The sequence below is a fragment of the Littorina saxatilis genome, linkage group LG16 (genome assembly GCF_037325665.1).
Source record: "Littorina saxatilis isolate snail1 linkage group LG16, US_GU_Lsax_2.0, whole genome shotgun sequence".
In the NCBI taxonomy this organism is placed as follows: Eukaryota; Metazoa; Mollusca; class Gastropoda; order Littorinimorpha; family Littorinidae; genus Littorina; species Littorina saxatilis.
The window spans coordinates 8,944,339-9,016,427 of record NC_090260.1 but is presented as its reverse complement, the minus strand read 5'-3'; the positions used below and the strand labels follow the sequence as shown (position 1 = coordinate 9,016,427).

The 72,089-nt window shown below is 42.4% G+C and overlaps 3 long non-coding RNA genes across 3 annotated transcripts; 1 reads left to right on the top strand and 2 right to left on the bottom strand.

The window, feature by feature from the left end:
• Nucleotides 1-13,191: 13,191 nt before the first annotated feature.
• Nucleotides 13,192-64,286, bottom strand: LOC138950345 (uncharacterized). The gene is made up of 3 exons (XR_011450612.1): nt 63,918-64,286; nt 57,087-57,221; nt 13,192-13,625 (listed from the first exon to the last, which is right to left on the bottom strand). It is a non-coding gene; the product is annotated as an uncharacterized lncRNA (long non-coding RNA).
• LOC138950316 (uncharacterized) lies at nt 19,930-26,214 on the bottom strand. Its single transcript, XR_011450605.1, has 2 exons — nt 25,893-26,214; nt 19,930-25,608 (listed from the first exon to the last, which is right to left on the bottom strand). It is a non-coding gene; the product is annotated as an uncharacterized lncRNA (long non-coding RNA).
• Nucleotides 51,125-56,364, top strand: LOC138950315 (uncharacterized). Its single transcript, XR_011450604.1, has 2 exons — nt 51,125-51,653; nt 53,112-56,364. It is a non-coding gene; the product is annotated as an uncharacterized lncRNA (long non-coding RNA).
• Nucleotides 64,287-72,089: the final 7,803 nt, after the last annotated feature.

The window sequence follows — 72,089 nt, the reverse complement described above, 5'->3', positions numbered from 1 at the left end:
TCTAGATTTTGACAGCATGCTGTGCAGAGTTTTTTTTTTTAGTTTTTTTTTTAACTGCATTTTTGTTTGTTTGTTTGTTTGCTTAACGCCCAGCCGACCACGAAGGGCCATATCAGGGCGGTGCTGCTTTGACATATAACGTGCGCCACACACAAGACAGAAGTTGCAGCACAGGCTTCATGTCTCAACCAGTCACATTATTCTGACACCGGACCAACCAGTCCCAGCACTAACCCCATAATGCCAGACGCCAGGCGGAGCAGCCACTAGATTGCCAATTTTAAAGTCGTAGGTATGACCCGGCCGGGGTTCGAACCCACGACCTCCCGTCCACGGGGCGGACGCCTTACCACTAGGCCAACCGTGCCGGTTTTGAACCGCATCAATTTTTTTTTTTTTTTGGTTGTATTTTCTGTTTGCACACATACACCAAAAAGCTGGAATTAGCATATATGGTAATGAGCTACCCCCTGGGAGTTACCTCCCATATAGCTACTTCCCGTCCACCACACGTGGCTTACATCATTCCGACTTCAGCTGTCCTGGTGAGAGGTCATTGAATTTTCTGTGCGCTACTGTGGCTGCCTTGTGTGGATTCGTACACCTGCCGGCCACGTAACTCATCTTGTCTCCCGTGCGGGCTCCGTTTTGGTGAGCTCGTTCTGTATTTTCTCTGTTTTCGAACTTTGCTGTGGTTGCTGTCTGTTGTCCTTGGGACATTGTTCGTCAGTAACCTGTTGTGCTTTTCGCCATTTTGTTTACAGTTAGCGTTGCTGGCTGGTATTTTGTGGCGTTTTAACTGACGCTTGTACATGGCCTGCTGCAAGCTTGGTTAGTTTTTATTTTGCTGTAGTTACTGCTTGGCTGTCAGTTAGGACTTACGTTTTCAGTAACTGTTTCTGTGAAATTTTTTCGCTTGTTTCTTGTTTGTTGTTGGTCAGCATGGCAGACCAGGATAAACGTAAGGGTAAAGCAGACCCTAAGGGCAAGATTAAGCCCAAGTCTTCTAGCTCTAAGCCTGTTGTAATGGTGTCAGACGAAGCACGCAACACAATTTTGTCAGTGCCTATTTCACCTCCGCGCTCTAGCACCCCCGTTTGTGCTAGTTCGACTGTTGTTTCTACGCCTTCTGCTTTGTCGGCGTCGGACCAGGGGACGATTATGTCCTCGCTTTTGAAGACTCTTATTCCAGAGATTCGCTCTTTGGTCCAGACGGAGATGCAGTGCTCGTCAGCTTCCGTTAGCGCTGCCGTTCCGGTTACGGTGGGGGACTCTCAGTCCCTCGCTTCCGTGAAGGTTTCTTCTGTTTCCGCTCCTCAACTTCCTGTCTCTGGTGGAGACGTACCAAGTAAGTTGAACTGGTCCTCTTGCTCTCGTGAAGCGCCTGGACATCCCCTTGTGGGAAACAGTTCGTTGGCGCAGGGTCACTCGCTGCTTTCTACTGGCGGCAGGTCTCCTTTAGTAGGGCAGGACATTGCTAGCCAGCAGCGGCGACCGTTTACGGTTACTGCGCTTCCGGCGGGACCTCCCGCGCTTGCTCGCAAAGCCAGCGGCGATGGGATGGACCGTGAACTGGCCTCCGGGCTTCACGGCTTCCGGCCGCAGTACGGATGTTAAATTGAAATATATATACATATTGTCAAAGAGTTATGATTATGAGCATTGCTATTGGTCTATTCTGCCTACACTTAGTGACACAGACATATACTGTTCAAAAAAAGAAACGCATAGCTTGTAATATTTGGTTAATTTAGTTATATGGCTACAAGGATATCCACCAAACTGCAGAAAATGTTTATCTGGTCGTCTACCTTTCGTCCATTGCCACAAGTGAGCTCTGCACGTGACGCATGCGTTATCAGTGGCTACAATGTCAAAATTGCTCATTTGGCATGACCACTCGTCATGCTTCAGTGTAATCTCGTGAAACTCGGGGAATATTGAGCTCTCACCATGTCTTCCAAAACCCATAAAAGCGGATTGTTCGCCACAAAGAAATCAGACGACAATTCAGCGATGAAAGATGGCCCGATTGAGCAGAGAAGACCGCCAAATTGCATTGGGTCGTTTACAAGCAGGCCAAAGTCAAAGTGCAATCGCCAAGCACTTTCACGTGTCCCAGAGCACCATCAGTAGACTGTGGGTCAGGTTTCAAGCCACTGGCTCCGTTGCTGACTTGCCACGAGCGGGAAGACCAAGGGCGACAACTGCTGCTCACGACCGCTTCATACGGCTCCGCCACCTCCGGAATCGTTTCCTGTCGGCCTCATCTTCTGTCCAGGCTCTCCCCGGGCCACACCGATTATCGGACCAGACCGTGTGGAACCGCCTGCATGAAGCTGGTTTGAGAGCTTGCAGACCTCACAGAGGAGCTGTCCTCACCCGCCGCCATCGCCAGAACCGAGTGCAGTGGGGCAACCAGCACCTTCGCTGGACCGTCCGGAATCACTGGAGACACGTGTGGTTCAGCGACGAGTCCTACTTCCTGCTCCAGCGACATGATGGTCGGAGGAGGGTCTACCGGAGAGTAAACGAACGTTACGCGCCCAACTGTGTGGATGAGGCACCCGTTCATGGTGGTGGAGGCGTCATGGTGTGGGGGGCGATCAATACCGCTGGAAGGAGCACCCTGGTGCACGTCCAAGGGCGCATAACTGCCCAGCGATACGTGGAGGAAATTTTGCGCCCTCACGCCCTTCCTCTTCTGGCTGACCAGGATGCCATATTCCAGCAGGACAACGCTCGCCCGCACACAGCACGACTCACCACCCAGTTCCTCACCGACCACCATGTCCAAGTGCTTCCCTGGCCATCCATGTCGCCAGACATGAACCCGATAGAACACCTCTGTGATGAATTGGACAGACGTGTGCGCAGGCGAGAAGAAGCGCCGGCAAATCACCGCGATCTATTGCAGGCACTTCAGGAGGAGTGGGACACCATTCCACAGCAAGATATCCGGCATCTGATCCAGTCCATGCCCAGAAGGTGCTGGGCAGTTGTTGCTGCTCAAGGCAGTCACACCCCCTACTGACTTGACAGCCTTGGCACCCAATCGTATTGATTGACTGATTGATTTGAAGATGCAAATGAACTGTGTGTGCATTCAACTGTGTCCATACCAAATTTCAAACAAATAATCTAAATATTGGATTTTCTGTTAATTTTTTCGAAAAATAAAACAAATTTGGCAAGTAGCAACTATGCCGTTTCTTTTTTTGAACAGTATAGTAGAGTTTACTCTCAGTCTCAGGAGAGTAGACCACATGCTGTGACACAAGTTAGTTAGTTAGTTAGCTGTTGCTTTTCGGGTCCAGCGGACCATAATAGGCCAAATCAGGACGTACCCCACAAGTTAATCCTTCCTCATTTTTAGATTAAAACAATAACATAAAATTCGTAATGTCACCCGAAGGCAACCAAAAAGTCAAAGCAAAACCCTATATGTCAAATAAATTAGGTAGTTTTAAAATTCAAATCTTAAAATAAAGACCAGACTCCTTTAAAAACCCAAAAAGAGCTGTAGAGCTGACCTCTGTAAAAATACTTTTCAAGCTCGAGGTGCCAAAATACTTTTCTCGTTGATCATACAGATCAGCACACTCGGTTTGTTTGTTTGTTTATTTGTTGCTTAACGTCCAGCCGACCACGAAGGGCCATATTAGGGCGGTGCTGCTTTGACATATAACGTGCGCCACACACAAGACAGAAGTCGCAGCACAGGCTTCATGTCTCACACAGTCACAGAACATTTTCGCCTGTTGTTGCTGATAGTTTGTCCGTGGGACGTGTTGTATCAGTAATATGTTGCGTTGTCGCCATTTTGTTTCAGTCAGCTTGGCTGACTTGCATTTTGTTTCAGTTAGCTTGGCTAACTTGCATTTTGTGGCGTTTAACCAGTGCTTGTTCACTGTTTTGTTGCAAGTTTGGTTTGTTTCTGCTTTGGTAGTTACTGCTTTGCGGTTCGAGTTATACGTTCAATTCAGTAACTTGTCACGTGTATTTTTGCTTGTTAACGTTTTCATTGTTCGGCGGCATGGCTGATTCAGACAAACATAAGGGTAAATCCGATTTGAAGGGCAAGGTGAAGCCTAAATCTTCTAGCTCTAAGCCTTTGGTGGTCTTGTCGGATGAAGCACGCAATACCATTTTGACGGTGCCCATTTCACCGCCTGGTCCTAGCACTGTTTCTCGTTCTAGTCCTTCGTTTGTTGCTCCGCCGCCACCTTCCGCGGCTCCGGAGCAGGGGGCTATCGTTGCCTCTTTGTTGAGTTCGTTACTTCCAGAGATACGTACCCTGGTTCAGACGGAGATGCAGCGATCGTCAGCTTTCGCTGGCACTGTCCTTCCTGCTAAGGGGGTGGAGGTGCATTCCCTTCCTTCCGCTGTGGTTACTTCGGTTTCCGGTTTGCACTCTCAGGCTGCTTCCGCCTCTGCCGTAGGCGTTTCAAGTAAGTTGGACTGGTCTGTCAGCCCTCGTGAGGCGTTCGGACATTCCCTTACGGGAAGCAGTTCATCGGCACGGGGTCACTCAATGCTTTCTACTGGCGACATTACTCCTTACGGTGAATTTGTCGGTCAGCGTCGGTGTCTGCCCTCACTCGCCCGCACCCAGTGCCGCAGTGACGGGTTGGACCGAGAACTGGCCTCAGGGCTTTACGGCTCCCAGCCGCAGTTCTCGCATTCGTCGTTTCCGCCCTCGGCGGTTTCGGCTTCTGCACTTCCGGCTTCGGCCGGACACACTGTCCCTCATCCGAGCACGTCCTCTTGGCTGCCGGAGAGGGATCAACAGCGTGAGGCTTTTGCGCTTCCGGCGCTTCAGCCAGGACGGTCGTCCGCCCACGTACTTCAGTCAGGGTTCAAGTCGGGATCACTTCCAGGATTACGGGTTTCCGGTTTCCGGTCATCCCGGGTATCCTACCGCCGGTGTTCTTGATGACTACGGTCATGACACTTCCTGTGACCACTCCGATGTTCACTCAGTGGTCAATGAAGAGTCTCCTTCGGGAATGTCATCAAGGCTGCGGGTCATTCTGGACTCCGCGGCTGAGGTGACGTCACGATATTTCCCGGAGGGCACGGCGGCGGCGGTGGCGCCGTCGGCAATGTCGGATTTCCTGCCGGCTAAGGAGGCTAATCCTTCCTTCCGATTTGCGGAGTCACCTTCCGTCGCTTACCATCTGTCTCAAGTCCTGGCTTCTTCAGCTCGGTGGACAGGTGGTGTGCCTCCAGAGCCTGTTCCGTTTCTGGTACCTTTCGGTACAGTTCCGGAGCAGGCTGAGCCCTGGCTGGCGACGGCGGCACAGACTTCTACCTTTGTGCCATCGTCTCAGCGGAAGCTTGCGCTTCCGGGGCGGAGCCGGAACCTGATCGCGTCGTTTGCACTTCCGCGTTCCACCTTGCCGGTGACGCCAGACTTGCAGGCTCTTCTAGCTTCACGAGACAAGCCTTTGTGATAGGGTTAGCTGCGAAGTTTGTGGCTGATCCTAGCTCTGCGCGTCACTCGCTTGACAAGATGGCGACGCCTACTGCTTCGTCTGGCAATCGTGGTGTAAACAATCCTCGTTTTACGTTGCAAGAGACTATTGAATTGTTGACAACAGAGGGCTCAGATCTGGAAGATTCTGATGTGCAGGACGATTATACTGACAATGACTACAGTGGCGAAACTGAAGTGGGGAGTGAAGGTGAAACTGAAAGTGCAAGTGGGAGTGAGAGTGGGCGTGACGAAGAAGCATGCTGGTGTGGGGGCAGGTATGGGGGCAAGTGATGAAAACAATGACAATTTTCTTCGGTTTTTGATGAAGGATTGGCATCAAGACTTTTCCTATTTTCCAACTCTGCCACCATACACTGGCCGTTCAGGTCTGCATGTCGACCACATGGTGTGTGATCAGATTTTTCGGACATGTTCACAATGCTTACATGACCACCAAATGGAAAATCAGTTGGTATTTGTTATGTTTTTGTGTTAGCACAATCTTCATACAAGTAAACAGAAACAGTTTTGTTGCAAACAGAGCCTTCATAAGAAAAAATGCTTCTTTGTCAAAATACATACCCCCTTTTTCGTATTGCGTAAAATATACCCATAAATTCTGGACATCCTATTTTTTGTTTTTTCACAACAATTAAACCAAACTTTGGCATATGTTTTAGCAATATATTCACAATAAAACCTATGAGTTTGAAGGCTGCATCTTGTTTTGTTTATTTTTGAGAATTTTTTTGCAAACCCATGCAAATGGCCAGTTTCTGGGGAGAGACTGGGGAGATAATGGCCAGTATAGAAAGAGTTAACTCTCTAAGCCCGAACCTACCGATATCGGTATCTTCGCGCACCAACGCTTGAATACGAACCTTCCGATATCGGCATCTGTGCTTTCGTAATTTTCCTTTCACAGGAATTAGGTCGTGTACGAAACTAAAGACTACCCGGGTGAAGGTCATTCATTTGTGAGTACATCTGCACTATTCCCGTCCAACATAAGGTCTTATTGTCAGTAGAAAATGCGAAAGCACGAGAGTAGTAGCTCCGTTTCTATCAGCTGCGTGAAAACAACATGGCGGCGCCTTCCGCGTCTAGAGATCGCAGTAGACAAACGCGCACATTTACAAGGGAAGAAGTGCTTGAAAGACTGGAACAGCTACAAACCGAGGGATCAGACATCGAGGAAGATGATACTGAGTCAATTGGAAGCGAATTCGAATGCACAGCTTCGGAAATCGGATCACGACGTGATGAGTTTTCGTCTGCTAATCATGTGTACCCACCCCCTTGCCGCAAGTGCTAAAAACATCATAATTTACCATAAATTTGAAAAAAATACTTGTGCCAAAGTGAACTCTTTCAAACTTGCACTCAATCTTGTTTGTAACCATGTTTGTATTTCCAGTAAACTTCAAGTCTGTGTATCTTTCTTGTGATTTTTTTATGAATTTATGTATATATATGCAGTGAGGATGGCTATTTTTGTCTGTGCGAGTGTGCAAGAAAGCTAGAAATAGCATACTTTATTTGTCTGTAAACAAAGAAGGACTTATAGCAAGTTCATGATAACTTGTAAACATAATACTATACCATATAGCAACTGTTCAGGTGTTTTTGATACAAACAGAGCTAATTTGTGATTTTTTTTATTCTAAGCATGTTTTAGAACCCCTTTGTGCATTAAAAAAAAAATAATGAAAAAAATGAAATTTAACAATTTAAAAAGTAAATAACAGATCACCTTTCCCTTGCACATAGACTTAGTATGTTATCTTATCAGCAATGTCCAAAAGTTTCAAGTCTGTAAGGCCAAAACTTTTTTTTTAATAATTTATTTGGTAACCCTTCAAAGCGGCCAGGGCTGAGTGATTGTGCAAAAGCAAAACCGACCAGGGCTGTGAGAGTTAATGCTGTTATTTCAGTAGGGTATTACTATTAAATCCTCTTTTATGCTAGCTCAAATTTACGCAGATCAAAAAACAAGAAATTGGTATGTTGATTGCTATCTGAGTGTGACATTGACGTCACATAATTCCTCAGTTTAAGAATTCAAACAAAATGTTATACGTTCAGTGATTCACTATACTTCATCCCAGCAGTCTTTTAAGTGGACAGACAAACAAGCACTTATGGCACTCATAGTTAACTTAACTGATACAATGTTCCTTGTATCAAAATGCGTCACTCAGTGTCAAAAAACTGAAATTTACAGTTACTCTGCTCCAGTCCCAAACCAGGCTTTGATCCTCTATATTCTGCTACCTGGTCCATGTTTTTCAATGCCAAGGCCGTCGCTGTTGCTTGCCAATTTCCGGCATGTGTGTGTTGACCATATTTGTGTGTGTGGTTTTTTTTTTTAGATGTCAGCGCCGAAATGTTTTATCGTTGGCGAATAACATTAGTATAGGACTAGGAGGCACAGTACTGGACATGTATTTAGTGAGATTGCCCTCGACAGTGACGGGAAAGACAAGCCTGACGAAGTTGCTAGCCTGCCAGAATTGTTACAAGCCTGGTGCATACCACACATACAAATAATGACCGGGGTAAATGACATTGATCAAATGATTGATATTTATGTCAAATATTTTTTCTGATGAATGGGTTGTTAACTTGTTTGTTTCAGATATAACTCATGGGAGCCAGTGAGAAATATTTTAGACAAATCTCTCATTACGGAATTCAACAAAAGGTAAGTGACATTGTTCTATGTACTGTAGTAGTACTATTCTGATATCACTACGTATCAGCATCAGGTGGACAGTCTAGAACTAAGAAGCTACTTTAGGACTAAGGAGTAAAACCTGCTACATACTTAACATGAGAAGGGCAGGTCCAAGGATGCACTAAGTATTCATTGTTGAAATGTTTTTAATGTTTTCAGAAAATGTTCAACCAGTTATGTACCAACTTGAATTTACGGACCTAACAAATCGAAACAAATATATGACAACATTTGAAATTTTCAGAGGTTCAGACTCTTTCTAGTTGACCAGTCTGCAAGTGTGTCTTAATATTACACCACAACGATTTTCCATTGCACTGAACAAGACTTTTTGTTCTGCGACCAGTGGTGACAGCTAGGAGGAGAGGAAGAGGGAGAGGGAGAGGGGGAGTGAACAGAAATACTTTTCTTTCTTTATTTGGTGTTTAATGTCGTTTTCAACCACGAAGGTTATATCGCGACGAGGGAAAGGGGGGAGATGGGATAGGGGAAAGATGGGATAGAGCCACTTGTTAAGTGTTTCTTGTTCACAAAAGCACTAATCAAAAAATTGCTCCAGGGGCTTGCAACGTAGTACAATATATGACCTTACTGGGAGAATGCAAGTTTCCAGTACAAAGAACTAAGCATTTCTTACATACTGCTTGACTAAAATCTTTACAAACATTGACTATATTCTATACAAGAACCACTTAACAAGGGTTAAAGGAGAAACAGAATCCGTTAGTCGCCTCTTACGACATGTGGGGTGCAGAGAAATAACGATGTGGAAAAGAAGACTTTTGGTAAGTGAAATAAAGGTGATGGATCCAAGTCAGGTAGAAATTCTTTCTTTATTTGGTGTTTAACGTCGTTTTCAACCACGAAGGTTATATCGCGACAAAGTCAGGTAGAAATAAGACAACAAGAAAAGAATTGAAAAACTGCAGGGAATAGTAGGGAGAGTTTTCTTGGAAGGAAATATAGGTGAAAGGACTGGTAAGGCAGAAATAAGACAAAAGAAGAGAAGAAATAGAACCGTTAGTTGCCTCTTACGACATGCTGGGTTGCATCGGGTAAATTCTTTCTAGTCCCAACCAATATGGGACTCCCCCTAACCCGCGGGGGGTGAACAGAAATACACAACCAGCTGTTGACAATGTGAATGAAGCACCTCCACCTGCAGAAACTGATGAAAATGGCTGGAGTCTGCTTGACTTTCAGCCAGAGCTTGTTCAGTTTGCTGAACATTCTGGATTGCTGATTGACATGGATGACAATGCCAGTTGTCTGGACTTCTCCCTGTTTATAGGAGAAGAACAAATAGCACTGTTTGCGGAGCAGACAAATTTGTATGCCCAACACTGTTGTGAATCTGCACCCGATGCCACCCCACACTCCATGTTTGCCAAGTGGAAGCCTGTCACTGTGCAGGAAATGAAAGTATTCCTGGCACTGACCATAAACATGGGTCTTCTCTGGAAACCAGAAATCAAACAGTACTGGTCGACAGATCTCCTGTGCGCAACACCGTTCTGGGGGGACTACATGGCGCGTGATAGATACCTCGCCATTCTTGGATTTTTTTCACTTGGTCGACAACCAAGGAATGAGTCAAGTAACATTATTTTCAACGCATATTATTTTCTTTTATACAGTGTGAATTATGTGTGTGTGTGGTTTTTTTCCCTCATTTGTTTGTTTGTGTGAGTTTGTTTGTTTGTTTGTTTATTTGTTGTTTAACGTCCAGCCGACTACGCAGAGCCATATCAGGACGAGGAAGGGGGGAATGATTGGTTTGGTTTGGTTTTTGGGGTTTAATGTCTCTTCAGCAGATGCTAGCTGCTATTCGAGACCGATGCAGTTATTTTCTTTTCCCTTCATATGTCAAGTTCTACGTTTCAGACTATTTACATTCAAATCTATCACTGTAAAAGAAGGTTCTAAAAATTAATCATTTTCACTTCTGGTACTTTAAATCTTGTAAAAAATCTTGATCTCTTTTAAAAAGTTAAAAATCTTGTCCGGGGGAACATCCCGGGAAGGGGGGAATGAAGGGGGCCACTTGTCAAGCGATTCCTGTTTACAAATGCACTAACCCATTACTTGTGTCCCAGCAGGCTTTAGTAAAACTAAATTAATACCTACTGGAAGATTACCAGTTTCCAGTATGTTAAAATAGGCTTAACCTATCTACTGCTGGACTTACATCAGAACACTAACAGATTAAACTATACATGAATCGCAAGACAAGCGGCAAGAGAAGAGATTTTTGGAAAAAATATAGGTGAATGAGCAAGAAGGCAGAAAAAAGAAAAGAATTCATGAAGAAAAAGAGAGCATGACAGGAAAGAGGAACCAAAAATCTACCTAACAGCAAACTAGAAAGCTCCTGCGGTTCCAAAAACAGGAGGGGCCTTTAATTTCATAACCGCAGTGCCCCACTGCGGGAGTTTGTGTGAGTATGTATTAGTTTATTGTGCAGGGCTGTGTGGTGTAAGTTAGTTAGTTAGCTATTGCTTTTCAGGTCCAGCGGACCATAATAGACCAAATCAGGACCCCACAAGTTTATCATCATTACACATTTTTAGATTAAAACAATTCTAATACATAAAATCCATAACGTCACCCGAAGGCAACAAAAAAGTCAAAGCAAAACCCTATATGTGTATGTGTATTTCTAAAAATATATGTGATAAGGAGAGAAATGAAGAAAAAAGAAAAAAAATCTGTGAATGAGAAACAAGAAAGAATATAACTGTGTATTGTAAAACTAAAATAGCAAGGCTGTGACACTGACAAGGAGTCAGAGTGAGTGGAACACTGCAGTGTTTGGTGTTGTGACAAGGTGGAGTGACATAATTTTGTGGTGATTGGTGTTGTGACAAGGTGGAGTGACATAATTTTGTGGTGATTGGTGTTGTGACAAGGTGTTTTTGTTTGTTTGTTTGCTTAACGCCCAGCCGACCACGAAGAGCCATATCAGGGCGGTGCTGCTTTTGACATTTAACGTGCGCCACACACAAGACAGAAGTCGCAGCACAGGCTTCATGTCTCACCCAGTCACATTATTCTGACACCGGACCAACCAGTCCTAGCACTAACCCCATAATGCCAGACGCCAGGCGGAGCAGCCACTAGATTGCCAATTTTAAAGTCTTAGGTATGACCCGGCAGGGGTTCGAACCCACGACCTCCCGATCACGGGGCGGACGCCTTACCAAGTCAAGTCAAGTCAAGTTTTATTCCGATAAAAACCCCGTGAGGGTACATGGAAAATTAAAAAACACAATAAAAACACATTTCATTCAACACCAAATAAAAGGAACTAAAACAAAAAGAAATCAGACTATGTACAGAAAAGGGAGTTGAGGGGTGAGGGAGAGCAAAAACAATACAAGAAACAATTCAACAACAATAATAATAAATAATAATAATAATAATAATAATAATAATAATAAAACACTACAAGTGCAAAGTGATTACATACATTTCTTTACTATGGGAAATGGGGGGAAGGGGGAGGGGGGGTGATGGGTGAGTTAACATAAGAACAAAAATACTATTACAAACAACACAAAACAGATAACGGAGTATAAAGCTAAAACAGAATTAAATTTTACTCGCTTCTCAAACAGTCCATGACAAGTGTCAGTAGGCCAACCGTGCCGGTGTTGTGACAAGGTGGAGTGACATAATTTTGTGGTGATTGGTGTTGTGACAAGGTGGAGTGACATAATTTTGTGGTGATTGGTGTTGTGACAAGGTGGAGTGACATAATTTTGTGGTGTTTGGTGTTGTGACAAGGTGGAGTGACATAATTTTGTGGTGATTGGTGTGGTGATTGGTGTTGTGACAAGGTGGAGCGACATAATTTTGTGGTGATTGGTGTTGTGACAAGGTGGAGTGACATAATTTTGTGGTGATTGGTGTTGTAACAAGGTGGAGTGACATAATTTTGTGGTGATTGGTGTTGTGACAAGGTGGAGCGACATAATTTTGTTGTGATTGGTGTTGTGACAAGGTGGAGTGACATAATTTTGTGGTGATTGGTGTTGTAACAAGGTGGAGTGACATAATTTTGTGGTGATTAAGGTGTTGTGACAAGGCGGAGTGACATAATTTTATGGTGATTGGTGTTGTAACAAGGTGGAGTGACATAATTTTGTGGTGATTGGTGTTGTAACAAGGTGGAGTGACATTTGTTTGTTTGTTTGTTTGTTTATTTGTTGCTTAACGTCCAGCCGACTACGTAGAGCCATATCAGGACGAGGAAGGGGGGGGATGAAGGGGGCCACTTGTCAAGCGATTCCTGTTTACAAATGTTCCCATTACTTGTGTCCCAGCAGGCTTTAGTAAAACTAAATTAATACCTACTGGAAGATTACCAGTTTCCAGTATGTTAAAATAGGCTTAACCTATCTACTGCTGGGCTTACATCAGAACACTAACAGATTAAACTATACATGAATCGCGAGACAAGCGGCAAGAGAAGAGATTTTTTGGAAAAAATACAGGTGAATGAGCAAGAAGGCAGAAAAAAGAAAAGAATTCATGAAGAAAAAGAGAGCATGACAGGAAAGAGGAACCAAAAATCTACCTAACAGCAAACTAGAAAGCTCCTGCGGTTCCAAAAACAGGAGGGGCCTTTAATTTCATAACCGCAGTGCCCCACTGCGGGATGGAGTGACATAATTTTGTGGTGATTGGTGTTGTGACAAGGCGGAGTGACATAATTTTATGGTGATTGGTGTTGTAACAAGGTGGAGTGACATAATTTTGTGGTGATTGGTGTTGTGACAAGGCGGAGTGACATAATTTTATGGTGATTGGTGTTGATCTTCAAAGGATGTGTGGATGTGGAGGTGATTTCAAATTAAGGTAAGACAAACTTCTGAACTTTTACTTGTGTTTTTGCATGATTTTGTGTGTGTCTGTGTTTACATGTGTGTGTTGTTGTTGTTTCATAGGTCATTAGGTGTGATGTATTGTTTACTTTTTATTTTTTTGTTCTTTACTATAGTAGTCCAACTCACAAATTTAACTAAACACTTCTACACAACACTCTGCATTCAATTCTGAGCATTAATGTGAAATATGAAGGTTCTAGGTTAAGTAGTTTAGAAGTTATGAGTAATTTAAGAAAGTGGCCAGCAGACAGCTCTGAACTGCTGAAAAGTCCCAGGCTGAAAGGATTAACAAAGATGGCGTGAAGACAAAGGAAATCCCGTTGAAGTTGACCGATGGTGGACAGAAGTGAACAAAACAGGCCAGTATCAGCTGCTTTACGAGATGGTGTCTGCATTACTCACATGCTTTCATGCTCCCAAAGTGGAGTCGTCATTTAGTCAGATGGGTGACATTTTGGATGCAAAGTCAAATAGGATGCATGTTTCTACATTCTCAGCCATCCAAAGCGTCAAGTACGGCCTGAAAGCCAACAAAACGACGGCGGTACAGTGTTTTTCCCGGAAAGACAAGCTGCGATCACCTGTCAACACAAATCTTTGCAAAATTCCTGAGCTAAAGTTACTTAAATTTGGCACATATGACTGACAAAATGTTGTATGCTTCTACTGCTCGGACTCATTTCCATGTCTTTTTCATGGTCAAAGTGTCAAAATATCTTCAGCTTTGCCCCCTGACCCCCACCAGGGGCGTTGCCACTGGACCCCGCCAAATAATTTCCTCCCAAAACACTTTTAGGGAATCTCATCTCTGCAAATTAAATTTTGTGTGAAGAATAAAATTATGATTGCGGCAGAGGAAAGAAAACTTCACAAATTGAATCAACCGCTGCTTTGAGTAAAGATCAAATTAGCAAAGATCAAAATGTGAACTTGGTCCTTCTTTTCCAGAAGTGTATGTTAGTTATATAAATTAGTGGTCCAACGTCATATAAATCAATGTGGTATTTTGTATCCTCAAATCAGCCCATATTTTGTAATCGTCTTGACCATTATTGTATTCGAAAACATATATCTTGTCTATGATTGTCAGTCTCAGATGACAATGATGGACAAGACATGTCTTTTGTGCGTGCATCCCATCTAAAGAACATACTATGCAAATAGAGACAACATAACGTCTATCTTTGATGATCTTTCTTTCTTTATTTGGTGTTTGACGTCGTTTTAAACCACGAAGGTTATATCGCGACGGGATCTTTGATGATGGTTTGTATGCATTTGTGTTTCGCTTGTTTAGCTTGTGAAGATTCCTGTAAAAATCATGGGTACCGAAAATCAGTATTGCCCCACTCAATTTACAAAAGCCACGCGCAAGGTACTGCCAGCTTTTAGTTCTACAAGATCAAGCAATCATGATCACCGACTGCCAGTACCCGTCGCGCGTGGTTTTTGTACATGAATGGAGTGGGGAGAGTGACGGGGAACGGACTATCATTAACACTAGGGCGGGAAGAACAGTCAGACGCCCTAACCGATATTCCCCCTCATAACCATCTTCGTCATTGTCATCATTACCATCGTCATACATTTTTGCAGTGGCAGAACTTGTAATTACAGAAGCCGAGCTAGACTGCAGAAACCTCCGCAAAAAGTTTCAATACGGCGAGTGCGAGCTATGGCTGACCACTGGGTGTCAACTGCGGCGGCACCAGAGGCGACATCACCAGGTTTGCACGTACCAGGCCGAAAGGTGTGGTCGCTACCCTGCCAGCGTCCAAGGCGGCACATAGAACTAAACCCGGAGAGAAGGACGAGGCCCCAACCACACCCCAAGAGGATAGTCCACCTGTGTCCCGGACCCCAAGCCCCGATGTCGGCCTACCCACTTTCCCGTGCGTGGTTGAAGACGACGTCCTGACCTGCGCTGACATCTCGCTGGAGGAACTCCTGGACGAGTTCGATGTGTCAGCACCAGAGCCGTCTCCAGCGAGGGGAAGCCAGAATATCGTATGGTAAATTTAATAATACACGTTAGAAGGGTGCAGTCGAAGGCTCTTTTTTGTTTGTTTGTTTGTTTGCTTAACACCCTGCCGACCACGAAGGGCCTGGCATATCAGTTTGTTTGTTTGCTTAACACCCAGCCGACCACTAAGGGCCATATCAGGGCGGTGCTGCTTTGACATATAACGTGCGCCACACACAAGACAGAAGTCGCACCACAGGCTTCATGTCTCACCCAGTCACATTATTCTGACACCGGACCAACCAGTCCTAGCACTAACCCCATAGTGCCAGACGCCAGGCGGAGCAGCCACTAGAATGCCAATTTTAAAGTCTTAGGTATGACCCAGCCGGGGTTCGAACCCACGACCTCCCGATCACGGGGCGGATGCCTTACCACTAGGCCAACCGTGCCGGTATTTATAAACGGGTTCCTTAATCCTCTGTACTTTGCCTTCTGTTGTAGGATTCAATTGCTACATCAGAGGATCGGATGCCCTTCGTATCACGGTGGAAGGATTGTCCAAAAAATTGCAACACCTTGAAAGGCTGTGGAGCACCAACCTCCGCAAAGAAATTGCAACAACAGCCCAAGTGTTGGGGTTAAAAGAGGCTGACTTCGAGGTCTCGTGCCGTTGGATGGGCCACACAGAGGCGGTCCACCTTCGGCACTACAGACAAAACTTTCAAGGGCATCAGGTCACACAAATGGCTTCTCTTTTGTTCGCTGATGGAGGAAGGATCAGTCCCTCGACAAAAAGGAACAGCCCTGTAAGACGGGACCCACGGCACACACCAGTAGGTATTCCTTATGATAACTTAATCCATGTGTATAGAACAGCACAATGATAGGGATTTTGAATGTTGCTTTCTTTAAAAGTTATGATGCTTTATCTTCTGAGCCGGTCAAAGAATTTTTCTGAAACTTGGCACACATTTGGCACAATTACATGTTAAGCCTACAAAGTTACAAACATGTTACATTGTCGTGTGTAAGCATTTGCTTTTTGTTTAACTGTCATTTTCCACCATGTTTGTGTTATTCTGTTATTCATTATCTTTCTTTCTTTATTTGGTGTTTAACGTCGTTTTCAACCATTCAAGGTTATATCGCGACGGGTTATTCATTATCAATATTATTAGATGTTTGATGGGTTGTTGACAGACCAGCTTTTTTGTCGGTCCGAGGGGGAGCATATCATTTTTTGTTTCATATTTATTAACTAAGGCCGAATGCCGCGGTCAATAAATATGAAACAAAATAACTATGGCACATAGAACTAAACCCGGAGAGAAGGACGAGGCCCCAAACACACCCCAAGAGGATAGTCCACCAGTCAGACGCTCTAACCGATATTCCCCCTCATAACCATCTTCGTCATTGTCATCATTATCATCGCCATACATTTTTGCAGTGGCAGAACTCGTAATTACAGAAGCCGAGCTAGACTGCAGAAACCTCCGCAAAAAGTTTCAATACGGCGAGTGCGAGCTATGGCTGACCACTGGGTGTCAACTGCGGCGGCACCAGAGGCGACATCACCAGGGTGGCACGTACCAGGCCGAAAGGTGTGGTCGCTACCCTGCCAGCGTCCAAGGCGGCACATAGAACTAAACCCGGAGAGAAGGACGAGGCCCCAACCACACCCCAAGAGGATAGTCCACCCGTGTCCCGGACCCCAAGCCCCGATGTCGGCCTACCCACTTCCCGGTGCGTGGTTGAAGACGACGTCCTGACCTGCGCTGACTTCTCGCTGGAGGAACTCCTGGACGAGTTCGATGTGTCACCACCAGAGCCGTCTCCAGCGAGGGGAAGCCAGAATATTGTATGGTAAATTTAATAATACACGTTAGAAGGGTGCAGTCGAAGGCTCTTTTTTGTTTGTTTGTTTGTTTGCTTAACACCCTGCCGACCACGAAGGGCCTGGCATATCAGTTTGTTTGTTTGCTTAACGCCCAGCCGACCACGAAGGGCCATATCAGGGCGGTGCTGCTTTGACATATAACGTGCGCCACACACAAGACAGAAGTCGCAGCACAGGCTTCATGTCTCACCCAGTCACATTATTCTGACACCGGACCAACCAGTCCTAGCACTAACCCCATAGTGCCAGACGCCAGGCGGAGCAGCCACTAGAATGCCAATTTTAAAGTCTTAGGTATGACCCAGCCGGGGTTCGAACCCACGACCTCCCGATCACGGGGCAGATGCCTTACCACTAGGCCAACCATGCCGGTATTTATAAACGGGTTCCTTACTCCTCTGTTGTAGGGTTCAATTGCTACATCAGAGGATCGGATGCCCTTCGTATCACGGTGGAAGGATTGTCCAAAAAATTGCAACACCCTGAAAGGCTGTGGAGCACCAACCTCCGCAAAGAAATTGCAACAACAGCCCAAGTGTTGGGGTTAAAAGAGGCGGACTTCGAGGTCTCGTGCCGTTGGATGGGCCACACAGAGGCGGTCCACCTTCGGCACTACAGACAAAACTTTCAAGGACATCAGGTCACGCAAATGGCTTCTCTTTTGTTCGCTGATGGAGGAAGGATCAGTCCCTCGACAAAAAGGAACAGCCCTGTAAGACGACCCACGGCACACACCAGTAGGTATTCCTTATGATAACTTAATCCATTTGTATAGAACAGCACAATGATAGGGATTGAATGTTGCTTTCTTTAAAAGTTATGATGCTCTATCTTCTGAGCCGGTCAAAGAATTTTTCTGAAACTTGGCACACATTTGGCACAATTACATGTTAAGCCTACAAAGTTACAAACATGTTACATTGTCGTGTGTAAGCATTTGCTTTTTGTTTAACTGTCATTTTCAACCATGTTTGTGTTATTCTGTTATTCATTATTAATATTATTAGATGTTTGATGGGTTGTTGACAGACCAGCTTTTTTGTCGGTCCGAGGGGGAGCATATCATTTTTTGTTTCATATTTATTAACTAAGGCCGAATGCCGCGGTCAATAAATATGAAACAAAAGTCGATATGCCCCCGACAATGGACCGACAACAAACCACCAAACATAGTTTTTGACATCATTTTGGTAGTAAGAAAATAAGTGCACAATCAACACAGGGAGCCATGCTTTGAAACACGAGTTCCGTTTTGATAACCACTGGCAATCAAAGCTGGCGTGTGAAAGCAACTTTCAGTGTTTTTGAGTTCACAAAATGTTGGGATGAATATGTCAGGTTTGAGGATGCACAGTTCTGTAGGTTCATCTCCGTATTCCACCCCCTCGGCTTTCAGTTGTAAATAGTAAGCTTAGTGATCGAATGCGGAAGCTACATTGGGTCAAAGGTCACGTCGTGCAGCGAAGGAAAGAATCGCGATCTTGTTTCCGACTCAGTTTTGTTTTTCATTCTCGTCATTTTCGTCGATCAAATGACCAGATTAACTAATGATACTTTAGTTTGGCCAAAAACTAACAATTGAGTGAACGTGAAAGTTTCAGCCCATGAACGAAGAAGTTCCCTGGTGTAAATGAGGTTACTAAACATGTTTATTCTTACCAACGTTTTCGATGGCTTAAATGCCGGTGTGCGATTCAAATTTAAGATTATGCTAATGCTACGCTTAAACACCAATTTCTACTCTAAAATTGTGTGCAAGTTCCAAAATGCACCTCTTTGGGCTTCACAGGGGTTGGCAGCTATGATGTACTGATGTGATTGTTATATTAAGGAATATATTTTGCAGACTGTCATGGACAGTGAACTGGAGGAAGAAGATGGAACACCGTCATATGAAATGTTCCCTGCTCTATCCAAAACTTCATCCTCTGGGACTATTGCCAATGTTTGTTTGTTTGTTTATTTGTTGCTTAACGTCCAGCCGACTACGCAGAGCCATATCAGGACGAGGAAGGGGGGGATGAAGGGGGCCACTTGTCAAGCGATTCCTGTTTACAAATGCACTAACCCATCACTTGTGTCCCAGCAGGCTTTAGTAAAACTAAATTAATACCTACTGGAAGATTACCAGTTTCCAGTATGTTAAAATAGGCTTAACCTATCTACTGCTGGACTTACATCAGAACACTAACAGATTAAACTATACATGAATCGCGAGACAAGCGGCAAGAGAAGAGATTTTTGGAAAAAATACAGGTGAATGAGCAAGAAGGCAGAAAAAAGAAAAGAATTCATGAAGAAAAAGAGAGCATGACAGGAAAGAGGAACCAAAAATCTACCTAACAGCAAACTAGAAAGCTCCTGCGGTTCCAAAAACAGGAGGGGCCTTTAATTTCATAACCGCAGTGCCCCACTGCGGGAACTATTGCCAACGGGAACCGAGAAAACAGGGACGCTCATGTGAAAGAAAGTACATGTGTGTATAAAGAAAGACATGTCCAGATTGCTTTACCTCAGCAAAAACCTTTGGTTTTGCTTCCTTAACTAGAAACTTCCAGGTAACCTGGAATGCCCCTTAGAGGGGCATAACAGGAGTTAGTTAACTGTTGCTTTTAGGGTCCAGCGGACCGTTTAGGCCAAGCCAGGACCCCATAACAGGAGTTAGGTGGCCCAGGAATGTGTTCTTGAGTCAACACGAAGGCGTTCCAAATATTTTCATCCCTCACATCTCGAAGTTTGTAATCTGAGAACACAGGTTCTGGGTAAAATGGGAGACTCAAAATTAACCGTTTGTTCACTTCCTCCTGTTACGGCCGGAATTTCGATGTGTATATCTGTATGTATGTCTATCTATTCCTATCAAAATTGCGCGTGCTACTCTCTGTTTACTAATAACTGTTCTTCACACACACACACACACAACACTCCAACCAGGCACAAAGACAAGAACACAGCAAAGCCCTTTGCCCCTGCACCTCTATTAAAGTATTCAATCACAACATAAACATATTATTCTACATCCATTCTACAGATCACTTTCGCTCAACATGAAAGTCCTATTTCTGTCAACATACAGAAATCAAACATGACAAAATTACATACATGTTATTATGTCATGCAATATACAGTTCTCGTGCACACACGTATAATACTTGAGGCTTTGTTCCGTGAAAGCCCGTCTGTCTCAAAACACACGAAGACACTGTCTCAAACAATTCTTCTGTTACTATTCAGTTCTGTTATACACAGATAACAAACCCCACGACGCTCGACGTCTCGTGGTTATTCACTCGGGAAACGTATCTGTGCAGCTATCACGCTGGTTAAATTCTCTCAGTCGTACTCACAGTATACAGTGGCACACACTGCTTCACCCCACCCACACAACTGTCTCGTGTGGTGGAATGGGACGGGGTTCCCGTTACGCAGCGCTTCACGCTGTCTTTCCCTCCAGCGTCTCCACAGCCCTCGGCTGGAGCATGAGGGCAGAACCTCCCGTCTCGTTCCCGCTTCCGCGACTGCTCTCAGCCCGGGATATCTCCGGAACCCACTCGGCCCGGGGTGCTAAAAAACACAAGTTTAAACTACCATAAGTCTCCATACTTGAATAAACTTTTATAACGTTCTTTATCACTACCGTCAACTATCTTATGCGGTTACAGTATATACACCCGCTAACTCATAAGCGAATTCATTTCCGAAAAACATGTAAACATTCCATTTTCCACAATGGCTGACAACCGCGCACGTTTTTCAGTTAATTCACACATGACTCTCCCGGTCATTTCTCAAGTCAATATTTCCGAGCAAAATAATATCTCCGAGTAAAATATCAATTCAATAAATACCTGTAAACACAGCAGCTGAATCTACTGATTCAGTAACCGCGACACGAGTCTCCAAAGGACCTCTAGCGCCCGGTGAGCAACTTTACAACTGGGAGACACGTCTGCTCCTGTCGACAGTCTGCAAAGCTCTGAGCCTGTATTATCTTTACAGCGCCCCCTCGGTCTATACTCTGCTCTGATTGGTCACCGACACTACTGCAATGCGTCAGTGACGTCACTGTACGGTGTCCACTCAAAGTTCGTGACCCATAAATTCTGTACACCTGAGTCACATAATTCCAATATACACTATGTGCAAATCCGTTTGTCACATTACCCCCTCCTCCCAGAAAAAAATGACCGACCGAGGTTATTTTTTCTTAAGGATAATAGGCAAAAGAGGGTAACTACTTTACTGAACTGCAATCTTCATACCAGTTTCCTCTAGGGATCAAAATTGTCGCACCTGACATTAGAAACAAACTTTCTAATCCACTAACAGCTATTCAAACAAGCTCAAAACGACACCGCTGGTATACACAATTCATTGTCATCCAAGGCATGCACAATTTTGTCATCCAAGGCATGCACAATTTACTGTCACATATGTTTAACAACACTACTTTATGTCCGATAAAGTACTTCTTCCTTCTCTTGGAAGATTTCACTGAGTTTTTCTATTAACTCACAATTTCCAGTCATGTTGCTTTCCAGCTCAAACATGTAATGTCTTTCTTTAGCATCTTCAATTTTCATATCTTGAGTCTACGACTCTTCCAACATAGTACTACGACTTATGTTCCTGATGCTAAACAAGCAAGTAGTCAAAATCAAGCAAACCATTTTCTTGACCTCTTTCTGCGATTGCCACCATGGCGTACAGCAGCAGTAGTCTCAATCGACCTACTCTTTCCACTCGCAGGCAGTGAAAAACCACGTTTTAATCTGTTCAGTTCAGCACGCAACTGACTGAGTTCTTCTCGAACAACTGCCAAGTCCTGATTCAAAAACGGAACCTTCTGATCTGGAGTCAGAATCACAGGTTTTCTAGGAGGGTTTCTTCTTTCCTGCGCACGATTTGTACTAGCTGTAACCCCCTCAACATCAGGAAAACAGTCTGCACTACCTGAAATCCCCGGAATGTTGCCTATGATCAAATCAGCCACAGGATCATTCAGAACACAGCAAACCATCTCTCCCGACACATAAGGTGTTTCAACTTTAACTTTCGCCTGAGGATAAGTAAGGACCTCCCCACCAAATGTCTTACAAGTGACGTTACCACTGACAAACTGGTCTTTTGACACCAATCCTCTACGCACTCCAGACATCGTTGAACCCGTGTCTCGAAGGACTGTACATTCTCTCTCGTTGACACTACCATGTTCCAACTTCAAACTTTCCACAACTTTCTTAACTGGAGGAACGACTGGAGGAACGACCTCCCGAACAACTGCATTTCCTGACTCCCTCTCTTCTAGAAATTTAGCCATCGGACACGATTTCAATTTATGGCCGCCTAAACCACAAGCCCAGCAAGGATTTACAGGATTTATCCGCAATGGACACTCTTCACACCAATGACCTTTTTCCCAACACAGAAAACAAGTGTCGTCCTCTCGGGGTGAACGAACTCTCTTACCATGTGCACGTCTGCGTCTACTTCTACGTGTTTTATATGCACCCTCATGTGGATATGTCTGAGCGTCAGACGTCACCTTTCCAGAACTCTCTTCATTCTGGTTATCACTCCGCTTAGCAAAACCAGAACCAACCCGCGGTAACTCCTGAACACCCTCGTGATTATCACCATGTGCAAAAGCAGCGCCAACATAATCTTCCTGAACACAGGAAGCAGCTGAGAAAATAGTAGACCCTGACTTCCGTGATAAACGGTAATTCTCGGCAGCTGTGACCATATCATCAAGTTGAACAAGACCTCTTTCTCGAATGAAAGTTGCTACGTCGGCTGATACACTTTCAAGGAATTGTTCTGTCAGAATCAAGTTTCTTAAACCATCAACATCAGTGGTGATCTCAGACAGCGCAACCCAACGATCAAACAATCGTCGCAACTCAATTCCAAAAGTTTGGAACGGTTCATTTTCTCTTGGTTTACTATATCTGAGTTTTTGTCTAACATTTTCAGATGTGCACTGAAATGTCTTCAGCAAGTTCTCTTTCAAAGATTGGTATGTTAGTTCACCAGCAGCAGCAAGGCTATGGTATAGGTTTAATGCATTGCCCTCTAAAAGAGCAGACAAGTACGTGATCCACCTTGTCTCTTCCCATCCCAGAGATTTTGCATGAGTCTCAAATCGGAACAAGTATGAGTCAATATCATCTTGCTGTTCTCTGAATGCAGGGAGTCTGGGGTAAACAGGGCGAGCACCTACATTAATGTGAGAATTCCGAACATTTTGCGGTGTACACGACCCAGCACTAAGTTCAGCCTGCCTAATCTCAAGTTCTCTTTGTTTCAACTGGTGTTCTCTTTCTTCCCTTTCTTTTTGCATTTGTCTTTCTTCTTTTTGCATTTGTCTATCTTCTCTTTCTTTTTCTCTTTCCATTTCTTTTTGTCTTCGACTTCCTTCAATTTCCCTTTCTTTTTGCTTTTCATCTTTTTCTCGTTTTCTCTCCAAACGATCAAAACTCTCTTTCACGTATTTCTCACGTTTATCGGCAGCCAGACCCAAAGTCTCTGCCTGTTTTACAAACTTTTCAAACAACGCATCATAATCATCTTCGCTCTCCATTGTGTAAGTTTTGAACTTTCAAAATCACACCAAAATATGTCCAAGTTTAGAGAAAAGTTTTGAAAAAGTTTCAAACAATAATGCAAGTTCAAGTAATCTACTTGAAATCTGTCAAGTACCACAACAAAATCTGGCACCAAACCCAATAGTCAATACAAGACCATATCCACACACGTTTTTGCGTAAATCTCACGCAACAATATCCAACAATTTTAATTAAAGTCAGATACTCAGTTAATGAAGTCAAAAACGAATCTTGGTTCAAAACATATATACAAGCACAAACAAAACAACAACCCCAAACCACAAATAGGAGGAAAAATTCAAAGTTCAAAATGCAACACAAGTAAAGACTTAAAACTAATGAACAACTAAGTACTAAATCAGAAAATCAAAGCCAAAATAAGTGAAGTCCAACTAAAGAAAACGCAGTTGGAAGCAAAGGAAAAACAAAATACCAACAAAATTTATGAATTAAAACACTCTATATTAAACTAAAACAAATTTAAAGTTGTAAATAGTAGCTTAAAACAACTGTACTAATGAGATTAACTTAATTTAGATCAACAAGTCAACAACAAAAAAATGTAGTTGGAGGCAAATAAAACAAATTCCAAAAAAAAATATTAAAGTGACACAATCACCAAACAGCAGACTAAATTAAACCAACAAAAAAAATTCAAAGTACTCAATCTACTACCATAACAAATAACAAATCAAAAGTAAACTAAAACTTAAATCTAATTAAAGTCTATATCAAAATACCACAACTAATTACCTTAATTATTTACAACAAATCAACAAAAGCAATGCCACAAAATCAATAAACCTAATTAATCACACAAAATAAAAAATTCCAAGATCAAATTAGAAAATTTCAAAGTCAAAAAGAACAAAAATTAACCACAGTTAAACAACTTTACAAAGGCAAAGGGCAATAAACAACAGATAGATCCCTATTCCAAAGCAGAAAGAAGAAAAAAAATGTTCTAAATATTTTACAAAATTGAAAGCACAGAAAAGAGCAAGGAAAGAGAAATGACAGACCCCACAGGAAGAAAAATGAAGCTAATCCCTCAGTGCTTAGAACTATACAATAAGCACTACCGTAAAACTGGAGACGGTAACAAAACAACACAAGACATGAACGTCACAACTATTCAATCTGAAAAATCTCTGCGTGACCTACTGCCAAAAAGTTCTGAAAATCCAACACAGGGGACAAAATTAAATTTAGCAAAGCAGGGAAACAACTATGAATTTATAACTAACACAGAGTAATCGGGGTCACCAAATGTTACGGCCGGAATTTCGATGTGTATATCTGTATGTATGTCTATCTATTCCTATCAAAATTGCGCGTGCTACTCTCTGTTTACTAATAACTGTTCTTCACACACACACACACACAACACTCCAACCAGGCACAAAGACAAGAACACAGCAAAGCCCTTTGCCCCTGCACCTCTATTAAAGTATTCAATCACAACATAAACATATTATTCTACATCCATTCTACAGATCACTTTCGCTCAACATGAAAGTCCTATTTCTGTCAACATACAGAAATCAAACATGACAAAATTACATACATGTTATTATGTCATGCAATATACAGTTCTCGTGCACACACGTATAATACTTGAGGCTTTGTTCCGTGAAAGCCCGTCTGTCTCAAAACACACGAAGACACTGTCTCAAACAATTCTTCTGTTACTATTCAGTTCTGTTATACACAGATAACAAACCCCACGACGCTCGACGTCTCGTGGTTATTCACTCGGGAAACGTATCTGTGCAGCTATCACGCTGGTTAAATTCTCTCAGTCGTACTCACAGTATACAGTGGCACACACTGCTTCACCCCACCCACACAACTGTCTCGTGTGGTGGAATGGGACGGGGTTCCCGTTACGCAGCGCTTCACGCTGTCTTTCCCTCCAGCGTCTCCACAGCCCTCGGCTGGAGCATGAGGGCAGAACCTCCCGTCTCGTTCCCGCTTCCGCGACTGCTCTCAGCCCGGGATATCTCCGGAACCCACTCGGCCCGGGGTGCTAAAAAACACAAGTTTAAACTACCATAAGTCTCCATACTTGAATAAACTTTTATAACGTTCTTTATCACTACCGTCAACTATCTTATGCGGTTACAGTATATACACCCGCTAACTCATAAGCGAATTCATTTCCGAAAAACATGTAAACATTCCATTTTCCACAATGGCTGACAACCGCGCACGTTTTTCAGTTAATTCACACATGACTCTCCCGGTCATTTCTCAAGTCAATATTTCCGAGCAAAATAATATCTCCGAGTAAAATATCAATTCAATAAATACCTGTAAACACAGCAGCTGAATCTACTGATTCAGTAACCGCGACACGAGTCTCCAAAGGACCTCTAGCGCCCGGTGAGCAACTTTACAACTGGGAGACACGTCTGCTCCTGTCGACAGTCTGCAAAGCTCTGAGCCTGTATTATCTTTACAGCGCCCCCTCGGTCTATACTCTGCTCTGATTGGTCACCGACACTACTGCAATGCGTCAGTGACGTCACTGTACGGTGTCCACTCAAAGTTCGTGACCCATAAATTCTGTACACCTGAGTCACATAATTCCAATATACACTATGTGCAAATCCGTTTGTCACACCTCCACACATATTTGCAAATCGAGGAGCTCTTTTCCTTCCTTTAGGCGCAATTTTGGGCTTATATTGATTCTGAAAAGTGTACAAGAATTAAAAAAAAAAAGAGAATCATGATAGGCTATTAAAGAACTCTAAAATTTGCCCTGTACTGCCCCTTTAATAGATCTTTAGTCGATTTCAATTGCAGCATATGGATTTAGGAATGGTGCTTCAGATATACCCAGTTCATTCATATTAGTGTCTCCTTAACGGGGATTTTCCAGAAAGAACCTTCTTTCTTTCTTTATTTGGTGTTTAACGTCGTTTTCAACCATTCAAGGTTATATCGCGACGGTTCCAGAAAGAAGACAATACAATTTTACAGATACCTTTGGGAGACATGTCTCCATTTAAATACAGGTTAATAAGCATTTCAGCATGTATAATTCCTTTGATGCATAAAAAATAATGCTAAATTATTACACCTTTCTTTATTTGGTGTTTAACGTCGTTTTCAACCACGAAGATTATATCGCGACGGAATTATTACACCTGTATAAAGTTGTTAATTGGGCAGTATTGAACCGGGCTTTATTGGCTTTGGGTAGTCTTTGCACTTTTATTTCTTTCTTGTCTATCACAATTTTCAACTCAAGATAATAACATTAATATGTGAGAAACATTAAAACAATTATTCCTGAACAATAAACCGCTACAAGCACATGTGGATAGGTTTTTGTTTTTGTTGTTTTTAACGTCTCGCTCGTTAATAGTGCATATTGCCGACGGTGCTGCTTTGACAGTTAACGTGCGCCACACTTGGAAGGAGGTCGCAGCACAGGCGGTGTCAAATATCAAACATAACACCAAGCCACAGTTTAGAAGTTGTAAATTTAAAGTTCTGTGAACTTAACTGACTTGGTGACCCCTTTCTAAACTGTTCAACTCTGTGTGTTTCAGTATCGCAGTTAAGTCGAGCCGACAAAGCCAAATCCTCAAAGCCCTCGAGAATGTGCCCATTCTGTGCCCATTCTGTGCCCATTCTGTCACAAAAAATGTGGCGAAAAACTCTCGAGGCACTTTCTTTCTTTATTTGGTGTTTAACGTCGTTTTCAACCACGAAGGTTATATCGCGACGGTCTCTAGGCACATCACAAAGATGTACAAGCATGAAACCAAAGTGAAAGAGGCTTTAAAGCTACCTAAGACAGAACGAGATGCTGCCATGGCTAACCTTTGTTTGTTTGTTTGCTTAACGCCCAGCCGACCACGAAGGGCCATATCAGGGCGGTGCTGCTTTGACATATAACGTGCGCCACACACAAGACAGCACAGGCTTCATGTCTCACCCAGTCACATTATTCTGACACCGGACCAACCAGTCCTAGCACTAACCCCATAATGCCAGACGCCAGGTGGAGCAGCCACAAGATTGCCAATTTTAAAGTCTTAGGTATGACCCGGCCGGGGTTCGAACCCACGACCTCCGGATCACGGGGCGGACGCCATGGCTAACTTGAAGAAGGAGAGAATTCTTCATGTCAATCGACAGCAACTGAATGAAGACAATCCACAGTATCAGAGGGAAAGAAAAACCAAAACTGAACTTTGCTAATTTTTTTTTTGCAAAACCATACTTCAAACGTCATAAGAAGCATTGCCAGGGCGATACTGCTGCAGAGGCCTTTGCTGTACCTGTCTCTCTTCTAGTGTCTGTCGTACACATCGATAAAGAAATTCCAGAATTTACCAAGGAAATATTGTCGAAATTTCATGATGATGACAATTTGGTGAGTTATGCAGAACTGACAAAGTCATTGTCAACTTTGGAAAAAGAGTATTGATGAAAGAACGAAGCAAACAGGATAAAAAGTCCCAAGTTCGGATGGGTGTGATGGCCCACTTTCTAGAAATTTCTGTGAAGTTATAAACTCTCCTCTTCACAACATGTATCCGCCGCATGGAATTTTTGAACATGTCTAATTTGCTGTTAATTTGAAGGGAGGGATGGTTACATTATGCTGATATAAAATAATCTTGCTCTACATATATTCTATCAAGTGTTTTGTGACGATGTGCGAGTTATGAACACATGCTTTCCTTTCTTCCTCAGTTTGCGGCTTGGACATATGTTACGATGACGCAAAATTACAACTTTTCCGTTTGTCACTCTTCAAGGTCACAAACAATGTATACTTTCAAGAAAAAAATCTGTTTTTAGTAAAAGAAATGTATGTCACAGATATGGACTCCATTTCTGACTTTGGGCCATATTGCAATGGGCAATTTGACGGGGTTAGCATCAAGGCTATGATATATTGTAATGGGCAATTTGACGGGGTTAGCATCAAGGCTATGATATATTGTAATGGGCAATTTGACGGTGTTAGCATCAAGGCTATGATATATTGTAAAGGGCAATTTGACGGGGTTAGCATCAAGGCTATGATATATTGTAATTGGCAATTTGACGGTGTTAGCATCAAGGCTATGATATATATTGTAATGGGCAATTTGACAGTTTTCTTTCTTTCTTTATTTGGTGTTTAACGTCGTTTTCAACCGTTCAAGGTTATATCGCGACGGAATTTGACAGTGTAAGCAACAAGGCTATGATATATTGTTAATTTTGAAAAAGCACTACGTTTGGTTGCTAAGACATTGAAGCACTCTTACATGGTAACATGGGGAGATAACTCTAAAACAAAAACCATATGCCATATAAGGCATGGTCCATGGTGGTTATCTCCCCTACCGGTGCCCTGTGCATGCGCAGGATGTATACCGGTGATACTGACATTCCTTTTTCTTCAACGCACGGAGCAAGACGTGCTGTTGCACTCTGGCTTTGATTTAAAGCTATTGGTCTTCACGGCCGTGACTGACCATCGAATCTTGGTAACGCTTTTGTTGTCTCATCTCAACTTCAAGTATTGGGTAAGAGCTTTCATTTTTATTATCGAGACGCGTTTGACTTAACTTTTTGGAGCGTGTTGCAACTTGTGTTTTGGTTCAATTTTGTCATACAAAATGGCGGACAAACCTAAAGATAAGGACAGAGAGAAACTCGGAGTTCGACCAGACAGGCTTGCTCTCCCAGTTCTCAGTCAGGCAATGCGACCAAATCTAAAGTTAAGGTGGCTACTACCACTGCGTCTCGTACTCAGAAAATTTCACCGAGCGATAACGTTTCTCAGGCATGAAAACTGAAAAAATAAAAAATACTGAAAACAAAATTCGAAGGCGCGTAGCGCCAAGTTTCGCAGGCGCGTAGCGCCAAGTTTCGCAGGCGCGAAGCGCCAAGACTTCTAGGGGGGTTTGGGGGCATGCCCCCCCGGAAATTTTTTTGTTCAAGGGTGCAATTTGGTGCAATCTGGGGCTATCTGAGCCTTAAAATTGGATTCAAACATGGCCCCAAAACTATTTTACTATAACAATGACTAGGAAAAAAAAAAAAAAAAAAAAAAAAAAATTAAAAAAAAAAAAAAAAAAGGAAAAATACTGAAAATAAAACAAAATACGGTTTATTTTTTTCAAAAATACGGAAAATACGGAAAATACGGAGAATTTTCATGCCTGGTTTCTGTTTACGTTTTCAACCCGGCGAATGATGAATTGTTTTCGGTTTCGATTGACAAACCTACCTCGTCTGTTTCGGATTCTTCCAAGAAAGTTCAAGGGCCTAGCGCTGATTTAGCTTTGACTAAAGCCGATTTGCTGGCGATCTTATCGTCTTTTAAGACAGAGGTGCATGTTTTGATCTCGTCGGAAAGGGCAAATAGCCTCGCATGCTGCTCTGCCTCTTCCTTCGGGTGTTGTAAATGTTCATTCGCTTGCGCGGGTTCACTCCGAACCGACTGCGACGGTCACGTCCGCTGGCGTGGTCGCAGGTCCGACGACGGTGTTGGAAGTGTCAGATTCATCTGTCGACAAGTTCTTGTCTGAGTCTAGGACATCAGCACCTTCGGGTGTTCTTGGCAAAGTACGCAAACCTTTGACGTCGATTTCCGTTTCGGCGGAAGTGCACACTGACCGTAAGGTTGTTTCCACACACCAACCTGGCTCCGTTTCGGTCCTGGGCATGGGGTGTGAAGGGCATGTGTCTGCTGGTTCCGCTTCCTCCGTTTCGGTCGGGGCGGTTTCCGGTAGACAGACTACGGATCTTCCGGTTCCAATTTATTGGGGCTGGTTGATGCTCATGCTATACAGTCCTCTGCTGGTTCCGCTTCCTCCGTTTCGGTCGGGGCGGTTTCCGGTGGTAGGAGGGGTTTGCCTTCTGCTGGTAGCACTTCGCTGTCGGCAGGAGGCATTCATCAGCCTGTGGCTTCCGGTTCCGCTTTTGCGGCTTCCGCTGGCGTTTCTCAGGCTACATCCGCTTCCTTTCCTAGCCTTACAGCTGGCATTGGGCAGACGGATGATGGTCCCCTCAACGGAGTTCTGGTTTTCGGAAATTTGTTCACAACCACTTCCGGCTCAAGTTGCCTCATCGGATTTCGGTTCTGCTGGACATCCTTCAGGTGATCGTTTTGATGCTTCTGTTGGGGATGAGCAGGATATGGAAGAAGAAGCGTCAGATGCAGAAGAGGAATCTTTCTTTCTTTCTTTATTTGGTGTTTAACGTCGTTTTCAACCACGAAGGTTATATCGCGACGGGGAAAGGGAGGGGGCGGGGGGGGGGCGGGGGGGGGGGGGGGGGGGGGATGGGATAGAGCCACATGTTAATTGTTTCTTGTTCACAAAAGCACAAATCAAAAAATTGCTCCCGGGGCTTGCAACGTAATAATAATAATAATAATAATGGACATTTATTAATCGCCCCTTCTCACAAGAGCTCACGGCGATTTACATATTAATTTCTGCCATGTGAGATGGAATTTTTTACACAATACATCACGCATTCACATTGGCCAGTAAATCTCAAGCCATTACGGCGAATATTTACTTTTCGCGGCCTGTTATTCCAAGTCACACGGGTATTTGGTGGACATTTTTATCTATGCCTATACAATTTTGCCAGGAAAGACCCTTTTGTCAATCGTGGGATCGTTAACGTGCATACCCTAATGTAGTGTACACGAAGGGACCTCGGTTTTTTGTCTCATCCGAAAGACGTAGTACAATATATGACCTTACTGGGAGAATGTAAGTTTCCAGTACAAAGGACTTAACATTTCTTACATACTGCTTGACTAAAATCTTTACAAACATTGACTATAATTTCTATACAAGAAACACTTAACAAGGGTAAAAGGAGAAACAGAATCCGTTAGTCGCCTCTTACGACATGCTGGGGAGCATCGGGTAAATTCTTCCCCCTAACCCGCGGGGGGTGATTGTGGAATGTTTTTCAGCCCTTTAACTCATTCGCTGCGCAGCTAAATTTCCCCTGTGTTCCCTGCCAACGCGCGATTTAGAGCCATTTTGAAAAAAATATTAAAAATCAACAACACAAGATAACCTTACATACCTTATGTTTTTGCAAAGTTTGAAACTTACTCTTTTAGAAAATATATGAAACATTTGAAAGTACATACCTTTTGTTGTCTTCATATCCACGCAAAATATCCAATTTGAAGCAAAACAAAAAAACTTTCTACGTCATGGGTTCATCATACACAATGTCATGATCGACACTTGCATTGCCCGAATCATCACCCAAATGATCGTCCATTGGCACAAAATCGTCACCAGAATCTAAAATATCATCTCCACTATCATCATCACTGAGGTCAAGATCAGAACCGTACTGAATAACACGTTCTAGCACTCTTTTCAAGTTACTACGTCTCAGCAGAACGATCCGCCATCTTGGAAAAGTCAAAACACGTGGGTCGCACACCGTCAACAAAATTTTTATTAATCCCAACAATTTAAGGGAAGGAACTGTTTACAGTGAATGGTACCACTGTAGACAGATAGAAGTTCATTGCAGGGGTTGTTTCCCTTGGTCAGCAGGACCGTTTACACCGTTAAAAATTCGTGATATCCGTCGGAACTCAAGTGCCGGCACGCAGCCAACGCTAAACACAGGTGTCGGAATTCCAGTTCCGACGCGCAGCGAATGAGTTAAACCCATCGGTCATCACAGGGCAGCATTTCAACAGTGCTGAAGAAATTGTAACAGGCAATTGGAAGGTGTAAGCATCAAGGCGATGATATACATTTTTAATTACAAAATACTGCTTGCCATCCTCACTCATGAATGATTGGGGAATATGTGTCAAGATACCCTTATAACCCCCGGGTCATCACAGGGATATTTAAGTTTTAACGGTTCTGCATAAATTGTAATGAACAATTTGACGGTGTTAGCATCAAGGTATAATGGCTGAGTGATCATTTCCTCAAACTGCACAGCTGTACCAATTAGGAAATGTCTTTTGAACAGCAAAATCTGCCTTGCCAGTTCGAGACGCCAAACCAACATCACAGACTTCAGAAAGAAAAACTAGATCTGTATTTGTGCTCGCCATCACAAAAAAAGCTTTTAGTGACTGGGATTTGTATTTATTTCTTTTGTTTTTGTTGGCTGCACCCAAAATTTATCTTGCATCTTTGAAAACAGCCTTCACACACCATACTCATAACTTAAGGACACAATCTACCAGATTGATGGAATGGGAGTTATGTCAGTCCCTGTGATAAAGTGTTCAGGAAAAAATCTACTAGATTGTTGGAATGGGAATTATGTCAGCCCCTGTGATAAAGATGATGCTGCGGGAATTCAGCACCAACATGTTACACAACCGGTGCGAGAACTTGGTCATGTTTTTATGAGACTGCGAGATCGCACCACATGTCAATGCTTGGAAGATTGTACTGATCCACAATGTTTCAACGAAGTCGTCCATACTGTCAGGGATGTCTGTGGCTTTCAACAAGAGCACGGAGTCTTTAGTATACCAATACTGACACAACACATTGGGAAGTACGTCTCTTTTTAAGTGTGCAAAGATCATGAAATCGAATGCACTTAAACAATTTAAAGCGAGTGACTTGCAACGGAAGCTAAAGGCAGAGTGTTTCTTTGATCTCTATGTAAAAGTATACATTTGGCAAAGAAAACCTGTTCAGTGAAGAGGACAAGCTGAGGCTTTTCCGATGTTGTTCGGGACTCATTGAAAAGGGGAGGAAAAACGGAGGAAATTACCAAGATGCAGATTATAACTCAAGTGAAGTCTGCTGGACCAAACTTCTCGGACCTGTTCCAGAAGTACTCCATTGGTCAAATTTGCAATAGAGTAAGATGCGAAATCCGAAAAACCTACCCCTAAAATTAAAAGAAAATGAGTTTGCAAAACCTTTATCAAGGTGAGTGTTTACTTCATTGTTACATTATTTCTAAATTATTGGGTTTCTGTGCCAGAATTTGTTTAAGCTGCGTAGCAACCTTAAATTCATCTCACTGGGGTTTTCTTTATAAAAAAAGCTTTTGTTTATCCAGTGTTGTCAGAAAGTTGTTTCTATTTTTAGGGTATGGCGCAATACACATTGTGGTCGCCGCAGGTTATTTGGGCATACCTGCCTTGTTTTATCAAAATATTCAACAGTCCCATTACCCATGTTACCAACAAGGGACGTAATGCATGGTATACAGTGTAATATTGTATCTTGATAGTACATGAGTACAGTGTTTATGAAAACCAAGACTGATTATCTATTTTCTTTTTGCCGAGACAACATGCAATATTATGCTCTGCGTGTAAGGGCTTCAGTCTGATATTTACACAAATAAACAATAATGTCAATGTTAAAAATTTAAATAATTTAATTAATAATATAATATTAAAAAATAAAATATTAAATTGTAATGTCAATATAATAGTCTTACTCTTACTCAAAAGAAACAAATCAATACAATCAATTAGATTACACATGTAAGGATTTTTCTGTTAGATTTGTCAGTGTGGAAATCTCATAGGATGTAATGAAGACTGTCATGACATAAGTATTTCTTATGGTTGGTATGGTTTCTCATTTTATTTTTTGATCTGACATTTATGAAATCATGAGATTATGGTTGAATTCTAAGTACAAATTATGTGTTGTTCTTCATAGCCACATTGACGAATTTCATCACATATGTATTACGTTTTACAGATCTCCACATAGGGGACAAAAAGGAGGCAAACGGAGACCACAAGGGGAAGAAGAGAAAGTTGTCAACTGATCCCAGTGATGAAAAGTAAGTTATCTTAAGGTGGCACTATCAGCTGGGAAATTGCGAAAAATCTTAAAAAAATCACAAAAAATTGTGATCTCACTTTCCTGGTAGAAAAAACCCTGAATTTTACGATGGTGGCAGTGGTTTTGCTCATTTTCAAGTATTTAATGAGATGCACAGCGTTTGTTGTGGTTGACATGAACGTTAACAATGCCATTTTAGCAAAACAAAAGCGTTTTGAACACTGCACTTGTCACTGTCAAATAATAAGACCTCCCTTGAAATCCAAAACCAATAATGCGCGTGGCTCCCTCCACACGTCATTTCCCTACTTCCTGCCAAGCGTTAGCTGCCTTGCAAGTTAAAATTTGATCGATTTATTTACTTTTTTCACTGTAACATAGCTGGTGTGGTTTGTCAGAAACATTTACCATGCCTTGTATAATTCCATAAACTAGCTGGTGTGGTTTGTCAGAAACATTTACCATGCCTTGTATATTTCCATAAACTAGCTGGTGCACAGAATCCATCCGGTGTTCACACCATGTGTTCAGATGAGTGCCCTCAGAAAAAAGCTCAGAGAAGGAAAGACATACACAAACAAACACTGTTTTCCAGAAGCTGTTATGAACACCATAAAGCCTATTTTCAGAGATCTTGCCAATCCTGACCTGCTTTCAAAATGCCTGACTGGCCATACGCAGAATGCAAACGAGTCGATCAATAATCTAATTTGGAAATTTGCCCCCAAAAAGAACAAGAAGAGCAAACGCTCGATCGAGTCACTTTCGCAGTTCTGAATATTATATGAGGCATCAGATGGACAGGAAGAAATTGCTATTCACAACACAATGCATACCTGAAGAATTCAAGACATACCTGTGACCTTGAAAAAGGTCAAAGGTCACCAAAGCAGACGTCAAAGTGTAGAGGTCACTGGGAGTCACGTTCACATAAAATTTGAGCCCGGTCACTTTTATAGTTTCCGAGAAAAGCCCAACGTTAAGTTGTGTGTTGCCGAACAGAAAAGGCTAGTTATCTCCCTTGTTTTTCTGATAACGTTCGTAAAAGGCTACAGATGTAAATACTTTGATGTAAAGAATAATCCTGCAAAGTTTCAATCACATCCGATGAACTTTGTCAAAGATATAAAATGTCTAATTTTTCCTTTGACGCTGACCTGTGACCTTGAAAAAGGTCAAAGGTCAACGAAACCATCGTTAAAGTGTAGAGGTCATTGGAGGTCACGACTAAACAAAATATGAGCCCGATCGCTTTGATAGTTTCCGAGAAAAGTCCAACGTTAAGGTGGTGTCTACGGACGGCCGGCCGGACGGCCGGCCGGCCGGACGGCCGGCCGGCCGGCCGGACAGACTAACACTGACCGATTACATAGAGTCACTTTTTCTCAAGTGACTCAAAAACCATGGCTTGGTCAGTCAACATTGCTCTTGTAGTTTTTAAATGTAAATTATTTGTTTCAGTTCTTAAGTCCAACAATCTTGCTTTCTGAATGTTGTGAACGGAATCCTTGTCTTTTTCTTTAATGAATTTGTAAAACTTGTGCTGACTTTGCAGGGTCACTTGACAATGATGCTGGCAGCCTCTCTATGCTAGACGATGATCAGACAGATATTGTCATGGAAGTTTTGATGTCCTTTTCCATATTTTCTTGTGACAAGTTAAGGTTAGATTTGTTTGCTTTTATTGCATAATTAATGTTCTTACATGTTGGAAAACACAATTTGGTCACTCCATAAGAGGGACAAGGTTTTGGTGTCCTTTTCGAAGTGAAATGTTGAAGAAGCCAGTATCCAATTAACTGTTCTAAAAAAGTAAAATTGCAGTCCTTGCTTTGTGCAAAGGTTGGGGCAATCATGGCTGCATGATAGTTACCAGTGGTAGTTTTCAGACTAAGGCTCCTTTTGGTATCCGCATTATGGACCATTTGGAGAAAGCAAGTATCGATCCAAACACTATCGGTGACGATCCACTGTGAACTTCAACTTGTCCTTGGAATCTTGTCCCCCCCCCCCCTCCCCCCCCCCCCCTCCGTAATAAACTGGTCCCGGACAAAACTGAAGAAAAATTATACCGCCCACAAGTTTTCAAACAACTCTTTCTTGATCAAACCACTAAATACTGTATCACGAACACATGTTTACACACAGTAACTCTTTCTTGAGCAAACCACTAAATATCCAGAACATGAACATATTTTTACCGACGATTCTCTGCAGGGAGAGGCTGTCGTTGCCGCAGCAATTGACCCCCCTAAACATATCAGAAAAACACTCTAACATAGACTCCCTAACGGATGTTCAGTCTACACGGCTAAGTCGTGTCAAGGTCATGTGAAGGTAAGGTAAAGGGTCCAGAAACACGCGAGTCGTATGGGCTTTGTGTTTAGATATATATATATCCTCTCAAACATTCTGTGATGCTTTAAATTTGTCACCTATTTTTGTACTCAGCCTAGTCGTCTGGCTGGGCGGGCGGCAAAACTTTAACGGGTTGGTTTTTTTGGACACTAATATGTCTATCAACACCAAATGTTGCATGATGGTGTATGGTGACAAGACCCGAAAAAAATATCTTGATCTTATGAAGGCCTGGGACCGCCCGCGAAAAAAGTGCTGTGCCGATTCCGTAACGCCCGATATGGCCCGCAGAACACTAGGTCGCGTTGACCTACTTTTGGTTTGGTCTATCCCACAATCCAATACAGTGCGCTAGATCTCGTGAGAGTGCCTGTTTCGACCTTCCGGCCAGAGTTTACACATTGAATTTAGGTAGCTGCGTTCGTCTTCTGTGAATTTTCCAAGTTTATCGATTTTTTTTCTCGGAAACCTTCGCAACAAAATGGCGGAGGAAGACGCTTTCGAATTCTGGCGTGCGATAATGGGCGACAGTGAAGACGAGGAAAGTGACTTTGAAGGCTTTGCATTGCATGAGGTGGACGGTGGAGACGAATCGGATGTTGATTTAGACTTGGTGGTGAACAATGATCGCATTTTGGCGAATTTCAACGAAGAAATTGAGGACAGCGGTGGAAATGTCAGCGATTTTGAAGAGGGTGACAGTGATACCGAGCTACCCGTTGCTGCTGGGCCCAGCCAACGAAAGAAAGGCAAGAAGAGTTCCAAGAAGGAGAAAAACGAAGTGCACACGAACTGGGCTAGTCCTACTCAAACTGTGAAGCCTGACTGACTTTCGCTGGATACGACAAAGAGCAGTCGTACAAAGTGGGCGTTTCACATGACCTACCTGTTGGCGCAGAGCCATTTGAATACTTCTGTCTGCTTGTGCCCGATGTGTTTTGGAATACCATTGCAGCAGAGACCAACAGATACGCGGAACAGAAACAAGAGAACAAGACAGACAAGGACTGGCATGTGACCACACCAAATGAGATAAAGTTGTTCATTTTTATAAACTTTATGTTTGGCATTCACCATCTGCCCGAAGTACAGATGTACTGGTCAACTGACCCGCTCCTCCGTTTCTCTTCTTCATTTTTTTTTTAATGAACTGATGGTGATGTAAACCCTTATGAAGTTGTATTTTTCTGAAAGAAGAATGTTAGAGGGATTTTTCCAACCATCTAATTAAAAAAAGTAAGTACACATTGATTTTTAATGATTTTTTTCATGTGATGTGTGTGTATGTGTTGCGGAGTTATTCCCCTTGTCATGGAATCCTCATAACAGTACTGCCCTGGGCCTCCCGGTACTCAAAGGGTTAACAAAGTAGTACCATCGTCGAACGCTGAAGAAGAAAAATTAACAAAGTAGACATGAGGGTATGCTTCTTTATATTCTTTTTAATTAATTAGAAAAAACACACAGTAAACACCAAGTTCCAAAGACTTTCGGGCCATGCCCTTCTTCAGTGAAATGAATGTAAGCATATATTGTTATATTATAATATATTATTATATTGTTTTTAAAATAGATTTAAGGACAATAAAAAACACCCCAAAAATACTGTCCTTACATATTTAACGAAAACAATTAGAACAACAAAGAATGACGTTTCCACCAAAGGAGTCTTCCTGTTGCACAAAAATCAGAAAAAAAAGAAGACAGACGACTTTTTTTTCCAGATTTTAGTGCCTGAGGAAGACCCCTGTGGTGGAAAGGGTTGTGCTTTGTTGTTCGTATCATCTTTGTTAAAAACATGAGAACAGTATTTTGTTGTCTTGTTATTTCTTGTGCACAAAGCAGTAACCATTGTTCTGCTTTCAGAAAAAAGTACTGTAAACGTCACCAATATTAGACAGTGTAACTGTTGCCTTTGCCCAGAACACTAGTGCTATCAGTCTAGTCTATATGATCTCTTCATTTCTTTCCAGAAAAGCTGCGGTGGACACCTTCCATGACAACAGCCCTCGAGCAGTCCTTGGTGACCTTTCTCTTATGAGAAAGGTGCCAGGCAAAGGCGCATTGGATGCTTTACTGGAGAAACAACAAGGAGTTCTTTCGAATGTGCGAAGGGTGGATGTGTATAATTATTTATACAAAAATATTAAGAAGAGAAAAGCATAAGTAAGTTACAACCCTTCGCAGGTTTGAAAGAACTCATTTTTATATTTAGTCAAGTTTTGACTAAATATTTTAACATCGAGGGGGAATCGAAACGAGGGTCGTGGTGTATGTGTGTCTGTCTGTGCGTGTGTGTGTGTGTAGAGCGATTCAGACTAAACTACTGGACCGATCTTTATGAAATTTGACATGAGAGTTCCTGGGTATGAAATCCCCGAACGTTTTTTTCATTTTTTTGATAAATGTCTTTGATGACGTCATATCCGGCTTTTCGTGAAAGTTGAGGCGGCACTGTCACGCCCTCATTTTTCAACCAAATTGGTTGAAATTTTGGTCAAGTAATCTTTGACGAAGCCCGGACTTCGGTATTGCATTTCAGCTTGGTGGCTTAAAAATTAATTAATGACTTTGGTCATTAAAAATCTGAAAATAGTAAAAAAAATAAAAATTTATAAAACGATCCAAATTTACGTTTATCTTATTCTCCATCATTTGCTGATTCCAAAAACATATAAATATGTTATATTCGGATTAAAAAACAAGCTCTGAAAATTAAATATATAAAAATTATTATCAAAATTAAAGTGTCCAAATCAATTTAAAAACACTTTCATCTTATTCCTTGTCGGTTCCTGATTCCAAAAACATATAGATATGATATGTTTGGATTAAAAACACGCTCAGAAAGTTAAAACAAAGAGAGGTACAGAAAAGCGTGCTATCCTTCTTAGCGCAACTACTACCCCGCTCTTCTTGTCAATTTCACTGCCTATGCCGTGAGCGATGGACTACGAGTATACGGTCTTGCTGCGTTGCATTGCGTTCAGTTTCATTCTGTGAGTTCGACAGCTACTTGACTAAATATTGTATTTTCGCCTTACGCGACTTGTTTGGCTTTTCCAGTACAGCTTCCGGAACACTTGCGACACTCTCTAAGCCCGAACCTACCGATATCGGTATCTTCGCGCAACAACGCTTGAATACGAACCTACCGATATCGGCATCTGTGCTTTCGTAATTTTCCATTCACAGGAATTAGGTCGTGTACGAAACTAAAGACTACCCGGGTGAAGGTCATTCATTTGTGAGTACATCTGCACTATTCCCGTCCAACATAAGGTCTTATTGTCAGTAGGAAATGCGAAAGCACGATAGTAGTAGCTCCGTTTCTATCAGCTGCATGAAAACAACATGGCGGCGCCTTCCGCGTCTAGAGATCGCAGTAGACAAACGCGCACATTTACAAGGGAAGAAGTGCTTGAAAGACTGGAACAGCTACAAACCGAGGGATCAGACATCGAGGAAGATGATACTGAGTCAATTGGAAGCGAATTCGAATGCACAGCTTCGAAAATCGGATCACGACGTGATGAGTTTTCGTCTGCTAGTGATGATAACAGTGATGCGTCAGTGCCTTCGCCCCCATTGTCTGATGGCGGCGTGGAGGATATGGAGGTAGAAAGGGATCCGCGCGAACAGACAGAAGAAGAATTTCTCGACATTCTGCTCCAGCCATGGAACGAGAATTTTTCTTTTTTCCCTGCTATTGGCGACTTTGTGGCAGACGCAGAGTGTGGTCTGCATGTCGACCACATGCAGGAACACGCCCCTCTTGATTTCTTCAACGAAATTTTCACAGACAATCTGTTGGATAGTGTTGTGTTCCAAAGCAACAAATACGCAAGAGAAACGATTGACTTTGCTGCAATTTCAAAAGGAAGTATTTTTCAACACTTCCCACAGGAAAATGGCATCACAAAAACAGACTTGCTTGGGTTCTTTGCCATATGTGTGCATATATCCCTTGTGCACAAGCCCTGTGTGACTACTGGAGCAATTCCCCTATTATGCAGACATGTTTTGCAAGAAATATTATGCTGAGAGACAATTTCATGATGATCCTGTTTGTGCTTCATGTGAGTGACAATGACTTGTTCGTGAGGAGGGGACAGCCTGGCTTTGACCCTCTGGCCAAAATTAGACCAGTGTACGAGGCCCTCAGGGTACGCTACAGGGCTCTGTACACACCTTTCCAGAACATTTGCGTCGATGAAGCTATTTGTCCCTGTAGGGGAATACTTGGATTCCGAGTATACATGCGGGACAAGCCAGTAAAATGGGGAGTCAAACTCTATGAGTTGTGCGAGTCAGAGTCAGCATACGTCTACGATTTCGAAATCTTTGGGGCTGTCCCAGACGTGAGCAACAAACCAGTAGACGTGGTGGCTCGGCTCGCCGCTCCACTAGCACCGGACGATGTACGTTGACAACTATTATTGTTGTCCAGAGCTTGCGGAGACACTGGGCGCTGCTTTGACCCTCACAGTTTGTAACTTATGTAGACAATATATCAAAACATGTGTGAGATAATACATGCATTTGTGTATTTGTCTATTTTTTAATTTGTGACTTGTATGATATTTTGGTAATATTTTGGTTGATATTTTCCCAATGATTTCATAACCAAATGTCTAAAATAATGCTTATGTGTGCAGGTGCTGTCTCAAGTCTTACGCTGGATAGGTAATTTGAGAGGTTTTTTCGACATCTAGCATGTGGGACTAAAGTCAATGCATTCATAAGAATTGGGTAAGTATATTATATTAAATCAAAATTTAATTAAAAATTTTCGATTAATGGCATTGCCTCAGTTCTCAGTTGAGATTTTCTCCGACAAGGGACTGAGAGTGAGAGAGTGATTTCATTGCACTGCAGTGACAAGGTACGTGCGTCAAGTCAAGTTCAAAGAGAAAATGCTGCCAGTATGAGAACCTGCTACACTTTTGTGAATGCAGTCTGGACAGACAAAGGGACAAACAGACAGAGGGACAAAGCATTGCCAGTATATAAAGGGAAGGATTTTGTTGCAATTTACCTAGGTAACATGGGTTAATCCCCCCCTCCTCCTCCCAATTTGCCTCTTTTATATATGGCTGTGCTACATAATTATATTGTTACTTTCTGTTCAGACTGCCCCTGTCAGCACTGCGACTCCAAAGGCGGCATCCGACGAAAGGAAGAACATACCGTGTTTGGAACACTGAGGATAGTGATGCTGTATGCAAATATTTTCAAGCTTTCATCCAGACAGAAGGAAAAGGCTCACAGGGTTCACTGCCTGGAGTAAATGAAGTGAATATATTTTTGCAAGATCACTGTGTGTTTAAGGATGAGGTGCTTCTCTCAAAGAGAGAAAGAGTGTGCTTAGTGATAACGAAAGTATTCAATGAACGCAAGAAATACAGAATGCAAACACAGAAACTGTTTTCTGTCGGGTAAAATTTAGAAAACCGAGAACAGTGATGCAGCATGCAAACATTTTCAAGCTTTCATCCAGACGGAAGGAAAAGGTTCACGGGGTTCACCGCCTGGAGTAAACGACGTGGAAATATTATTTTGGCTCTTTCTACCAAGAGATAAGGTCACTTTTAGTGGTTCACTTAGGCAATAGCCACCGCCATTTGACATGTTGAGGTTGTAAGTAAACATTTTTCTCATGTTTTGTGATTGAATAATCGTTGATATTGGTTTTGGTTATACCTAATATGATCACATGGTTATTCTTCAAGAAGCGTTGTTCAGTTTTCATTTTTTTCTTGGGTAGAGCTGCTTTGATCTTTGAAAACTTTGTAATAGGATTTTTTGCATATTTTGTTTTTTTCAGAAATACCAGACAAACAGGATGTACTGCCACCTGCCTCAAACGGACTGCCACCTGCCTCAGATGAGCTGCCACCTGACTCAAATGGACTGCCACCTGCCTCAGACGGACTGCCAAACATTTCTTCCAAGAAACCGAAACGACCTTGCCTATATTGTGGCCAGTTTCAAAGTGTGCTCATCAGACACTTACAAAGAAAACATTCTAATGAAGTAAGGGTTGCTGCAGCCATGAAGCTGCCTGCTTGTTCTAATGCGCAACTTGATTGTGGGCAGGCTTACCCTTTTTAACTGAAAATCAAAAAACAAGAAAGGTAGGTTGTTGGAACGTTTGTTATTGGATTTACATTAACATAAAACGTTTTAAGAGAACAGCCTTCCTTCTGTATGTTTTTGCTCATTGAACACCTTTGATTTCACCAACTCTTTTTATATTTAGTCAAGTTTTGACTAAATATTTTAACATCGAGGGGGAATCGAAACGAGGGTCGTGGTGTATGTGCGTGCGTGCGTGCGTGTGTGTGTGTGTGTGTGTGTGTGTGTGTGTAGAGCGATCTTTATGAAATTTGACATGAGAGTTCCTGGGTATGAAATCCCCGAACGTTTTTTTCATTTTTTTGATAAATGTCTTTGATGACGTCATATCCGGCTTTTCCTGAAAGTTGAGGCGGCACTGTCACGCCCTCATTTTTCAACCAAATTGGTTGAAATTTTGGTCAAGTAATCTTCGACGAAGCCCGGGGTTCGGTATTGCATTTCAGCTTGGTGGCTTAAAAATTAATTAATGACTTTGGTCATTAAAAATCTGAAAATTTAAAAAAAAAATTATTTATAAAACGATCCAAATTTACGTTTATCTTATTCTCCATCATTTGCTGATTCCAAAAACATATAAATATGTTATATTCGGATTAAAAACAAGCTCTGAAAATTAAATATATAAAAATTATTATCAAAATTTTTTTTTCGAAATCAATTTAAAAACACTTTCATCTTATTCCTTGTCGGTTCCTGATTCCAAAAATATATAGATATGATATGTTTGGATTAAAAACACGCTCAGAAAGTTAAAACGAAGAGAGGTACAGAAAAGCGTGCTATCCTTCTCAGCGCAACGAATACCCCGCTCTTCTTGTCAATTCCACGTGCACTGCCTTTGCCACGGGCGGTGGAGTGACGATGCTACGAGTATACGGTCTTGCTGCGTTGCGTTGCGTTCAGTTTCATTCTGTGAGTTCGACAGCTACTTGACTAAATATTGTATTTTCGCCTTACGCGACTTGTTTCTTCTTGTCACTGAGCTCTGACCGGTACGGTTGGCCTAGTGGTAAGGCGTCCGCCCCGTGATCGGGAGGTCGTGGGTTCGAACCCAGGCCGGGTCATACCTAAGACTTTAAAATTGGCAATCTAGTGGCTGCTCCGCCTGGCGTCTGGCATTATGGGGTTAGTGCTAGGACTGGTTGGTCCGGTGTCAGAATAATGTGACTGGGTGAGACATGAAGCCTGTATAATTTTATTCTTGTTTTTGACTTATTGCAGTTTGCATTGTATGTCGTTAATGTGTGTATATGTACATCCTGTTATATATTTTTCTTCTGTGATGTACTTTGCTTACATCTGCCTGTTAACATTACAACAAGGCATTCCTATTGATATGTTTAAATTTTGCAAACAGGGACCTTTTATTTCTGACTTGGGAACAACACTAATTTTTCCTTTGACGCTGACCTGTGACCTTGAAAAAGGTCAAAGGTCAACGAAACCATCGTTAAAGTGTAGAGGTCATTGGAGGTCACGACTAAACAAAATATGAGCCCGATCGCTTTAATAGTTTCCGAGAAAAGTCCAACGTTAAGGTGGTGTCTACGGACGGCCGGCCGGCCGGACAGACTAACACTGACCGATTACATAGAGTCACTTTTTCTCAAGTGACTCAAAAATGATTAAGCTGAGACTGTTCGCATAATAAGTGACATCTCTTTGTTGTGACACAGAATGCTCATGAAGCAGCTGGATGGCAAGCAGGCTTCAAAAGGTCCTCAAGTGAAATCAGTTACAAGATCAGAATCGAAGAAGAAAGAAAAGAAAAGAGAAGCAGCCAGAGAAAGAAAAAGTAGATTAAATATATATATGTCAACAAGGAAAAAGTTGGCAGTAAAGAAGAAGGACCGAGAAAGAAAACGGGCAAAAAAGATTCAAAGTAACGACACCAAATCGACGAGCCAGAGAAATGGCATAAGAAGAAATAAGACCACCGAGAAGACCACAGTGACTGAAAGGAAACTTCACCGAATCTCGTATGGTAGAGTCATGAGAGAAGCCCGTGAAAAAATCAAAATGAAAAGGGACAAGTTTAAAATGTTAGTCCATTACTGAAATCTAACAACCAACACCAGATTTAGCTATACAGGTTGTAAATTATATTATGTTTGGTCATAACTAATCCCATTTGTTAATCAGGATGCAAGCTTTCCATATATATGCACATGCATACGGTCTGTGGACCAAATAAACTTTCTATGGACACTTTTGAGTTTAAAATGTTAGTCCATTACTTAAATCTTGGGGATATAGCTCAGTTGGTAGCGCGCTGGATTTGTATTCAGTTGGCCGCTGTCAGCGTGAGTTCGATCCCAGGTTCTGCGGAAATTTATTTCACAGAGTCAACTTTGTGTGCAGACTCTCTTCGGTGTCCGAACCTCCCCCCGTGTACACTACATTGGGTGTGCACGTTAAATATCCCACGATTGACAAAAGGGTCTTTCCTGGCAAAATTGCTTAGGCACAGTTCATAATTGTCTACCTATACCCGTGTGACTTGGAATAATAGGCCGTGAAAGGTAAATATGCGCCGAAATGGCTGCAATCTACTGGCCGTATAAAATTTCATCTCACACGGCATCACTGCAGAGCGCCTAGAACTGTACCCACGGAATATGCGCGATATAAGACTCATTGATTGATTGATTGATTGAAATCTAACAACCAACACCAAGATAATAGATATGCATGTTTGTGTGTTCATTTTTGGTCTAGTTCCTTATGATGCTTGTTTTTGAGTCACAAGATTGATAAGAATTTGAATGAATACAAGTGGAAAACAGTGCAGGTATGTTTTTTTCCTTTATTTTCAAAGGATTGCATGTATGGGTGTGTTGGTTGTTAGGATGGACTAACATAAGGTTGGAAAATATCCACTAAAATTATCACTTATAACAATTTATGCAAATTGTATCATGCCAGGATAGCTTTCTTTACAACTATGAGTGGTTTTTCATTGCACAGCAGATGCTTGTGTTAGTCCCGTCTAACAACCAACACCGACCAATTTTTGTAACAAATTGTGCTGTTTCTGAAAAGTGTGTGCATGAGTTATCTGTTTATAAATGCAAAATTACCTTTCTAAAACATTACACTTTCAGCACCAATAACTTTAGATTCTGAAAAAAACATGTCTAGTTTTCATGCTTTTGGTGAATTTTCCAGAGCACCTTTTGTCACAGGCTCATATATGCAATTCTGAAGGTTAAATATCAATAAGACTGAATGAGTCAGAACGCCATGTATCAACATGTTCTGATCAGGATATCATTAATTAATTTTCATTTTTACATTGAAATTTTGACAAATGTATGGAACTTTGAAAAAAACATCATTTTGTTATTTGCATGTAGTCATTTGATATTGAATTCTAAAATGGCTTGTGATTCAACAATAATAACTGAATAAAAGTCGTTTTCAGCCTTATAAATGCAGTTTTTTGGTCTTTTATTGTTTACACATGGTCTAAATAATGCTCAATATATGGCAAACTAAAGGCAATGTTATATTTTTTCTTGTTTAAGCCTTTCGCTAGCAGCCGCGCATCTACGCGCGGCTGTGAGGTCACTGTTCTAAATACAGCCCTCACGCTAGTCACATGATCAAATCACATGACTTTTATCACATGGTCAGTCACGTGAGTTTACTACAAATGGCTGCCTCCATGTGTTATTGAAAAGCGATTTTAAAGTGTGTATTTTGAGGTTTTTCTCCGGGATTTTTTCATGTGATCCAAGATGGCGTCGAGGTTTGAGAAGTATCCAGATGCTGGGATATTTAGTGCGGTGCTAGTCCAGGGTTTGCGTCTTTTATACTATCACTGATTTATTCCATGTTTTGTTATGTATACTCACAATTTTTACTTTGCATGATCACAGAAACACTGGACATGCACCCCACATGCAAAACACACCTAAACCTGCATTTTATTATTTTTTGCTTATTTTTGTATTTGATTTTTACCACATTTGTCCTTAACATTCCTGGATTATGTCCCCTTTAGACAGAGTTACATTCCCTTGCCTGACGCTGGTTGGTTGGAAAATATGCACTGTTCAATTATCTACCAGAATATCATATACTTATTTGCATCTGACTGGTCTAGATTAATTTATATGATTTTTTGAAAGAAGTACCCAGATGCTGGGATATTTCTGTCTGAGTGCGGTGCTAGCCCAGGGTTTGCGTCTTTTATACTATCACTGATTTATTCCATGTTTTGTTATGTACAACCGGTACTCACAATTTTTACTTTGCATAACCACAGGAACACTGGACATGCATCCCACATGCAAAACACACCTAAATCTGCATTTTATTATTTTTTGCTTATTTTTGTATTTGATTTTTACCACATTTGTCCTTAAAATTCCTGGATTATGTCCCCTTTAGACAGAGTTACCTTCCCTTGCCTGACGCTGGTTGGAAAATATGCACTGTTTGTTTGTTTGTTTATTTGTTGCTTAACGTCCAGCCGACTACGTAGAGCCATATCAGGACGAGGAAGGGGGGGATGAAGGGGGCCACTTGTCAAGCGATTCCTGTTTACAAATGCACTAACCCATTACTTGTGTCCCAGCAGGCTTTAGTAAAACTAAATTAATACCTACTGGAAGATTACCAGTTTCCAGTATGTTAAAATAGGCTTAACCTATCTACTGCTGGACTTACATCAGAACACTAACAGATTAAACTATACATGAATCGCGAGACAAGCGGCAAGAGAAGAGATTTTTGGAAAAAATACAGGTGAATGAGCAAGAAGGCAGAAAAAAGAAAAGAATTCATTAAGAAAAAGAGAGCATGACAGGAAAGAGGAACCGAAAATCTACCTAACAGCAAACTAGAAAGCTCCTGCGGTTCCAAAAACAGGAGGGGCTTTTAATTTCATAACCGCAGTGCCCCACTGCGGGAATATGCACTGTTCAATTATCTACTAGAATATATATACTTGTATGCATCTGACTGGCCTAGATTAATTTATATGATTTTTTCAAAGAAGTACCCAGATGCTGGGATATTTCTGTCTGAGTGCGGTGCTAGCCCAGGGTTTGCGTCATTTATACTATCACTGATTTACTCCGTGTTTTTTTTATACATGTATGCTCACAATTTTTACTTTGCATAACCACAGGAACACTGGACAGGCATCCCACATGCAAAACACACCTAAATCTGCATTTTATTATTTATTACTTCTTTTTGTATTTAATTTTTACCACATTTGTCCTTAAAATTCCTGGATTATGTCCCCTTTAGACAGAGTTACCTTCCCTTGCCTGACGCTGGTTGATTGGAAAATATGCACGGTTCAATTATCTGCCAGAATATGTATACTTATACATATGCATCTGACTGGTCTAGATTAATTAATATGATTTTTCTAATGAAGTACCCCAGATTTGGGGAAATTTCCTTCTGAGTGCTGAGGGTCAAAGGGTTAAACTGAAAAGGTACACCCTGAGAAGTGTGTAAATAGTATTATCAAAGTTTTCTGGGAAGATTTTACTTTTGGTGATAATGTCACACACAGGTCGAGATTCTGAGACGCACCCAACATCATGTAACCTTCCCTTCCCCAAGATGGCTGAATAAAACGTGCGTTCCAATTATCCTGTGTTCTGCCTCCACCATCCTTGCTAGAATGTATCAAGCAACCCATAACAAGACCTCCACCATCCTTGCTAGAATGTATCAAGCAACCCATAACAAGACCTCCACCATCCTTGCTAGAATGTATCAAGCAACCCATAACAAGACCTCCACCATCCTTGCTAGAATGTATCAAGCAACCCATAACAAGACCTCCACCATCCTTGCTAGAATGTATCAAGCAACCCATAACAAGACCTCCACCATCCTTGCTAGAATGTATCAAGCAACCCATAACAAGACCTCCACCATCCTTGCTAGAATGTATCAAGCAACCCATAACAAGACCTCCACCATCCTTGCTAGAATGTATCAAGCAACCCATAACAAGACCTCCACCATCCTTGCTAGAATGTATCAAGCAACCCATAACAAGACCTCCACCATCCTTGCTAGAATGTATCAAGCAACCCATAACAAGACCTCCACCATCCTTGCTAGAATGTATCAAGCAACCCATAACAAGACCTCCACCATCCTTGCTAGAATGTATCAAGCAACCCATAACAAGACCTCCACCATCCTTGCTAGAATGTATCAAGCAACCCATAACAAGACCTCCACCATCCTTGCTAGAATGTATCAAGCAACCCATAACAAGACCTCCACCATCCTTGCTAGAATGTATCAAGCAACCCATAACAAGACCTCCACCATCCTTGCTAGAATGTATCAAGCAACCCATAACAAGACCTCCACCATCCTTGCTAGAATGTATCAAGCAACCCATAACAAGACCTCCACCATCCTTGCTAGAATGTATCAAGCAACCCATAACAAGACCTCCACCATCCTTGCTAGAATGTATCAAGCAACCCATAACAAGACCTCCACCATCCTTGCTAGAATGTATCAAGCAACCCATAACAAGACCTCCACCATCCTTGCTAGAATGTATCAAGCAACCCATAACAAGACCTCCACCATCCTTGCTAGAATGTATCAAGCAACCCATAACAAGACCTCCACCATCCTTGCTAGAATGTATCAAGCAACCCATAACAAGACCTCCACCATCCTTGCTAGAATGTATCAAGCAACCCATAACAAGACCTCCACCATCCTTGCTAGAATGTATCAAGCAACCCATAACAAGACCTCCACCATCCTTGCTAGAATGTATCAAGCAACCCATAACAAGACCTCCACCATCCTTGCTAGAATGTATCAAGCAACCCATAACAAGACCTCCACCATCCTTGCTAGAATGTATCAAGCAACCCATAACAAGACCTCCACCATCCTTGCTAGAATGTATCAAGCAACCCATAACAAGACCTCCACCATCCTTGCTAGAATGTATCAAGCAACCCATAACAAGACCTCCACCATCCTTGCTAGAATGTATCAAGCAACCCATAACAAGACCTCCACCATCCTTGCTAGAATGTATCAAGCAACCCATAACAAGACCTCCACCATCCTTGCTAGAATGTATCAAGCAACCCATAACAAGACCTCCACCATCCTTGCTAGAATGTATCAAGCAACCCATAACAAGACCTCCACCATCCTTGCTAGAATGTATCAAGCAACCCATAACAAGACCTCCACCATCCTTGCTAGAATGTATCAAGCAACCCATAACAAGACCTCCACCATCCTTGCTAGAATGTATCAAGCAACCCATAACAAGACCTCCACCATCCTTGCTAGAATGTATCAAGCAACCCATAACAAGACCTCCACCATCCTTGCTAGAATGTATCAAGCAACCCATAACAAGACCTCCACCATCCTTGCTAGAATGTATCAAGCAACCCATAACAAGACCTCCACCATCCTTGCTAGAATGTATCAAGCAACCCATAACAAGACCTCCACCATCCTTGCTAGAATGTATCAAGCAACCCATAACAAGACCTCCACCATCCTTGCTAGAATGTATCAAGCAACCCATAACAAGACCTCCACCATCCTTGCTAGAATGTATCAAGCAACCCATAACAAGACCTCCACCATCCTTGCTAGAATGTATCAAGCAACCCATAACAAGACCTCCACCATCCTTGCTAGAATGTATCAAGCAACCCATAACAAGACCTCCACCATCCTTGCTAGAATGTATCAAGCAACCCATAACAAGACCTCCACCATCCTTGCTAGAATGTATCAAGCAACCCATAACAAGACCTCCACCATCCTTGCTAGAATGTATCAAGCAACCCATAACAAGACCTCCACCATCCTTGCTAGAATGTATCAAGCAACCCATAACAAGACCTCCACCATCCTTGCTAGAATGTATCAAGCAACCCATAACAAGACCTCCACCATCCTTGCTAGAATGTATCAAGCAACCCATAACAAGACCTCCACCATCCTTGCTAGAATGTATCAAGCAACCCATAACAAGACCTCCACCATCCTTGCTAGAATGTATCAAGCAACCCATAACAAGACCTCCACCATCCTTGCTAGAATGTATCAAGTAGGTAGCGGCAGTAACGCTAGTCCCATGCGGGAAAGCGAGATCTGTGCTGAAAATAACACGTTTTCAATTTCCGACAGCTTTCAATATATGGCATATTATTGAAAATGGAAACTACAGAAATGAAGTTGGATTCTTTGTCTTTTACCCCATGCCATTTGTTTGCAAAATGTGCTTGGATTGAATGCGTGTGCGTGAATCACAAATACTCTCTCCGGATTTTCGGACAGCCGTGACGCGACCGCCATTACTACTTGCTCTTCAACTTTTTGTGGTGTTTCCCTTTCGGCGTTGTATTTTCTAAAAATAGTTTCATTCAACGATCGGAAACCAGTGTCAACTGCTAAAGAAAGAGTCCCTTTTCTTTCTAGGGGGGGTATTTTTTAGATTAAATCGATGGTGGATTTTAGACATGGACAATAAAAAATTGCCCAACTTTAACCTTTCGTAACTTAAAAACAACTCAAACGATCGTAGTCGTAAAAGATGCGCTAGAAAGTCCGATTTCTTGTGAATCCTCCAAATATGGAAGTTTCCGTTTAAGATTCATGCGCGCGAAGCGCGAGCCAATCAAAACCGAGGACCTGCAAAACCGGTAAAATCCGTTGCGTTGATCGCGAGTCATGGCGGAGTATTCAAGCGAAGCGATGGTGACGCACGCTTCGAGACAATTTGTGGAAGAAATCAAACCCATCCTTGGTAAGTGTTGATGTTTTTCGGTTCATTTAGTGTTTAGAAGTTGATCTGTCGAACCATTCTGCTGAATTTAGCGTTTTGAGTGCGTAGTTTTCATTTTGATGATAGTAGTTTGTGCTGGGTCATTTTGTATTGGGTGTTGAAATGGGGGTACTCGATAAACGACCTAAGTTATTTTTTGCCTTTCGCCGTACATGTGATATATTTGTTTCAAACTAATCTTGAATTATTACTCCGATGGTTTTTGTTTCTCAGTTGTTGTTTTCTTGAGGATTAAATTAGGATTAAAAGGAATAATTGTTCCTTTGCTAAAACCGGAAGTGCAAGACTAGGCCTAGCAACGAGTAGCGTAGCTTACATGCACTGACCCTAGCGCATCTCCATTCCTTCTTCCTTTTCCCCCCAGTTAATCAGAGTTTATGGTCCATCAAACTTGTGTGATTACTAATTTGTTTCTCATGACAAGCAAGGTGATATAATAAATTAGAAACGAGTTAAAAAATAACCAAATACATGACAGAAAAACAAAGCAAACTTTTGTTTTGGGACAAAAGTAAAACTGAAAGTAAACAGGCCTTCATGGTGGCTTCCAGTAAGTTCGTCACACGGTAGATTCGTCACCGGTCCCGGTAACTTCGCCACAGTAGTCCGAGCGCGGCTCTCTCTATCTCTCTCTCTCTCTCTCTCTCTCTCTCTCTCTCTCTCTCTCTCTCTCTCACCTCCTTCCACCCCTCCCTCTCCTCACATTGAGTTTCTCTGCCTCCTTGACAGTGAGGTTGAAGTCATAGGACTCCCTCTCTCTCTCTCTTGGTCGCGCGTGTGTGGGTGTTAGTCAGTGTGTGGGTGTGTGTGCGATGGTGTGTGTGAGTGTTTGTGCGTTTGTACGTGCGTGTGTGTGCGTGCGTGTCATGGATATGGGTGTATGTACGTCCGTCCGTCTCTCTCTCTCTCTCTCTCTCTCTCTCTCTCTCTCTCTCTCTCTCTCTCTCTCTCTCTCTCTCTCTCTCTCTCTCTCTCTCTCTCTCTCTCTCGCTCCCTCTCTCAGACTACATGCTTTTGAGAACTGCTCAATGAGTAGATCTCGGGTTGAGAACTGCTCAATGAGTAGATCTCGGGTTTTAAAATAACAACGCTCGGACTGTGTCGTCTGAAAACTGCTCAGTTGAGAACTGCACAATGAGTAGATCTCGGGTTTTAAAATAACAACTCTCTCTCTCTTTCTCTCTCTCTCTCTCTCTCTTTCTCTCTCTCTAAAAAATGTCAGTGAATCTTGAATCTCTCCCACAAATCAAACATCTGAAAGCATAAGCTCTAAGCTTAACACCCGCCCACCCCTGCCAGTAATTTCGTCACGGGTGACGAATCTACCGCGTGACGAACTTACTGGTAGCCTTCATGGTTTCAGTACAAAAATATTATGAACATAGTATTACATTTTTGTTTTGTTTGTGCGTGTTACAGATGATGCTCACTTCCAGCAAATGAAGTCTGCTTTCACACTCACAGCAACTGGAAGAGGTCGACCACCCAAACTTCAGCTGGTACCACTGACCAACAAGCTATTGTTGCAGCTGGATCTGCTTCGGTTGGAAACAGGGAGGGATTGGAGTGACCTGGTTTAATTTCTCCCCAAAGTGTTCGAGTGAACTTGCTGCAAGGACTTGAAATCAAGGCAGAAATTGAGGGAACAGTGAAAGAAGCAACAAAGCTGGGGAATAAGACTGGATTAGAACCAGAAGCATTTTTGGATATCGACGCAGGGCGTTGCATCATGGGCCGGAATGTTGGGGTTCATTTGCTGAAACATAGGATCACAAGAAACCACCTGCTCAATCCGGACCTTCTGGAAGACCTTGACCGTCCATCAGAACTTGTGAATGGCATGGTGCTCGATCTAATATCGTTCCACAAAAAGGAGAACCTATCGCTGACTTCTGCCAGATTCCTGCATCGGTTGTTTTTGGACACAACATTGTGCTTGCACCATTTTCTTCTTCTGGCAGAACATTCACAGTCGAATCTCCAGCAAACCTGCCTGCCATGTACACCTGTTTCAAGCAGTACTTGACTGACAACTTTGTTTGACTGACTTTGAAGAAGGGGTATATATGCATTTGACTGTCACTTCTCATCCGACTGTGCACTTTGCAAGAATTTAGTTTTCCCCAGAGAACTGTGAACAATGTTAGTAAATTTATCCCACATACGTGAGAGAGATAACCGTGAGATAAAAATCGTTCAAATCACACGTGTGTATATCATGTAAATGAGGTCAACCGGAAGGTCAAGCTATGTAAATTAGTAGTACATGGGATAAACCGGAAGGTCAAGCTAATCCTATCGAGGAAGGATATGCTTTGCTGTTGTTGTTCCTTTTGGTTTCTTTTATCCTGTGGCCACTGCTTTTCTTTTTATCTGGTATATTTTGAAGTGATGGGTTTGATTTCTTCCACAAATTGTCTCGAAGCGTGCGTCACCATTGCTTCGCTCGAATACTCCGCCATGACTCGCGATCAACGCAACGGATTTTACCGGTTTTGCAGGTACTCGGTTTTGATTGTTCGAATATTAAACTTAACAGTGTTGACAAAGGCGAACTACTTTGTCCTAGTTTGAGAGTGTGTGTCATGGCGGAGGAATGAATGTCAAATTGAGTAAAGTGGTTTGAAGTTCTAAAGCGGTTGATCCAAAGGCAATATCGCTGTCGGTGACTTTTAGTTAGATCTGGCACAGAAGTATATAATGTAGGATAAACAGAATACTACATGGCTTGCTGTGTCGTACCAGATTTACACTCGTTGCTTTTTCAAATAGTAAACAGCTCGCTTTCGCAGTTCACTATTTAAACAAGAAGGGCAAAGCCCATACGACTCACATCCTTGACCTTTACATGACCTTGACCTTCAGGGTCAAGGTCAAATAACTAAACCTAGCAATGACATCATACACTAAGAACTGCTTTACACATTTTTCCTACCAAAATACATGTGACCTTGACCCAAGGTCAAGGTCATCTAAGGTCATGCAACACAAAGCTGTTAATTCAAGACATAGGAAGTACAATGGTGCTTATTGGCTCTTTCTACCATGAGATATGGTCACTTTTAGTGGTTCACTACCTTATTTTGGTCACATTTCATAAGGGTCAAAGTGACCTTGATCATATGCGACCAAATGTGTCTCATGATGAAAGCATAACATGTGCCCCACATAATTTTTAAGTTTGAAACAGTTATCTTCCATAGTTCAGGGTCAAGGTCACTTCAAAATATGTATACAATCCAACTTTAAAGGACCCTTGCGACCTTGACCTTGAAGCAAGGTCAACCAAACTGGTGTCCAAAGATAGGGCTTACATTGCCCTGTATAGCATACATAGCTAAGGTTGCCATTCTCGATAACTTCAGAAGAAAATGTGAAAAATGGCCGTTTTTAAGACAACAATTACGGCCCCTGTGACCTTGAACTTGATGTGAGGTCAAGTTGCCGCACATGTTTTTTGAGATCTTGTAACCATACACCATCAGGCCACATCAGGTGTTGATAGACTTAATAGTGTCCAAGAAATATCCAACGTTAAAGTTTTCCGGGCGGACGCCGGGACGGACGGACGGACGACTCGGGTGAGTACATAGACTCACTTTTGCTTCGCATGTGAGTCAAAAAACAACTCGTGTAAATCTGGTACGACACAGCAAGCCATGTAGTATTCTCTAGATCTTACTTCAATCAATCAATCAATATGAGGCTTATATCGCGCATATTCCGTGGGTACAGTTCTAAGCGCAGGGATTTATATATATTTTTTTTTAATTTAAAAAAAAATTTTTTTATGCAATTTATATCGCGCACATATTCAAGGCGCAGGGATAACAGTGACATTTTTATCTAAGCCTATACAATTTTGCCAGGAAAGACCCTTTTGTCAATCGTGGGATCTTTAACGTGCACACCCCAATGTAGTGTACTTGATTGAACACATATTTGTGAAGATAACATTGTAATCAATCTACACACCAAAAATCATGGCTGTATTTTCAGTAGTTTCTGAAATATTTCAATCTGAAATGTGCTACCCCCCTCTGGGGGGGGGGGGGGGGGGGGGGTTTGTCCACTCTTGGGGGATTATTTTCAACATTACACTGAATGTTACTGATGTCTGTAAAGATTACACTGTAATCTATCTACACACCAAAATTTTTCGTTGTATCTTAAATAGTTTCTTAATTATTGGCCTTGAAGTGCGAAAAACTGTAATTTTCCTGTTTTTCCGCTTGACAAATTGAGGTTTTTGACATTTTTGAGGCTCTTATACTCCAAAAGCATTGAACTAAGCTGTCTGAAAAAAAATAGCCATGTTCTACACACATTTGTTTGGAATATGTGAAAGTTTCAGACAGCTGCTATACATATTGTGTGAATTGTGATGACCCAAAGTTGCCCTCCCGTGCAATTTTGCGATGGGTTTAATTGTGTTTTTCGTGAAGTTTGCATGCTTGCTGACAGAAGCCATATGAGATTAGAGGGCTAGAACTATGTGTTTTTTCTATTCTTGGTTGCTGATAACAGATCCTGAAAAGTTGAAAGGGCTGAGGATAACTATGTGGTACCCACATGCTGCTGAAGTTGCCCTATTTTACAGTTTTAAGCAGAGTCGCGACAGCGTATGTACTAAAATATCAAAATCTCAGGAACTAATAAAGGTATCCACTTACTTTTTTTTGTGTTTTGCTTGTACTTTATTTTTCTTTCAAGACATCACAAAACATTCACTCTCACTTCAAAACCAAGTTTTGACTGCCGCTACCTATATCAAGCAACCCATAACAAGACCTCCACCATCCTTGCTAGAATGTATCAAGCAACCCATAACAAGACCTCCACCATCCTTGCTAGAATGTATCAAGCAACCCATAACAAGACCTCCACCATCCTTGCTAGAATGTATCAAGCAACCCATAACAAGACCTCCACCATCCTTGCTAGAATGTATCAAGCAACCCATAACAAGACCTCCACCATCCTTGCTAGAATGTATCAAGCAACCCATAACAAGACCTCCACCATCCTTGCTAGAATGTATCAAGCAACCCATAACAAGACCTCCACCATCCTTGCTAGAATGTATCAAGCAACCCATAACAAGACCTCCACCATCCTTGCTAGAATGTATCAAGCAACCCATAACAAGACCTCCACCATCCTTGCTAGAATGTATCAAGCAACCCATAACAAGACCTACCAACCTCCATTTTGTTTCTCGTCAGAACAAACAAGTTAATTTTTTTGCTTGCTCAACGGACATTACAAATGTTCATGTTATTTGTGTGTCTAGGTGCTAGCTCTTTTAACGTATAGTGCACTGTATGACACCCACCATCCCCCCTCCCCCCCCGCTCCCCTTGCTTTGTTCAATTTACAAACGCACTTGCCTACCTGTGTCAATAGTGCGTGTCTGTAGAAGATCGATGGCGGAGCATCTTCAGGACTTTGTGGAAAGCCGCGTAATGGCAGCCACGGAACAGATCCATCCAGAACCAGTAGGACTAGGAGCACATGTACCACGCCAATCTGCACAGGGGGAGAAAACAACAGATTCAAATGCAAGAAGAAACAAGTCGCGTAAGGCGAAAATACAATATTTAGTCAAGTAGCTGTCGAACTCACAGAATGAAACTGAACGCAACGCAACGCAGCAAGACCGTATACTCGTAGCCCGTGGCAAAGGCAGTGCCCGTGGAATTGACAAGAAGAGCGGGGTATTCGTTGCGCTAAGAAGGATAGCACGCTTTTCTGTACCTCTCTTCGTTTTAACTTTCTGAGCGTGTTTTTAATCCAAACATATCATATCTATATATTTTTGGAATCAGGAACCGACAAGGAATAAGATGAAAGTGTTTTTGAATTGATTTCGAAAAAAACATTTTGATAATAATTTTTATATATTTAATTTTTAGAGTTTGTTTTTAATCCGAATATAACATATTTATATGTTTTTGGAATCAGCAAATGATGGAGAATAAGATAAACGTAAATTTGGATCGTTTTATAAATTTTTATTTTTTTTTACAATTTTAAGATTTTTAATGACCAAAGTCATCAATTAATTTTTAAGCCACCAAGCTGAAATGCAATACCGAACCCCGGGCTTCGTCGAAGATTACTTGACGAAAATTTCAACCAATTTGGTTGAAAAATGAGGGCGTGACAGTGCCGCCTCAACTTTCACGAAAAGCCGGATATGACGTCATCAAAGACATTTATCAAAAAAATGAAAAAAACGTTCGGGGATTTCATACCCAGGAACTCTGAGCTCTCATGTCAAATTTCATAAAGATCGGTCCAGTAGTTTAGTCTGAATCGCTCTACACACACACACACACACACACACACACACACACACACACACCACGACCCTCGGTTCGATTCCCCCTCGATGTTAAAATATTTAGTCAAAACTTGACTAAATATAAAAAAATGAAACACAATGAAATTGAAAATCGATACAGAAAAGCAAACTAGAAGTAGAAAGTGGAGAACAAAAAAATAAAATAATCAAACAAACAAGCACACCAAACAGAGAGAGAGAGAGAGAGAGAGAGAGAGAGATAGAGAGAGATAGATAGAGAGAGAGAGATAGATAGAGAGAGAGAGAGACAGAGAGATAGATAGAGAGAGAGAGATAGATAGAGAGAGAGAGAGAGAGAGATAGATAGAGAGAGAGATAGATAGAGAGAGAGAGAGAGAGAGACAGAGAGAGAGAGAGAGAGAGAGAGAGAGAGAGAGAGAGAGAGAGAGAAATCACATGCACTATACAGCTATCGGGGGGACGTCAGCCAAAATTAACTTCAGACTGAATGTTTCTCTGCCAATTTCAAGCAGTATCTTGAGGAAAAAAGCATGTCAAGATCTTGCAACTGAAACAGATTTGTGATGTAAAGTGTAATTGATCGATTTTACCCCTAATTCGATTCATTCGAAAACGCATCAAGCGGTTACGTCCCTTGAATGAGAAAAGAAATATTATGCGTTGAAGCATAGACCATTTATCCTGGACCGCCAACTAGCTCTCTCTCCGCTCTTTCTCTCTATTACGAGGCAGGGGTGTCGTTTGGGTCGGCCCTTCGGCCAATCGCCGATTTTGCTTTACTTTGGCCGAAACTTTCATGTCCCTATCGGCCAAATGTCCGAAGAGTATTCGTCTAAATCGGCCAAAGTTTGTACCGTTTTTTGTATTGGTCAGGCTTTGATTGCTAAAACTGCTGCCGATGTACTTAGTCAACTGACTGGCGTTTATTTCCTTCACAAATACCAAAAACGAAACATCAATGTTTTGAACGAAAACCATTGCAAAAAAATATAGATGCCAGAGTGGTTTCCCTTGCGTTCGCCGGTTCGCGATAGTTTATCAGTCAGTCAGTGCTTTCGATTTGGATTTGAACATCATGTCGCAACCAAAAAAGAAATAAACTAATTTGGCCAAGGTATGCTACCCTTCGCCAAGGTAAGTGATTCCGGACAAAATGACAGGAACACCGCGAATGTGGACAGTGTCAGTGTAAGTGGTAGTAGTGTAGCAGACGACATAGCAGACGATAGTCACCGCGAATCAAAATCTGCTGAGCCAGAGAATGAAAAGCGTCCTCCAAATCGTGGTTTTCAAGCAAAATGGCTCACCCTACACGGTCTTTTATTGTCATGTTTCCCAAGGTTTGTCAAGATTTGCACAAGATTGGAAGAGGTTTACTTTCAAGAAATTGAGGACTGGGTGGCTGAGTGGTAACGCACTTGCGCTCGGAAGCGAGAGGTTGCGAGTTCGACCCTGGGTCAGGGCGTTAGCAATTTTCTCCCCCCTTTCCTAACCTAGGTGCTGGGTTCAAGTGCTAGTCTTTCGGATGAGACGAAAAACCGAGGTCCCTTCGTGTACACTATATTGGGGTGTGCACGTTAAAGATCCCACGATTGACAAAAGGGTCTTTCCTGGCAAAATTGTATAGGCATAGATAAAAATGTCCACCAAAATACCCGTGTGACTTGGAATAATAGGCCGTGAAAAGTAGGATATGCGCCGAAATGGCTGCGATCTGCTGGCCGATGTGAATGCGTGATGTATTGTGTAAAAAAATTCCATCTCACACGGCATAAATAAATCCCTGCGCCTTGAATATGTGCGCGATATAAATTGCATAAAATAAAAATGAAAAAAAAAAATCCCTGCGCTTAGAACTGTACCCACGGAATACGCGCGATATAAGCCTCATATTGATATTGATAAATTAAAGTTAAAGGTTTGAAAAAGTTTCAGGTGTCTGATGTAATTAAATCAGAAACATATATAATCCAGGGGGTGTTACAGGGGTTGTATCTCTCCCCCCCCCCCCCCCCCTCTCTGGCTTAACTGCTCCGCCCCTGTAATCTGTGTTCCTAAGAAAATGATTGTATGTATTGGTGTTCCCCTCTTGAGTCTTGTGCTTCAGTGACACTGTTGCGGTGACTTTTTATAAGCCAAAATAATAGCCGAACATTTTCCAAGATGTCCTAAAGCTTTCTGACAGTTTCGGCCAAATGTCCCAACATGAAAATGTCTGGCAACACCCCTGCGAGGTAGTGGCCTCTCGCATTTAGGAACCTACGCTTACATGGCCTTTCAGAAATCAGGGGGATGTCATATCCGGTGTCGATTGTAAACATGGACGAAGTTGCCGAGGTAAGTTCTGAAAATGCTAAAATAAACTCAGCTAAAGTGCATATATATGGAACATGTTTTTCGGTGAGTTTTGTTAAGTTTAGTTTGGAGTTTTGGAAAATCCAGTTCATTGTCACCTCCTATTGTCACAAATAACTGGAGCGTGCTTTCTTTTCACTGTCTTCGAATCGCTGGCCTTTCAAACCGGACGCTAAGCGCCCCTGAAAGTCGAGCGTCGTAACCTAGAAGGGTCACGTGACGAGTTGGCGGTCTAGGCTATTTGGTCTATGGTTGAAGCTAATTTCAGTCAAAATACCATTTCTCATCACAAATTAGAATCCAAGGGGGAATACATGGTCCAAAGTTCGACCAGCAGCACTTTGGAGGGGAGGGGAATAGTCAGTATTAAGTTTGTGCGAGATGAACAAAGCTGCAAGTAGAGAAATCCTGCTATTGCTAGTCATTTTCTTGATCAAACAACAAATATAAAGAAGAAAAAATGTGCGCTCTAACAAAACAGACAACAGTATGGAAAATCATTGCAGAAATAGTCGGGGTACTTGCATTGTCTTTCTTTCTTTCTTTATTTGGTGTTTAACGTCGTTTTCAACCGTTCAAGTTTATATCGCGACTTGCATTGTACAGTAGAACTCCCCCTTAGCGACCCCCCTGTTTACGACAACCCCCTTTTTACGACCGATTTTGCTACCACGGATGCATTCTACTATATAATGAACCCCCAGTGAACGACTCACCCCAAAACGAGACTTACGACCGAGCTTTTGGGGATGAATTACGACTTTCGCGCATTTGTAGTCGAGCAGACGAAAACAATACATGGCGGCTCTTGCTCCTCAACTATCGCGAGACGGAAAAAAACTAAATCTCGCGCACGATAGAATCCGCGGCGACTTCCTTAGGAGTCGGGAAGACGCAAATCCTGTGTATCGTCAAGGATAATGACCCAAAACGCGACTTACGACCGAGTTTTTTGGAATAATTTGCGACTTTTGCGCATATTTCGAGCAGACGAAAACACAACATGGCGGCTCTCGCTCCTCCAACTATCGCGAGAAGAAATAAAAACGAAATCTCGCGCGCGCGAGATCCTGATACATCTGGGTTTTTTCTGCACGCTATCTTGTCACGACGACTGTCTTGTTGACAAAAGAAGATTCGCGAAAGAAAAAGAAAAGCGCCGACTCTTGAGTAGAGAGCTAATAAAGTAATCGCTAATCGAGCGAAGTGGCAATCCGCGGCGACTTCCTTGGGAGTCGGGAATACGAAAATCCTGTGTGACGTCAAGGATAATGACTCGGTGTTATCTAGATGGTGAGAAGGATAGCGAAGCGAAAGTACGCAAAGAGAGGAGCCTGTACGAAGACCTATGGCTTTCTCTCCTGAAATAATGAACGCCTTGAGTAAATTTTCTGTGAAATTTGAGTTCAAGTTGTTCTGCTGTAATGTGTTTGGGTGTGTGTGTGTGTGTGTTTTGATATGACAGTAAACTGCAACTGTGTGTTTGTGTGTAAACATGACAGTATATACACTGCAAACAAATTCATGACCGACCGGCCAAAAACTCAAACCCCCCCCTTTTAAGACCTAATTTTCAAGGTTTTTCCAAAGTCGTAAACAGAGGGTTCTACTGTAATTTGTAGCAACACTAATAATTAATATTTAATACTGACTATTCCCTTCCCCTCCAAAGTTCTGCTGATCGAACTTTGGACCATGTATTCCCCCCTTGGATTCTAATTTGTGATGAGAAATGGTATTTTGACTTTGAAATTAGCTTCAACGCAAAATATGTCGTTTTCTATTCAAGGGACGTAACTGCTCGGTGCATTTTCGAATAAATCGAATTTGGGGTCAAATCGATCGAATTACATCACAAATCTGCGTCAGTTCAGTGATTGCGCTAGGTATTTTTCAAACCGGTATGACGTCATGAGCTGGCTACAAGGCTCTCACGAAAATCGGTAAGCTTGCCAAGGCAACCAGTAAAAGACAAACAATGACTTACAATACATTAAATCAATGTCAGTGATATATGCGGACGTTTTTTCTTCCCCCCCCCCCCCCCCCCCCTCTCAAAGCAACTGTCGCACAACTTGACAGTGACACATCAGCAGCCGCTGTGAGAGAGAGAGAGAGAGAGAGAGAGAGAGACTTCCGAAATAAAATAGGAAAGCAAATAGTAATCACGCAACTGGAAGACTTACTCACTAGTTACTTACTGTTACAGTTTCACTTTCGCCTAGTCTTTGTTGTCAAAAAGTTTTCACGCGCAGAGCCAACAGCATTTCTATGACTTAGCGATTTTGAATGGTCTTCGAGAGATGAATGTTGAAAATTTCGACAACCTCTTGTGTAACCATTTTTTTGACGTGTTCTTTTGCAGTCTTCACAAAACATGAGAAAGTTCTCCCCCTCCCCCTCTGTCCGCAACCACAGAAACTCTTTGCACCATTTTTTCCTGAAATCGTTTGACAGTGGAAGATGCCGATGTTGGTTTCTTTGCCGCCGCTTGAGACTCGGGCTCTGCAGATGTACTAGGCCGTGAAGTACTTTCACTTTCAGTTCCTTCATTCAAAGGCCTTTTCTCACCTCTTGGGGGTAGAAAAGACAGTAAAGATTGTTGCTTCTTCATCGCAATCGACTCGCCTCACAATAATCAACTGTATGTAGACAAAGATCTAAGCTGGTGTGAGTACGTGATTTCCCGGTATGATGCTATGTCGGCTATAGTTAGACGCCGTCCCTTAAGTTATAACATAAACTGAAAGATTTTACGATGAACCGGGAACCGAAAGAAATGGCTCGAAAAGTATGATGTCTGATTTTTGACGTCATGTTTGACACCTTGACATCACGGACTTACATTACCCTCATGTACGTCCGTGTTGACATCAAGTGTCATCAATGGAGACATAATCGCAACATTGTAGCGCTGTCACAACAAGCCATCCAAATCTCTCTCTCTCTCTCTCTCTCTCTCTCTCTCTCTCTCTCTCTCTCTCTCTCCCTCGTACTGACAAACGATTTTTGTAATCACTAATTGCTACTTTTTTTTTTTACCGGTCAAACCAAATAACAATCTGACCGACATCCACTTTTTTTTCCGATATTGGCGAATCTTAACCGGTAAAATACCGGAAATTACCGGTAAACGCGATCCCTAAGATCTTGACATGCTTTTCTGCCTCAAGATAATTGCACCGCTTGAAATTGGCGGAGAAACATTCAGTCTGAAGTTAATTTTGGCTGACGCCCTCCCGATAGCTGCATGCGTGTGACAAGGCGACGACCAGCGTTGTCATTGTAGTGAAAGCCGAGCTGTAACCATATAACAAGACGAGACCTTTCACGCATGTATTCTATCGCTCCGACGTGCGTATGAAAACACACGTGGTAAAAGGCAGCACCCAAGCCCAGCTCGGAAAGTGCTGCTAGATAAAAGACGTAAACGCCGCCCGGGGCTTGTAAGGCCCAGCCTTATCGTAAGCCCGGACAGAATAACGCCACGATTACATCATTGAGTCACACAAAGGTTAGCGAGCCCTAACAGGTAGACTTACCCAAGTCTCTTGTTCTGGCGCGCTGTCAGTGTGTACGTCTGTTCAGTGGGGATCTTCAGTCAACACTGACCAATAAGGAGCGTGGCTTATTGGTTCCGGTCACGGGAGGGGAAAAGGGAGTTGTTTCCCTTACTCCGTAAGGGAAATCCACGAACACTACATCATCATAAGCAGGAATTGTACAAGCCATTTGCTTGAATAATCAACACTGACACAAACCTCGTACTGGTCAGCAAGGTTTGCACATTAATGAAGATGTCGCTCTTCGATGACGTATGTGCAGGCAGTGAATGCACAGCATGTCAATCACACAGATTCAGAGGTGTGCGTGCCGCCATTGTTGTGAGCAACCGGAAGAAGGGCACACGAGGTCGTTACCCGACCCATTTGAGAATGGATTCGTACTGTATTGGAACAAAGTTGCAGAACTTCACCAACTTGACAAAATGTGTTTTTTAAATCAGTACAGCAGTCCCTCTCATGAACGGACACCCTTGGGCCATAGCAGTCTATGCTAATCACTTCTTGTGGCTACTAAACAATAACAATAAACTCCTAATACTTCTTTAAACGTTCTGTAAAAATGATCTGTATGAAAAGTGTTGAAAAGAAGAGATAAAATAAATCCTCAAGGCAGTGAACACACTCACCATGCACTGACTCAATCAATCAATATGAGGCTTATATTACCAGCTATTGTGTTTTCAGCGTAGCAATAGGGCCCGATATTTAGACGAGACAAAATATATAATGCCGACGAGTCGCATTATACTTGTTCGAGTCTAAATATCGGACCCTATTGCTACGATGAAAACACAATAGCGTTTATATAGCTATTCTGACATTAAATTCTGTGTTAAAATCATGTTTTTGTCAGCAACAAGTACCAGAATGGTCCATGTCGCTGATTGCAGACGACGGTTCCCTTTCCGCATGAAGCCACGGAAATAACCGAACATCGGAAAAACCCCCGGACATGTATTACGGAGAAAACTCGAGATAACCGGATGTTTAGCATTACGTCAATATGCTAGGAATCATATGACGTCATGACGTATCATGCTTGCCTAATTGTATGTTCGAAAGTCTGACTTCTGTTGGGAATTCGCGTGGTGAAGACTGCGGTAAATCTGTAGATGGTAAGAGAACAAGGATTGTCTCAGAAGAAACGACTAAATGTTTCAGACCGGTAACTTTCATTTCAACATTGCACTATACAATGGACGTTCGATCTATGTGACAGGAGAGTTTGCTGATTTTGTGTTAAACATTGGAGAGATCGTCTGCTAGAATCAGAGATAGGTCGCTCAGTTCAGATTGCAGCTTCTGGAAATTTGCAAGGTTTGTTGCCTGTTAAACTGAACTGGATTTTACACGTAATGTATGTCATGTACAGTAAGCAACAACAAAAACACACACAAAGCAAATGGCATCGTCTGTCGACTAGTCACAGAAACAAATCTGGCGAGGTATGCGTGTACTTTATACACGTGGAAGAAACCGGAACCATGCGTCTTTGTTATCGACAATATGCTTTTGGATATTGAGTAAAATGGCCGACTTCCGCCGCATTATGCTTTGATGATCGGAAGAGACCATCCAATCACAGCCCCCGAATTCCCCCACGTGTTCATGATGAACGAAGGTTATATCACCACGGGGAAAGGGGGGGAGATGGGATAGAACCACTTGTTAATTGTTTCTTGTTCACAAAAGCACTGATAAAAAATTGCTCCAGGGGCTTGCAACGTAGTACAATATATTACCTTACTGGGAGAATGCAAGTTTCCAGTACAAAGGACTTAACATTTCTTACATACTGCTTGACTAAAATCTTTACAAACATGCATTGACTATATTCTATACAAGAAACACTTAACAAGGGTAAAAGGAGAAACAGAATCCGTTAGTCGACTCTTACGACATGCTGGGGAGCATCGGGTAAATTCTTCCCCCTAACCCGCGGGGGATAGTGTCTCGTCATGTTACAATGTTTCTGGCAGTGTCCCCTCGTCATGTTACAATGTTTGTGGCAGTGTATTTATTTTGCCTTGTTTCAAGCAGATTTTTGATTGGTGCTTTTGTGAAAAAGAAACAATTGACAAGTGGCTCTATCCCATCTCCCCCCTTTCCCCGTCGCGATATAACCTTCGTGGTTGAAAACGACGTTAAACACCAAATAAAGAAAGGAAATGTTACAATGTTTTTGGCAGTGTCTCGCCATGTTAAAATGTTTCTGGCAGTGTCTCGCAATGTTACAATGTTTGTGGCAGAGTCTCGCCATGTTACAATGTTTATGGCAGAGTCTCGCCATGTTACAATGTTTGTGGCAGTGTCTCGCCATGTTACAATGTTTGTGGCAGAGTCTCGCCATGTTACAATGTTTCTGGCAGTGTCTCGTCATGTTACAATGTTTCTGGCAGTGTCTCGTCATGTTACAATGTTTCTTGCAGTGTCTCGCCATGTTACAATGTTTCTGGCAGTGTCTCGTCATGTTACAATGTTTCTGGCAGTGTCTCGTCATGTTACAATGTTTCTTGCAGTGTCTCGCCATGTTACAATGTTTCTGGCAGTGTCTCGCCATGTTACAATGTTTCTGGCAGTGTCTCGCCATGTTACAATGTTTGTGGCAGAGTCTCGCCATGTTACAATGTTTCTGGCAGTGTCTCGTCATGTTACAATGTTTCTGGCAGTGTCTCGTCATGTTACAATGTTTCTTGCAGTGTCTCGCCATGTTACAATGTTTCTGGCAGTGTCTCGTCATGTTACAATGTTTCTGGCAGTGTCTCGTCATGTTACAATGTTTCTTGCAGTGTCTCGCCATGTTACAATGTTTCTGGCAGTGTCTCGCCATGTTACAATGTTTCTGGCAGTGTCTCGCCATGTTACAATGTTTCTGGCAGTGTCTCGCCATGTTACAATGTTTCTGGCAGTGTCTCGTCATGTTACAATGTGTCTGGCAGTGTCTCGTCATGTTACAATGTTTCTAGCTGTGTCTCGTCATGTTACAATATTTGTGGCAGTGTCTCGTCATGTTACAATGTTTCTGGCAGTGTCTCGTCATGTTACAATGTTTCTTGCAGTGTCTCGCCATGTTACAATGTTTCTGGCAGTGTCTCACCATGTTACAATGTTTCTGGCAGTGTCTCGCCATGTTACAATGTTTCTGGCAGTGTCTCGCCATGTTACAATGTTTCTGGCAGTGTCTCGTCATGTTGCAATGTTTCTGGCAGTGTCTCGTCATGTTACAATGTTTCTGGCAGTGTCTCGTCATGTTACAATGTTTCTGGCAGTGTCTCGTCATGTTACAATGTTTATGGCAGAGTATAGTCATGTTACAATGTTTCTGGTAGTGTCTCGTCATGTTACACTGTTTCTAGCAGTGTCTCGCCATGTTACAATGTTTCTGGCAGTGTCTCGCCATGTTACAATGTTTCTGGCAGTGTCTCGCCATGTTACAATGTTTCTGGCAGTGTCTCGTCATGTTACAATGTTTCTGGCAGTGTCTCACCATGTTACAATGTTTCTGGCAGTGTCTCGCCATGTTGCAATGTTTCTAGCAGTGTCTCGTAATGTTACAATGTTTCTGGCAGTGTCTCGCCATGTTACAATGTTTCTAGCCGTGTCTCGTCATGTTACAATGTGTCTGGCAGTGTCTCGTCATGTTACAATGTTTCTAGCAGTGTCTCGTCATGTTACAATGTTTATGGCAGAGTATCGTCATGTTACAATGTTTCTGGCAGTGTCTGGTCATGTTACAATGTTTCTAGCAGTGTCTCGTCATGTTACAATGTTTCTGGCAGTGTCTCGCCATGTTACAATGTTTCTGGCAGTGTCTCACCATGTTACAATGTTTCTGGCAGTGTCTCGTAATGTTACAATGTTTCTGGCAGTGTCTCGTCATGTTACAATGTTTCTGGCAGTGTTTCGCCATGTTACAATGTTTCTGGCAGTGTCTCGCCATGTTACAATGTTTGTGGCAGTGTCTCACCATGTTACAATGTTTCTGGCAGTGTCTCGTCATGTTACAATGTTTGTGGCAGTGTCTCGCCATGTTACAATGTTTCTGGCAGTGTCTCACCATGTTACAATGTTTCTGGCAGTGTCTCGTCATGTTACAATGTTTGTGGCAGTGTCTCGCCATGTTACAATGTTTCTGGCAGTGTCTCGTCATGTTGATAATAATAATAATAATAATGGAAACTTATAAAGCGCTTACCTAGAAGCTCTAAGCGCTTTACAATGACATTGCTATACACATGTACAAAACCAAAATACAGCATTAAGACACAAAAAGAACAGGAGTACAAAAGCAAATTCATCGTTTAAGTCCATGCAGTCACAATAATACAAACACACGCGTGCGCACGCACATACGCGTGCGGATACACACACACATGCTATCACCACACACATGCACAGATACACAGATACACACAGACACACGTTCACACACACACACACACACACGCACACGCACACACACACACACACACACACAGACACGCATACAGACAGGCGCACACACATACCATACAACACACACACATACACATGCAATCACACATGTTACAATGTTTCTGGCAGTGTCTCGTCATGTTACAATGTTTCTGGCAGTTTCTCGACATGTTGCAATGTTTCTGGCAGTGTCTCGCCATGTTACAATGTTTCTGGCAGTGTCTCGTCATGTTACAATGTGTCTGGCAGTGTCTCGTCATGTTACAATGTTTCTAGCAGTGTCTCGTCATGTTACAATGTTTGTGGCAGTGTCTCGTCATGTTACAATGTTTATGGCAGAGTATCGTCATGTTACAATGTTTCTGGCAGTGTCTCGTCATGTTACAATGTTTCTTGCAGTGTCTCGCCATGTTACAATGTTTCTGGCAGTGTCTCACCATGTTACAATGTTTCTGGTAGTGTCTCGCCATGTTACAATGTTTCTGGCAGTGTCTCGCCATGTTACAATGTTTCTGGCAGTGTCTCGTCATGTTACAATGTGTCTGGCAGTGTCTCGTCATGTTACAATGTTTCTAGCAGTGTCTCGTCATGTTACAATGTTTGTGGCAGTGTCTCGCCATGTTACAATGTTTATGGCAGAGTATAGTCATGTTTCAATGTTTCTGGTAGTGTCTCGTCATGTTACACTGTTTCTAGCAGTGTCTCGCCATGTTACAATGTTTCTGGCAGTGTCTCGTAATGTTACAATGTTTCTGGCAGTGTCTCGCCATGTTACAATGTTTCTGGCAGTGTCTCGTCATGTTACAATGTTTCTGGCAGTGTCTCACCATGTTACAATGTTTCTGGCAGTGTCTCGCCATGTTGCAATGTTTCTAGCAGTGTCTCGTAATGTTACAATGTTTCTGGCAGTGTCTCGCCATGTTACAATGTTTCTAGCAGTGTCTCGTCATGTTACAATGTGTCTGGCAGTGTCTCGTCATGTTACAATGTTTCTAGCAGTGTCTCGTCATGTTACAATGTTTATGGCAGAGTATCGTCATGTTACAATGTTTCTGGCAGTGTCTGGTCATGTTACAATGTTTCTAGCAGTGTCTCGTCATGTTACAATGTTTCTGGCAGTGTCTCGCCATGTTACAATGTTTCTGGCAGTGTCTCACCATGTTACAATGTTTCTGGCAGTGTCTCGTAATGTTACAATGTTTCTGGCAGTGTCTCGTCATGTTACAATGTTTCTGGCAGTGTTTCGCCATGTTACAATGTTTCTGGCAGTGTCTCGCCATGTTACAATGTTTGTGGCAGTGTCTCACCATGTTACAATGTTTCTGGCAGTGTCTCGTCATGTTACAATGTTTGTGGCAGTGTCTCGCCATGTTACAATGTTTCTGGCAGTGTCTCACCATGTTACAATGTTTCTGGCAGTGTCTCGTCATGTTACAATGTTTGTGGCAGTGTCTCGCCATGTTACAATGTTTCTGGCAGTGTCTCGTCATGTTGATAATAATAATAATAATAATGGAAACTTATAAAGCGCTTACCTAGAAGCTCTAAGCGCTTTACAATGACATTGCTATACACATGTACAAAACCAAAATACAGCATTAAGACACAAAAAGAACAGGAGTACAAAAGCAAATTCATCGTTTAAGTCCATGCAGTCACAATAATACAAACACACGCGTGCGCACGCACATACGCGTGCGGATACACACACACATGCTATCACCACACACATGCACAGATACACAGATACACACAGACACACGTTCACACACACACACACACACACACACACACACACACACACAGACACGCATACAGACAGGCGCACACACATACCATACAACACACACACATACACATGCAATCACACATGTTACAATGTTTCTGGCAGTGTCTCGCCATGTTACAATGTTTGTGGCAGTGTTTCGTCATGTTACAATGTTTCTGGCAGTGTCTCGTCATGTTACAATGTTTCTGGCAGTGTCTCGTCATGTTACAATGTTTCTGGCAGTGTCTCGTCATGTTACAATGTTTCTTGCAGTGTCTCGCCATGTTACAATGATTTTGGCAGTGTCTCGACATGTTACAATGTTTTTGGCAGTGTCTCGCCATGTTACAATGTGTGTGGCAGAGTCTCGTCTTGTAACAATGTTTGTGGCAGTGTCTCGTCATGTTGCAATGTTTCTGGCAGTGTCTCGTCATGTTACAATGTTTGTGGCAGTTTCTCGACATGTTACAATGTTTGTGGCAGTGTCTCGTCATGTTACAATGTTTCTGGCAGTGTCTCGTCATGTTACAATGTTTCTGGCAGTGTCTCGTCATGTTACAATGTTTCTGGCAGTGTCTCGTCATGTTACAATGTTTCTGGCAGTGTCTCGTCATGTTACAATGTTTCTGGCAGTGTCTCGTCATGTTACAATGTTTCTGGCAGTTTCTCGACATGTTACAATGTTTCTGGCAGTGTCTCGTCATGTTACAATGTTTCTGGCAGTGTCTCGTCATGTTACAGTGTTTCTGGCAGTGTCTCGTCATGTTACAATGTTTCCGGCAGTGTCTCGTCATGTTACAATGTTTCTGGCAGTTTCTCGACATGTTGCAATGTTTCTGGCAGTGTCTCGTCATGTTACAATGTTTCTGGCAGTGTCTCGTCATGTTACAATGTTTCTGGCAGTGTCTCGTCATGTTACAATGTTTCTGGCAGTGTCTCGTCATGTTACAATGTTTGTGACAGTGTCTCGTCATGTTACAATGTTTCTGGCAGTGTCTCGTCATGTTACAGTGTTTCTGGCAGTGTCTCGTCATGTTACAATGTTTCTGGCAGTGTCTCGTCATGTTACAATGTTTCTGGCAGTGTCTCGTCATGTTACAATGTTTCTGGCAGTGTCTCGTCATGTTACAATGTTTCTGGCAGTGTTTCGTCATGTTACAATGTTTCTGGCAGTTTCCCGACATGTTGCAATGTTTCTGGCAGTGTCTCGTCATGTTACAATGTTTCTGGCAGTGTCTCGTCATGTTGCAATGTTTCTGGCAGTGTCTCGTCATGTTACAATGTTTGTGGCAGTTTCTCGACATGTTACAATGTTTGTGGCAGTGTCTCGTCATGCAGACCTGTTTACCCCTAAAACATTGCATGTGTATTTTCTGGGAGCAAAATGAGGCAAATGTGTAGTTTTGTAATTGAATGTGTAGAATTTCTCGTCGACCTATCACAACAACAAGAACAATGATTGCTACTTTTTACCACATGTATTGATTGACTGACGGAAAAATGGGAATTGCAGACAGTGCAATGAGCATGATGTTTTCCTTTCCGCGAAGACAAGGCATGGGATGATATTTTGGCAGAAAGACTTGGTTCGGCGCATTGCTCGTCTTTTTCTTTTTTGGCCGGTGGCCTTTCAGAGTCATTTTCTTCACAGTTCTCATCTTCACTTCCGTGTGCTCTGCGTTCAGCCATTGTGTCGAAACGCCCGCATGGTTTGGCAGTAACGCTTTCAGTTGTGCCCGGCATTTGCTTGGAGAAGCCTATTCGGCATTAACAAGCTACAACGCAACGCCCGTGGGCGCTTTACGCGCTGCACGCACCAAACGACTGCTGGCCGAAAACATGGATTGGAAAGAGGATCGGTCAAGGGAGATGGTTGGTTGGTTGGTTGGTTTTTGGGGTTTAATGTCTCTTCAGCAGATGCTAGCTGCTATTCGAGACCGATGCAG